Source organism: Manis javanica, chromosome 3, assembly GCF_040802235.1.
Source record: "Manis javanica isolate MJ-LG chromosome 3, MJ_LKY, whole genome shotgun sequence".
Classification (NCBI taxonomy): domain Eukaryota; kingdom Metazoa; phylum Chordata; class Mammalia; order Pholidota; family Manidae; genus Manis; species Manis javanica.
This window is the reverse complement of record NC_133158.1, coordinates 48,788,752-48,860,840: the sequence shown is the minus strand read 5'-3', so window position 1 is coordinate 48,860,840 and position 72,089 is coordinate 48,788,752. Positions and strand designations below refer to the sequence as shown.

Sequence of the window (72,089 nt, the reverse complement as noted above, 5' to 3'; positions counted from 1 at the left end):
TCCTGGTGGGGGGTGAAGTCAGCTTCATTGAGAATGCAGGACTACAGTAAATCTCCACAAATGATTTATTTGTCATTGACAGAAGCCATTATCAAAAAACTGAAGAGCTTGAAATTTTGGTCTCACTTATTTTTTAGGGTTTTTTTTATGGTTCTTTGTAAGATTAGGAAGAGAATTAAAAAGATCTGCTGATCATTAGTCACTTCATAATTGCCTACATTTTTCTAGCCTTCTCTATAATGCATTTTTTTAATAAAATTGATTTATATAACATACTTTTTGAGCTTGATGTTTTTACTTCTACTGGAAATACATTTTCATACAATTTCATAACTTTTTATAACATCTTTTTTATGGATGCATAATAGTCCCTCATAAGAATGTAAGTTACCAAATTTAGTGAACCCATTTTGCTGGCTATTTAGGCTAATTTTATTGTGTCTCTATTAGAAAATGCTTCAGAGAATGGATGCACCTAATCTTCCATTATTTCTTTGGATGCATTCATATTGCAAAATGTTAGGACTTTTTGCCTTGTCAAAGTGCACCAGCACATGGATAAATGATTAGTTATGAAGTGAAAAAACTCTCTATAGATTAAATAAAGCAAATAGCATATTTTTTTTTTTTGCAATGTAGACTTTGTTACTTAAAGAATGTACTCTTTCTTGCATGCTACAAGAACTTATACTGACCAACCTCCCTCCCACCAAACAGAGAAACCTCCCAGAGGAGCCCCACCCTTCCATGGAGTCTCTTTACATCTCACATTAACTCTGCTGCCCTGGGTATACCAGAAGTCCCACAGGGCATGCCTGTACTAGTCCCTGAAGGGACCATGTAAAACACTGTCCTGGTGTGTTTGAGTCAGTTCAGTGAACTACTCTCAGCACCTCCTCTTGTAGTCTTCTCTCCCCTAAGATGTCCCAGTTTTCATGTTGTTAGCACACATCCAGGTTCAATGTCTCCCCAAACCCATGAACTGATCACTGTGTTTCCAAATGGACCCCCCAAGGAGGCTGCCTCTCCCTTTCTCTCTGAGTTCCATGCCTGGCCACCCTGCTCAGACAAATAACTCTTGAAAGCTTGCCTCAAGAGGAGTCAAATCTGACCCAATCTTCCAGGACACCATATCCCAGTCTATTTGCTTTGAACATAATTTGTAAAAACACAACTGCCAGCATATACATGCTTTATTATTATTCAGTATCCATTTTATTTCTAGATACTCATCAAATTCCATTCACATCCATATTAACAATAATATAACTAGACAGCTATGATTTTCCCACTGATCATAAAGAAAGTCACTCAGGGCAATCATATATGATGTGATTAAATTGTTTTGCTGTCATTGTGTTGTGAACCACAGTAAAATACATTTAGCTGCCTTTTAAAATCCCCCTGGGTATTACTAGTGATTGTGGCAGCGGAGTCAAAATAATTTTTGGTTTTAAATCCTATTGGGTATAACTGTTAGCATGATAGTCTATTTTGACATTTGCAGTCAAAACCTCTGATAAGCTATGATTTTTCAGTATGCGTATTGGTTTTCCTGTTGTATGAGTCACATAGAAGGGGAAATACTTCAGTGAGCTTGTTTTGCTGACTTCAGAACTGGCAGACACCTTCACTGGTGTTTGTACTTAGGTCTCTGTAGTCGATAGTGGGCACCCACAGCATGCCCTTAGTCTCTTACCCAGAGAAATCACAAGCACCACAAATGGAGGGAAGCAGCCAGTGCTTGGGAATTGAGGCAGGGATATTATTGTTTATTGATTGCTGTATAGTGATTGTGTTCTCCTTCATGCCATCTTCCCTGGAAGGGAGAGGGGTCAACATTTAAGAAAAGCCCATCATAGTATACAGTACTTTTTAAACCCGTAAAAATTGTATTTGTAAGTAAAGGGAATTAAAGTAATAGGAATTCTGCTTATCTATTGTAAGGCTGGAGATACCGGAGGGAGAAAGGCGAGGACAATGCAGGCAGAGCAGAGGCAGCACCAAGTAGCTCTGTGCCATATGGGCAGACAGAGGAAAGATAACAAGAGAGTGGAAAAGAACAAGGCGTCTAGGTCCAAGGGCGTAATTTTCTCAATGAGCTCACATCCAAGGCCTAGAGTCCCGGGCACAGATTCTGAGTCTAAAGGCTGGGACTCGTGGTGTGGGAGACATGAGAGAGAACACATGACTTCTGAGAGCGATGTCTAGGCACATCCTCCTGGCTGCTGAGCCAGGAGGCTGAGGAGAGCAGATTTGTTCAGATGTCACCAAATATCAAGCAAAGGGCCTTTCCACACCATGGACCAAAAGGACCAGGTAGGGATCAGGCCTGGAAACAAATTAGAAGGGGCTGTCTGTAGGAAGGTGAGAGGTACAATGGGGTCTTAAGTGCTTTGACTCTGTGATGAGACGAGATTCTCCATGACTCTCTCAGTGGGGTCTGTTTGCTCCTCTGAGGCTTGCCAGCTAAAGGAAGCAATTGTGTGCCCTGAACTATATACAGTCCAGAGGATATTTTTTCAAAGTTTCTTTTAAAGTAACATTGCTGGAACAGGAAAAATAACAACACGAGAAGGTGTGAGGTAGAGGGTTCTGATCTTCAGAGACATCTCCTTCCTCATCTTGGGCAGAGGCAGCAGAGAATGAAATGGCTCTCCAGGCAGCACTGGCGTGGTGACCTCATAACCCACCTCTCCTGGGACTGTGGGGATATGGACAAGTGTGGGAGAAAAAGCCTCCATGAATGGGCATCTGGCAAATGACAGATGCTCTGGGGGAATTGAAAGCCTTGGTGTTTCTCTAGAACCTTCCTTGTGCCCCTGAGTCTCTAATCTAGTGTCCAGTATCAGGATACGGCAGGATACGGCACAAAGGAATGGGGAGCAGCATTTGGTCAGCGTGGAAGATGACATCAATCTGCTGGGCTGCCGGAAAGGCATGTCACCCAGGGGACACTGAGAGGAGGAAGGGGGAGGGCTGGGAAGCAGTGTGTGTAGCCTCATCACACTCTTTATTAATTCTACGTTTGCTTTTAGAGAGACAGTAAAAATACAGCCAAGGGCTTAAAGAAAAACGCCTCTCTTACCTACTCTAAGAGTTGCTCATTTCTCAGAGTTGGGGAGAATGCAGGCTAGGCACCCTCTCTACCATTAGTTGGCTAAGGAACTTAGTGTGACCAAAGGAAAGCACAATCTTCTCTGCTTTGAGTTGCAGACCTTTAGGTATGCATGGCGGGCAGGCACTCGATGAGTCCTTGTCCCAAGTTGCTACAAGTATCAGACCCTTTCTCTATGCTAAAACTGGAAGAAGACCATTTTTGAATTTGTTCCATAATGGTCATTCCTTACAGCTTTGCATCTTCTCCTTCTACGGATGCTAATGTCCAAAATGCTACTTTCTTCTAGAGCGATAAGATACTAACCAGTTGAAAAGAGGAAAGAAAATACATATGCAGGTCTGGGGCTGGAAGCTCCGGCTCTCCTCTGAGGCAGGGACCGCGATGGCGCGGCAGCTCCGTTCGGGTTGAGCGCCTCCTGTCAGGACGTGAAGGCTGCGATGCCCCTCGGGGGCAGCGAGCACTGCTGGGCACTCAGCAGCCATCTCCTCCTCCCACGTGGGCTCATTTACTGAGAGCATCTCGAAGAATCAGTCATGGGGAAAGGGGAAATGCCGAGTGACAACCCCAACACGCAGCAAGTTCTCTGCTGCCCTGCACTTGACAACTTCACAAACAAAGAACAAAAACCTTTTTTTTTCTGTGGGGACAAAGTAAGGGTAACTCCACTGAGAGGGGGCCTGCAGGCCTGGCAGCCCCCGCCCCCGCCTGGATTGTTTTGATTGCAATGCAAGGCTCTCTTGTAGGTGCGGGTGGTTTAGGTTAGATGGGTCTCCAGTGGTCCAGTGCTCCCAGCAAAGGCCAGACCACAACAATCAGCCGGCTAGTTATTTACCATAACCGTATACAAAACCACAAGCATCAGAGTTCCCTCAAATACATCCGAGACACCGTATATCTCTTTATTAAAGCCTGTCAAGGTTTCTTATTTCACAGCTTGCCTTTGAATCCCAGCGAAACCGTGCTGTTGAGTGAAGAACCGCACCAGCCAGGCTCACACACAAAGCTCCAGATAACCCAGAAACCAACCTCAGAGGCAGGAGAGAAAGCATTTGCTCTCCCAGCCGTCTCCTTTCACTTTCACTTCCAATTGATTTGTAACTATGCTGGAGGATTCGAGCTTATAGTGATAGATGGCTGTAAAAGATTTCAATCATTCATAAATAAAGTATTTGTGGTGTGTGATTTCTCCGGCCTCCTTTGCTTTAATGAACACGGCATACACCATGGTATCCCATTACTATTCATCCCAGGTTTCAAGTTAGGCCAGGTGAGAACTTAGAAGCTCCATGTCATCCTTTCTATGCATTTTGATTAAAGTTATACTTTGTTGCCGTTCCTATTTGTTTGCTTATTTTTATTTTGCCTCATTCCCAAACATTGTGTTTATTCAAAGCAATTATATAGTCTATCACATGGATGTCATTTTGAGTTCTCATGTCCACTGGCTAAGAAAACAATCCAATACATAGAATTTCAAGCTTTCAAAGAGGTTTTTGCTATAAAAAAACTCAGATGGAGAATTTAGCAATGATAACCAAGGCAGTGTGAGAGTGATTGTATGATTAACAGTCTAGCTTCCTTCTCTAACTCCTCAACTTGAAATCTGATGTGGGCTGACCAACTTGTCCAGGTTTGCCCAGGACTTTAGCACTGGACGTCTCATGTCCTAGGATAGTCTCAGTGCTGGGCGGGCCAGCATGGCTAGTCTACCCTGCTCCGCCACATTCAGCCCTCAGCTTAAGCACATGCTTTTAAGACATAAAAAGACAACCAACCATGAACCTGCGTGTGCATTAGGCAGAGTAGCTCCCCGCTGGTGGGAAACCAGACAGCCTGTACCAAGGGCAAACTGTTCCTATCGGACTTCTACCTGTCACCACTGTCTCTGGGTTTTGAGTGTTTGGAAGTGGTCTCTGTAGCGGCTCCTGAAGCTGTGGGAATCCCCTGGCCATGGCTGCCATCTCTGGGATATCTTCCTCTCCTCGAGGGCTCTCAGGTTGGCTCAAGAAGAGGCCCTCCCTGTCAAGGCCCAGCAAAGTGAAAGCAGCTAGGGGCCCTGCACAAAGGTACAGACTGTCCAGAGATGAGGACGCCATCCCCCCCTGTCTGTTCGGTCCCATCCCCACCTGTCCTGCTCTGGCTGAGGGGGGGATGGTTGGAGAAGAGAAGACTCCCTAGCCTGTGGGCCTGGGACAGTTATGGGACCCTCCCTCTGCCGCTCCTCTCCCCAGGGTTCAGTTTCAGTGTGGCATCAGGCCCTGAATTCCCCTTTGAGAAACAGGACGGGGAAACTGTAAAACCTAGATCGTACAGATCAAGCACAACCTCCTGGACAGCACAACCTTCAAACACCCTTTGACCTCCCAGGTCATGATTCCTTTATCCCCTGCATAAGGAAAACAGAAAGTATATACTATGAAGACTTCCTTTCATGTTTTTGACATCTTTCAGACAAAGGCAGAAAAACTAAAGGAAAGACATGAGAGAAGAGAAGAAAGAGAGAAGGCTTATCTACATTTTTTTTAAAAGACTTCCTGTGATTAGAAAACCCTTTCTCCCTATTTCTAACTATATCTTGAAAATACAATGTATTAACTGTCCTTACTTGCAAAAGTGTTCGAGTAAGTCAGTGATGAAGAACTCCTGAGATGCAGCCTCGATTTCATCTGGCATCTTTACGTGACACCTTGACATCTGCCAAGAAGAAATGAATTTCATTTTTCCTCCCTTAATACAGGAGATCAGATCAGAATAAGGAGCAGTCATTGAGGTGTTTGTAAGTATTTCAAAACTAGTTCTCAGCGGGGGGAGTTGCGGGTGGGGAGCCTGACTTGAGGGTTTATGGATTGCATTGTCTGTACCTTTACACCTTAAATAATAAATTCTAGAGCATGTCAACTAAGTCAAAATGTGAAGAAGAACCCATCTTTAATAACTTATCTGAATTCTGTTCCAGTGAAGAATCCCTATGAGCTCTCATGGTCAGCCTGCCTCTGTATCAGCCCAAGCTGCCGCCACCTTTAGCCCAGCCCCTCACTAAGCCCCCTGGTACCCCTCATCATCTACTTTGGCCTCCTTCCAATTACTTCTCAAAGTAGACAGCATGATCTTTGTTTATACACATCTCTTCACAACAACCCTTCTTAAGACACTGGTTTTCATTGTCAGCCCCAAATCCTTAGGTGCCCACCTGGACAGCCTGGCCCCACCGCAACTCTCCACCCTCATCTTGCACAGATCTAGCTCTTTCCCTTTCTCTGTTTGGAACTCTCTCCACCTGTGCTACCCTACTGTCAACAACGTCCCCAACAACCTCCCCTTTGAAGCCGTCCCTTCTCTTAAAGTCAGTTTAATTATCATTGCCTTTGGAGCATCTTTCCCGGCCTCCTGACTTAGTCCACGTCTCCCACTACATCAGGCAAACCCCCCCTGGCATCTCTTGTCACTGTTCTAATTCTACATCTACTTGTCTTCTGTCCTTTGATTCTCATCTGTCTCCCTTGCCAGATTTCACGAGGGGAGGTTCCCATCTGGTTTTGCTCACAGTACTTGCCTATATGAAGTCCTCCGTAAGTATCTCTTTGTTTGATAAACAAATGTCTGAATGATTGTTTTCTAGTAATTTCTTTTTCATTATTTGTATTTTGTAGCCTATCAAGGACAAGTGCCTTGCATTTATCAGAATTTTATAAATATGTGACACTCACTTTTAAAAACTGACTATCAGCTTAGTGAAAATACAGAGGACACACAAGTCACATTTTCAGGTTAAAAAAAAGTCGGGAGGGACAGGAGGTAGAAGGGATTATAAAAGTTCACAACAGACCAGAATGACAAAATAAATGCAAGGACTTACAGTGGAATTCAAGTAGCCAGTTCCACAGCATGCCCTGGAGGTGAATAAGCATGGTCCCTGAATTAAAAGGGCTCACAGAAAATATGGTGAAGATATAAAATGTGAGCATGACCTTACCACAATACTCCACATGCTCACATGAGGTATGAAATTATAGTCTCTAAATTGGTACACTTCCCCAAGGAGAAGACTTAATTACTGTGGAGCTAACAGACTTGAGCAAATAATGAATTTAGCTTCATTCTTGCTGCTGAACAAAGATGTTTTTAATTGCTGTGAGTTTTTCAGGAACCTTTAAATGTGGTTTGGTGAAACACCTTCTCCTACCAGAACATTGTCTGGGTTTTTTCTCAGTATATTATGACTTCACCAAGAAGAGTGCCATATTCACACAATTAAAACATCTATCAAACCCCTTTCGGAGCACACTTTTCCTCTAGAAGTCTCCGGGTTCTTCACCTGCCCTAACTGGGGCCTGGGCCATCCTCCTACTGACAGTCACCAAGATGCCTTTGAATCATGTCTGGTGGACTTCTCCAAAATTGATGCCAGCTACCAATTTATACACATCCCAGTCCACACACCTCTAAACCACCATTAATTGTACCATACTGTCATCCTGACTGATGAAAAGACAAACAAAGAAAGGACAACTTTTCAAAGAGATTATGGACACAATTTCTAATATATGCAGTGATATAATGCCTGCCTGAAATTCCACCTTGCTTTTATACATGGGGTTAATTAATGTAGTCTCTGCTTGACGGGAGGGGACAGATAGTTCCAAAGCTGTGCTATGAATTATACTAGAAGGTCAATAGAACTTAAATTTGGGCACCCCATTCTCCGCCCCCCAACACATACAGAATCAAATCTACTTTATAGAAGGACTTGCGTATTTAGTCCTGGCCAGGCTCCAAAGAGGGAGAATCTTTTTTGTGCTGTTCTTCCTCTGGTTTAGGTATTCCTCATTGGCTTAGGAATGGCTAATAGCCTCTCCTCCATGTCCCATGATTTGGATAAAATAGGCAAGCCCAACCTTGAAAAAAAAAAATTGATATCAGAAATAGGATCAGATGAGGAAATTCTGTGGTCAGTTTATTTAGACATTAAAACAATACTGCAATTTTTAATACATGTTCTGCCCAGTAAAGTTGAGGGGATTTGTTTTAGTGTCAGAAGATTGGCAAAAGAAAGTTACGTTTTACAAATGTTTTAGGAGTACGAGATAGCCTCTTAGAATTCTCTGAAAACACTAGAAAGTAAGGAAAACCTTGGAGTTCTTATTGCCTAAAAATATATCTATGCAGTGCCTTCATTATTCAGAATTGTGTCTATTCTATTAAATTCCATCCAATTAGATTTTCTTCCTGACAGAATTTGTTTCCATCTAACAAATTTGTTAAATTCTGTCAACACTTACAAGACAAAACTTGCAAAATCTTGCCGAGTACTCCCACTACACCTCGTCAGTCCTCATGAAGAAAAGGGAACATCAACAAAAAGGCAAAGCCAAAAATCCTCTTCATAAGAAAAAGAAGTAAATGTTTGAAAAGTCAGAAAGATTAATATTTTCTCTCCTTTTGTGGATCGGCTCATACCCTTGGGGCCTCATTTTCAAACTGGTTAAAGATGAAAGGATGAAAGGGTCCACAAATGTGCAGTATAATTAGCCTGGATGTATGGCAGTGAGTCATTAACGGTCAATAATTATGTCGGGTGGAGCGTCCCCTGTTAGATATCAAAGCTGGAAGGCTGCATCCATGGCCTAGTGTGCAGCCCTAATATTTATGGGCACAGTGGGTAGCATAGAGAACAAAAAGACCTTGGCTGGTTTTCTGAGCTTGTTTTTTGTGAAGGGATTTCTTCTGACTGACACATGAAGAGTATTGGGAGCCATTGCTAGAACTTTCTTCTAGTGAGTCCTAGATTTGAACTTTGACCTGAAGACTGAAATTTCAACTTTGACCCAGTGGATTGCTTCTTTGTCTCCTCCACAGATCTCATGAGGCTCTGATTCTCCACTCCCATGATGTTCATAGCTGTGCATCACCTGACCTCTGTCAGGTGCACCCCCTCTTGGATGCCCATCTGGACCCTGATTTCTATATTCAAAAGGGAGGCAAAACTGGTTCCTGGGGGAGGGAGCAAGCAGATATTCCTCTTTCTATGTCTGAAGCATGGATATGCACACAGTGCATAAACTCATATACAGTGTATCTGTGGTATTAGCATTTGAGGGAGGGGAGGGGTGCTATGGTCTGAATGCTTGCGTCCCCCTAAAATTCATATGTTGAAATCCTAACCCCCAAAGGAAATGCTATTAGGAGGTGAGGCTTCTGGGAGGAACTTAGATCGTAAGGGTGCAGCCCTCATGATGGTATTAATGGCTTTGTCCAAGGGATTCAGAGAGCTCCCTGCCCCTTCTACCACAAGAGGACATAATGAGAGGACAGCCGTGTAAGAGCCAGGGATCACCCATGCCTGCTCACCCCCTGACCTTGGACCTCCAGCCCGCAGAACTGTGAGCAGTGAATGTCTGCTGTTTATAAGCCACCCAGTCTGTAGTATTTTGTTAGAGCAGCCAAAACAGACCAAGATAAGGAGCAAGATTAGTTCAATAAAAATGTTTAAAATGGTTCCCTAGAGGCACAATAAAAAAACAAAATTGAGAAACACTGGCCTGGACTAAAAGCTTGTTGAGAAAGAGAAGCTTGCCTTCTCTTTCATATTGAAGAAAAATGATATAAAATGATAAGATTTCATTAAATAAAACTTTGAAAAGAAAAGGAAGGGGACAGTCCACATCCCACCACTCTAGAAAGGCTTTCCTTCCTGGTAATCTGTGTGCTTTTTTTACATGGTTATGATCACCAAATATACAGTCTGCATGTATTCAGCATTGTGATTTACTCTACCTTTATTTTGTGAGCATGTTCATGTCCTAACATTGCTTTCATAATTCCTGTTTAAGAATCCTCTGTCTGGTCAAAGAATAATTCCCAGTTTCCTTCTGCATCTACCTGAGGTTAAGAAAATTCAAAAACAGCACACAAGGCCTCTGAAGATGGCATCACTCTCAAATCCATGTGTTTGCAGACCCTTCAGAGGGTAAACAGGCAGTAGATATAGAAAGCTATGCCTTTCTTGGACAGCCTCTGGCGGCTGACCATCCGCAGGCCCCTGGGGAGGGTGGGTACAGGAGAGCAGAGCCAGGCCTCAGCCGGGACTCTCCTGTTGGTACAGTGACATAGGAGTCCCCTCCTGCTTGGCTTGCATGAGGCCTTCACTCCTGATTCCGTACATGAGGGGTCAGCTCTCATATTACACTGGACAATTTATAAATCCTCTAACCCTTCACTTTTGGATTTCTTGTTTTGCTTATTTGGTTTTTGCCCAGCATACCACCCTGACAACCTCTGTGTCTGATCCACATGAACCTTGCCCCATGTTACTGAACATATTATACTTGGTTATAACTATGTGATGATTGCTCCGTGTTTGACTAAGACAGCTCAGAATTTTTAAAAACACCAGAGCCCCACAAACCAAAGACACCAATTTAGGACATAAATAGTACAAGCCATGAAGTACAGCCTAAACCCATTCATTCCCACTTCAAGAAGGGGAACTGGGTATCATTTAACCATCCTCCATTTTTTTATTATTCAATGTTTTCATCTTATCCAATTTTATACTAATGGTTAGTAGCATTTCAATAAACACAAGGAGACATGTAAAGTCTTGCTATTCCCTTTTATGACATTCCTCGGGGTCCTGCGACTTGAAGTGACTATTTATATGGCTCCTCTTAGGTTTCGCTGAATTCCTGGATGATATGTTCGTCTCGGCATCCTTCAGAGTTCCTCATACATCTCTGTGCCACAGTCAGTGACCAAAATGCAGAGCTTCCAAAGGGCCGGAGTGTTCGTGGGTGTTGAAGGGAGACTTGGCTGTTGACCTTCAGCATTTTTGTTTGTGTTTGATACTGTGATATACAGTCACTACTAGGACACAGGGAGTGTTGTTTCAGGCGGTTCCTCCCTCTGCTCCCTGCCTGGGACAGGCAAGAAGATGTTGGTTTCAGTCTGAGGGACTAGCAGAGGTTCTAAGATTAGGGGATTGCTTCTGGTTTGCACCGCTTTCCAAAGACCCAGACCATTCTGGGTTTATCCTTACAGTGTCACTTAGTATCATTTTTTCAAATGCTTGTAATCTAACGTATTAAGTGTTAAAGTTTGAAATGTTAGAAAATTAAAAACTCTTCAAAGACTTTATCATAACATTATATGTAGTCCTGTTTTCATGAGGTCAACAGGATTTAGAAGGAAATTGCAAAATACATGTGACAGAAAAAGTGCAAAAATGATACAGTTGTAAAACAGAATAGAAAATTTTAGCAGGAAGGGATCTCAGGGTCAAGTGGTTCCGTCTCTATCTGTGTAGGTGAGCAACAGAGGTGAGATGACTTGTGAGGTCCCATACCGGTCAAGGTGCATCTCAGAATTGGTCAGAACTTCGGGAACAGCATGTCTTCTCATACCCACACCCTTACTGAGGGGATCATGACTCTTGAGTCCCATCTGAATGACGGTTTTCCTGTCCATTTCTTTCCATCTGTGGTACACATGCCCATCAGTGCCTTCCTCCATCCCAAACCGCTCTTCTCTCCAGAATGTTCAAGCAGGACCCCATCCCTTGCTCTGATGATCTCATTCTTGCTATGTGGTGTTTCCAGCCCTACATTTATTCTTTTTTTTTTTTTTTTTTACTGAGGATCTGACTTTTTTTTTTTTTGAGAGGGCATCTCTCATATTTATTGATCAAATGGTTGTTAACAACAATAAAATTCTGTATAGGGGACTCAATGCTCAATGCACAATCATTAATCCACCCCCAGCCTAATTCTCGTCAGTCTCCAATCTTCTGAAGCATAACGAACAAGTTCTTACATGGAGAACAAATTCTTACATAGTGAATAAGTTACATGGTGAACAGTACCAGGAGATTCATCACAGAAACTTTCGGTTTTGATCACGCATTATGAACTATGAACCATCAGGTCAAGTAGGAATATTCGTTTGATTTTTATACTTGATTTATATATGGATCCCACATTTCTCCCTTTATTATTATTATTATTTTTATTTTTAATAAAATGCTGAGGTGGTAGGTAGATGCAAGATAAAGGTAGAAAACATAGTTTAGTGTTGTAAGAGAGCAAATGTAGATGGTCAGGTGTGTGCCTGTAGAGTATGTGTTAATCCAAGCTAGGCAAGGGCAACGAAACATCCACGGATGCAGAAGATTTCTCTCAAAACAGGGAGGGTGAGGTTCTAAGCCTCACCTCTGTTGATCCCCAATTTCTTACCTGATGGCCCCCCTGCAACTGTGCCTGTCTTAGGTTGTTCCTCCCTTGAGGAATCTTACCCGTCTCTGGCTAACCAGTCCTCTTCTGGGGCCATACAGGGAGATGTAAAGTTGGTAAGTGAGAGAGAAGCCATATTGTTTGAAAAGGTTAGCTTTTTACTTCTTTGCAGATTTATGCCCTGTGGCTTCTATGCCCAGCATTTGTCTTGAGGTATCTTTACCACTTGGAGGAATAATGATACTCCGTGAATTCGATATGAGGCACGAATTCTATTTAAGGGTTGTCATTAGGAAGGAAGAAGAAAAGCTATAGAGGTAGCAGATGGAAGAAAACATGGGAAGATTGATTATTTCTTTGACATATCTTCTTGTAGAGTAACTTAAGCATGTATAGGTTTTAAACTACTAATTAAATTGCACACACACATTAACATAATAGGAATACAGCTACATAACAAAAGCAGACCTACAATTACCAGCTATATCCAGTGAAACCAAGAAAACCAGTTAGGTACCCTAGGTATTTGTGAAAATTTGTCTGTGATATGATGGATATTGTCTAACTGAATTTGAATAGTTTGAGAAAAATCAGACAAATTAAAACAACACATTCCTGGAAACTGTTCACATCCCATGTGTTCTTTTAACAGTAGATAGTCTATAGTCGCACGATTTTGGAGCGCTGCAACTTGCACTTCTCCTAATTCTTGGTTGAGTTCTGACAGTATAGATCCAGTCAAATGTGTTGTTTTACTGTATGCACAGGCCAGCTTAGATAGCTCCTTCTTCATTCCCATGGCAAGTCCAGGAACCGGTGGGGTGACTGCCGCCTACATCTATTCTTTACAGGACATTTTTCTAATTCTCTTCTTGGTGTCATTCATTTCAGCAAAGGTCTCCTTTTCCCATATTCACCCTCCTTTGCCTCTCTCTCCTCTTCTTGAGTTACTTCCACCCAAATATCCCACATTTTTCACATGGGAAAGTCAGAGTGGTACAGTGGTTATCGATAAGAGCCCTGATTCCAGCATTTAATAGCAGCATGACTGTGAGCCTCTCTGTGCCTCACTGTCTTCATCTGTAAAATAGGCTTAAGAATGGCACTCTTCTCATTGGTTTGTCATGAGGAATAAATGGCAGAATCCACATGCAAGCACAACGTGGCTCCCAGCAAGCAGAAATCACTAAGGCAGTAAGAGCCTGCATTCCTGCTCTTCCTTTTTTCCCATTTCCAGACTCCAGAACATTACATTACCCATTTATACTGGCCCCTTACTAGAAAAACCTTTTCCTGAATCTTTCCTTACCATTAAAATGTGCCTGACCTGTACTCCATTTTGGGGAACCTGCAGTACAGTTATCTTGCTAGAAAGAGAACATTTTGCCCTAAAGTGCCACTAGATATCAGATGAGTTCACTGCTAGAATCTCTGCTATAGCTACAGCTGAAATAAGTGAACCACGCGGGGAGAGAAACGTGGGACAAGGGAGGTACTTTCAAATACCTCAAAAGTCATGCATCTTTGCAAGTAAAAGGTCCTCCACTTGTGACTCAGTTTCTATGAGTATCTGTGCTGGGAAGTTAGTGTGTTTGCCTTGCCTCTCTGAAATGTTGTTAAGTTTAGGGCAGATATAGTGGTTAAACCAAATGTTGTCACCTCCTTGCAGATGATGCAATAAAGCACCACCATCACCACCACCACCACCACTACCACCATCACTGCCATCAAAATCACCACTTTCACCACCACCATCACACCACCACCACCACCCTACCACGATCACCATCATCACCACCAACACCAACACCAACACCATCAACATCCATCAACACCATCAACACCACCACTGCCACCACAGCCATCACCATCACCACTACCACCACCACCATCACACCATCACCATTACCACCACCACCACCACCACCATCACCACCACCATCACACCATCACCATTACCACCACCATCACAATCACCACCTTCACCACCACCATCATCACACCACCACCACCACTGTCACTACCATGATCACCATCATCATCACCACCAACACCAACACCAACATCACCACCACCACCATCACCATCACTACCACCACCACCATTGCCACCACCGTCACTACCACTGCCACCATCACCATCACCATCACCACCACCACCACCACCACCACAACAACAACAACCACCACCATCATCATCATTATCAACTCAGTATCTTTGGGCTGCTAAAACAAAAACACTACACCCTGTGTGGAGAAAGTGAAGGTTCCTGTGGCCAGGATGCTCACCTGGTCCTGGTCGGCTTGCTCACTACACCCATGTGGGCCATACGTTGTTACTGACTCTATATAAAGAGTTCCACCCAGTGCTCTGGGCTGCATGGAGAACAGAGACTAGAGTGGTGGCAGCACAGAGGACGGAGACTGAGACGGCTGCGGGGGCAGTGGGGCCCAGAGGCAGAGACCGGCTTGCCGCATGCAGACTCACTGAGTGGATGGGATTCTAGTGACTGACCTGCCACCATGGGAATAAAGTTGGGGATAAATCCTTTCACCCCAAGAACATTCTACTGTCAATTTTTTGGTCCCATTGAATCCATAGTGAACTTGCCCAGGGCTAAAATCCGTTGCCAAGACACCCTGGATGACTTAAACAACAAACGTTTATTTCTCACAATTCTGGGAACTGAGAAGCCCAAGATCAAGGTGCTGGCAGATTCGGAGCCTGGCAAGGGCCCTCTCCCTGGTTCACAGCCGGCCACATCCTCACATCCTCACTGTGTCCTCTCACAGTGGAGGGCTGACGGGGCTCTCTGGGGTCTCTTTTATAAGGATCTCAATGCTCTACCCTCATGGCCTGATCACCTCCCAGAATGCCCCACCTCCAAATACCACCACACTGGGGAGGGGGTTTTAATATATGAATTTGGCGGGATGTAAATATTCGATCTATGGCATTCAACAATAGCAGGTGCCTGCATTTATCAAAAACTGGATGATTCCCATGGACACTTTGCAGAAACACTCTGAAACCCTAAGTCCCAAGAATGCACAGATTGGCAAGTCAGTCTTGCTCACCTCTAGTTTATGACGCCATGAAGTAGGAAATTCCATAAATCACATAATGACAAGGAAGAATTCTGGGCATTTCTTGTAGAGACATTCACATTGTTCAGTGTTCCATCTGGGCATTCATTCTGTGGGAGTATGTTCACACCTGCCAACTGCCATCCCCAGTCCTCTCTATAGAAGCTTTAGTCTCCCAGCTGTGGGTGTTTCATCCATGTATGTTATCCACCTGTCCAGAGGCATGATTACCATGCTGACTTGTGCCCAGGGTCAGTTAGATCATCCCAGTGAATTCTGAAATAACAGGTTGGCTGTGTTTATACCCCTAGAAGGAGCTGATTTCATGCATAGCTTGCAGGACCTGAGGTCTAACCCAGAGACATCATATATTATAATGGCGCCATTTTTTTACATTCCAGTTTTACACTTCTTCAGAGGGAAAAGAAAATAATGAGCTAATTAAACAAAACTGTTATCCCAGAGATTTCACCAACCCTCCCTAAGGTCTACCTTGCCCAGGAGATGCAATAATGTCTGCCAAGAACTTAGTCTAGTGAGTGGCACATGGTCAGGGCCCAGGGAATGTCTGAGATTAGCATTGCTTCTCTTATTCCTCTTGCCACAAAGAGAATTCCTCTTAGCACGTGATAGCATGTCCCAACGCAAACACTCACGTGCATGAATGAAATCAGATCTCTGCTAGGCCCATTTAAATAATCACTCACTTAAATTGGTTTATGGTTTTTAATCTTAAAAGAAAAAGAGAAAATTAGATTTAAAGTTTGTCTGACACTAAATCAAAGAGGTGCCACCCCTAAGAAATGGCCCTGCCCTGGGATCACCCTGGCAGAAAGAGCCTCACAGTGATGCAGAGCAGCTCCGGCAGCCCCGAGCTCCACGTGCCCTCCAGAACCCCTTCAGTATCAGCTGCAGGAGGGGAAATGCAAGCAGGGGGCCCCTGTGGGGCTCAGACACAGGCCCCAAAGCAGTGCCACTCAGGAGCATTAACTCATCTAAACCATCACCACCATCCTTCCAGCCCCCACTCCCCCATGATTATATGAAATTATCATCCCCATTAAATCCCAGTCACCGCCATTAAATATCATTAGGGCTAAATTCGTTCTCTGATCGCATCCTGAAGGAGTGGATTTCCTGAATCAGCACCTCCCCATTAGGAAAGGAGTCCTATATCATGAAACCTAAAGAATATTCCCTCAATAGTCACTTAATTACCACATCTGCAAAGTTTCCACTAGGCTGAGCACAAATTGTGTGAAAAGCAATGGGACGTATTCAGTAAACAGGCAGATGAGGTGGGGGCTCATTCAGTTACGGGTGTAGGGAATGAACTCAACAAACATCCTGAGCTCCAAAGAGCTGTTCTCATTGTTTTAAATCCTCTTTGCAGAATCTGCTCAGGTATGCAGATAACATTTAGTCCTGAGGCATCCTTTATATGGCAATTTCTGAATCAGTGTAAACTATAACCTCAGCTCCTAGATTGCTTATCAGTATCCACGCTCAACACATATCTATATTGCTTTCTCGAGGCAGGGTACTCTTTGGGCACCTGTTCCTAATTTCTACACAGAGACGTAGTTCTCTTATGCTTCTATGCATTTTGTATAGTACTAAACACAGTGTCTTGAGTATAGCAAGACTGAATACTTTTTAGGAATGATTAACTTAAAAAGTTGAATTGGAGATTTTAAACCTGCAGATTTATGAAATGTAAAAGCTAAGTCCCTTTTTGCAGTGGCATTTTATCAAGTTGATCCTTGAAATGCTGAAAAGTAAAATAAACACTTTGGCAAACCCACAGAAGTCTTTCATGAAACTGCTTATGATAATATAGACTTGCATTTACATGAGCCCAATAATATCTCTGTAAACAGAATTCCTAGTAAAAGCCTACAATTAGTTTATAACTCCTGCATATCCGCGTATCCCACAGGCAAATCAAATTCAAGTTTCTATGCCAGGTCCTATTATTTTTCCTTTCAAAACTTGTGCTCCCTCTTCATTCCAGTTTCTGCTGATTGCGTCACCACTTACATAGAGTCTCAAAGCCAAAACCTTAATTCCTACCACTTCCCCACGTCCCTGCTTGTCATTCCTCCTACCTCCCCATGCCTTCCATGCCATCTCTTCCCATCAGGTACCTACTGGCCAAAAGCTGCTTTCATTACCACCTCAAAAATTTCCTCCAAGTCCGAGCCCCTTTTCCATCCCCATCGCCACTGTCTCAATTTGGAATAAAATCACGTTTCACAGAAATGACTCCTAACAGCCCTGCTTTCCTCCACCTTTCCCTTAACAAAACCATCCTTTCCACTACAGCTAGCATAATCTCCCTCAATTAAAAACAAAGTTAAAACAGCCTCATTGCATTCATCTCCTGAGGGTTTTTTTAAATCCAGTGACTGCAAATAAAAATCCACACTCCTTCATTTGTCATCAAAGCTCTTTCCACCCCACCCAGACAGCTCTGGGGTGTGTCTCATCCTGCCCAATGGCACGGCCGAGCCTTCTGCCCACAAGACACCCTGATCCTGTTTAGGAGGGATCTGTCCCTCCACCACCTGGGAGTAAACAGATGCTGTTCTCACATCTTTTAAAGTTTTATCCAAAAGCTTTTTCAGAGATCTGTCTTTAACATGGCATGCCATTTCCTTTATTTATGCCTATTTTTAGCAGGACTTTGTTGCCTTGTGTAGTTTTTTTCCTGACGGCTCATTCTCAAGCCGTTGGAGAACTCCCGGACCCGGCCTTCAGTGGCAGACAGGGTGTGTGTGTTACTCTTGGCCCGGCTCCCTGCTTGCTTGCCCACTTGTGCACTGGACAAATTCCCTTCTTGGATGTGTAGCAAGAGCTCAGGATTGGTGTCCTCAGCTCCAAGCCAAGCCCCTGACTCTCAGGTGTTCTTATCTTCTCTGTTTAAATCAAATATATTGCTGTGTGATTTACCCATCATTACATGTTTTAAGCGTGAGGTCTGATGAGTTTTGATGGTTGTATACCCTCCCGAAATCCACACCCTTAAAATAAACACATTTCCACTTCCCTTGCATCTCTTCCCGTTCAATTCTTCCCACCCCAGGCACCCATGCATCCACTTCCTATCAGAGTTCTGCCTTTTCTAGAACATCCTGTGAATAGAGTCACACAGAATACAGTCTTTCCTACCTGACTTCCTTCACTCAGTGTAATGTTTTTGAAATACATCCATGTCATTGTGGAGCCTGGCAGTTCACTTGTTTTGTTACACAGTAGTATTTCAGAGGATGGATATACCACATTGTTTATCCATTCATCTGTTGATTAGACAGTGGGATGTTTCTGGTTTGAAGGGACTAAGAAATAATGTATTTTCTAAAAAGAGAAAAATGCAGCGTGGGTTCATATGGTATTTTGAAATCAAATGAAAAAGTACAGAATTTTTACTTGTTCTTGAGATTTTATTTTGTATCTCGATCCTGAAAAATCTGTGTTCCTAAATGTCATTACCGGTGTTATTTCCTTACCCTAAAATATATCTATATGTATATATGTATAGCTGTATAATTATTTTAGAATAATAATGCTGATATTATTACCAAAAATGAAATTGCACAATAGTTAAAAAATTTTTTAATGATCACTCCTTAGGGTATATTCCACATGAAATGTGTGTAAAGTTAAATGTCTATGCTGTCATATGGAATAATTTTTTCCTATGTGATTTTTTTTATCCTCTTAACATAGAGTTAAAATTATTTGTTTTATTGTGCCTCTGAATGCTTAAAATTTTGTTTTATTTTTACTGTGTAATATTTAGTTGATAAACACTCCCTTGGTTCCCGAGTCAGATTTACATAACAACTCAGAAGAGTCTAGTGCCCATTTGTGTCCTGACTTTTTTTCCCCTATCATTCTTTTGGTTCTTTTAAAAATATGTGTGTGTGAACCTTTATCAGTATTTTTCCTTCTTCTAAATATCCTAACCATGCTCTTCTTCATCTTACCACTCTATCCAGAAGCAGTGTATCTTCTTTCTTCTGACAGCTGCTTCACTGTATGGATGTACTACAACTTATTTAACCAGTCAACCCACTGCTGGACATCTCAGTTGTTTCCAGACTTTTGGGCATTACAAACCATGCTTCAGTAAAGAATCTAATGCAAATATCATTTCATTTCTTGCCATTATCTTTTGGGATTGTCTTCCTGATACGGCATCTCTGACTCAAAGTGTAAATTCACAAGACTTTTTTCAAGATACTGCTGAATTTCCCTCTCTGAGCCTCATGTTGTGCTGTGTTCCCGGCAGCTGTGTACGGTGGCACCTGCCCCACTGCCTCGCCATCAGAGTATGTTGCCAAACTTTTTTTTAAAATTCTTTTGAGAGGGCATCTCTCATATTTATTGATCAAATGGTTGTTAACAACAATAAAATTCTGTATAGGCAACTCAATGCACAATCATTAATCAACCCCAAGCCTAATTCTCAACAGTCTCCAATCTTCTGACGCATAATGAACAAGTTCTTACATGGTGAACAAGTTCTTACATGGTGAACAGTGCAAGGGCAGTCATCACAGAAACTTTCGGTTTTGATCACGCATCATGAACTATAAATAATCAAGTCAGATATGATTATTCGTTTGATTTTTATACTTGCTTTATATGTGAATCCTGCATTTCTCCCTTATTATTATTATTATTATTATTATTATTATTATTATTATTTAAATAAAATGCTGAAGTGGTAGGTAGATGCAAGATAAAGGTAGAAAACATAACTTAGTGCTGTAAGAGGGCAAATGTAGATGATCAGGTGTGTGCCTATAGACTAAGTATTAATCCAAACTAGACAAGGGCAACGAAACATCCACGGATGCAGAAGATTTCTCTCAAAACAGGGGTGGGGGTGGGGGTGAGGTTCTAAACCTCACCTCTTTTGATCCCCAATTTCTCACCTGATGGCCCCCCTGCGACTGTGCCTGTCTTAGGTTGTTCCTCCCTTGAGGAATCTTACCCGTCTCTGGCTAACCAGTCATCTTCTGGGGCCATACAGGGAAATGTAAAGTTGGTAAGTGAGAGAGAAGCCATATTGTTTGAAAAGGTTAGCTTTTTACTTCTTTGCAGATTTATGCCCTCTGTGGCTTCTATGCCCAGCATTTGTCTTGAGGTATCTTTACCACTTGGAGGAATAATGATACTCCGTGAATTCGATATGAGGCACGAATTCTATTTAAGGGTTGTCATTAGGAAGGAAGAAGAAAAGCTATAGAGGTAGCAGATGGAAGAAAACATGGGAAGATTGATTATTTCTTTGACATATCTTCTTGTAGAGTAACTTAAGCATGTATAGGTTTTAAACTACTAACTAAATTGCACACACACATTAACATAATAGGAATACAGCTACATAACAAAAGCAGACCTACAATTACCAGCTATATCCAGTGAAACCAAGAAAACCAGTTAGGTACCCTAGGTATTTGTGAAAATTTGTCTGTGATATGATGGATATTGTCTAACTGAATTTGAATAGTTTGAGAAAAATCAGACAAATTAAAACAACACATTCCTGGGAACTGTTCACATCCCATATGTTCTTTTAACAGTAGATAGCCTATAGTTGCACAATTTTGGAGCGGTGCAACTTGCACTTCTCCTAATTCTTGGTTGAGTTCTGACAGTATAGATCCAGTCAAATTTGTTGTTTTACTGTATGCACAGGCCAGCTTAGATATCTCCTATGTTGCCAAACTTTTTGATGTTTACCCACCCATTTTGAATTCAAATGAAAAAGTACAGAAATGCAGATTTAAATTTGCATGTCAGCCAGTTGACCTTTTCATTTGGAACCAAAGCATGTTCTTCGCTTGACATCTCCAGCCACATGTGCAGATGATTTTCTCATGACCTAGAAACTCTAGGCCTCTTGGATGGCAGTGACTTCCGTTCTCCTCCAGAACCGTCTGCTTCCTTGGTCAGGGCTGCCCCGTGGGTGGAATTTCACCACATGATTTAAGTGAGCTGCCCCATGGGTGGAATTTCACCACATGATTTAAGTGAGCTCTCCCTTCCACAGCAGAACTGGCTTGCCTCAAAACCAGTTCACTTGGAGTGACAACATCCTAAGATGGGAACAATTGGAAAGGCAACAGATACAGCTCTTTGCAACTTTCAGTAATTACAGACGTTCTCACTTTCACACTGTATCACTGTATCTTTGATTTTCCCCTCCCTTGCTCAGAAGATGCCACTATAATGGACTCAACTATTATGGAAACAAGCTGTCAAAATAGAACAGATCAGAGCGTGATGAAGATTGGCACCCAGGAGACAAAAACTGCTCCGACTCTGGATAAATGAGTGACAGAGGGCTACATACCGTGACCCATGGGATAAGGCATAAACAGTTATAAGGAGAAAGTAAATAACCTTAAATGCATTCATTAGAAAACAAGGAAAACAAATGAATTCAGCTTTAACTCAAGAAACCAGCAAACTAAAGGTAACTAATAAAAGGGAAATGTTTTTTGCTTTTTTCAAATCTGATTAAGAAGAAACAATATTCATAAGAGATGTCACTACAGGTATGAAGATTTTACAAGTAAAGACACATCATGTACAGTTTGATGGTAGTAAGTCTGAAGAGCTATGGATGGTTTATGAAGAAGACAAAAATGACCAGAATTGACCTTGGAGTAGAAAACCTGTACACGCCATACACTTTAGATGAAAAGGTAATCAAATATTTATCACTTCAGAAAGGCACTAAGCACTGATGAGTGAGTTAAATAAAACCTTCATGGAACAGATAAAATAAAATAAAAAAAGAACAGATTATCATATTCAACAGTCCCAACACCCAGGCTTAGGCCCTGGGTTAGTAAACTGAAGGATGTAAGCTGGGGCCCATTGTTTATGTCAGCGATGCTCCAAGGACATCTCCAGTCACATTCTTCATTCAGCCATAGACTCAGATTCACAAGGGGAAAGGAGATACCAATAAGCCATGGTAAAATTTAGCTATAGTTTAAGATCATGGTCACAGAACGAGAGAGTCTTGGTGAGAGAGAATTTTGCCAAAGCACTGCCTTGAAATAAAAGTCAGCCTCTCCTGATTTGTCCTGTCATCCCTTTCTGGGAAAGTCTGTCCACATGGCATGGATGCATCCTCAGGAGGAGGACTGAGTCCTGGAAATTCAAGGAGCTCTCCAGGCACTGACAGGAATTGACCAGGCCAGTCAGACCTCCAAGGACGTACCCACAATCCCTCCAACAGGCCAGCGCTTTTGTTCACTGCTCTGTCCTCTCCAGAGGTTTAAGCTCTGGAGCCAAAACCCTTACCCTTTCCACAAACAGGCTTTGTAATATTTTAGTGTAATTGCACCAAGCATGTTGGGAAACAGAACAGCAGCCCACACCCAGTGGTCTGCTTAAAATGTCAACAAGAAAGGCAAAAACTCACTCTCAGGGTGGCAGATAGCCATCCCAGTTCCCAGAGGCCAGGCTCAGACAGCTTCTAAGAACTGAGCAGAGACACCTGTAGAGTGCAGCAGGGTTATTACAGACTGTTCAACCGATATGGGCAAGCTCATGCAGGAGCTTGGAGGTCTGACCTCATGTGTGCTTTGGGTGAGAGGACAAAAAGGCAGAGGAGGTAAACAGGGTCCACATTTAGACCCAGATTACCATGCAGTGAAGTGCAGTCATAAAAACTCAGAATCAGACGGCGGGTTGGCAGCAAATGACTTTTTCCCATTATGTAGCTTGTGGGCAGAGGCAGTTCTCCAAATACTTTGTGGCAGTGCCACTGAGCAAAGAATGGTTTGCACCTCAATGACACATTCTCCACCCTCCTTCCATGGAGAAATACTCCACTGAGATGATTTTGGGGAAGATGAGCTGAGGCCTTTTTTTGAGAATTGTTCAGCATGATAAGTTAAACTGAAACGTGCCCACAGACGTGGTAATACTGAGCAGCAATGTTCTCATTTATTTGAGGTTTGGCACAAGCCAGCAGGACATTTATGACCCAAGCAGCCATCACCAAACCCCAAAGGCTGTTATCGATATCAACTATTTGCCTTAAGTAGGACATTCCGATAGCGGCTTCTCATAGTGGTAAAGTGGTAAACCCTGTGGTCAGCTCTATTTGGTGCTACAAGTTTACAAGATAAATACCAGAGGGGCTGGTGAAAAATCCAGCTACCTTGGCCAATGATAAGTGTGTCCCAAAACCACATTGTCATTAGTATATATGGTTAAGAATTACATCATATTGTAAACAGTGTAATGACCTCAAACCTTTACAGGTAAGAATAGAGGCTTAATATGGTGTGACATTAATGTAGAGAGACTGCGAAACAGTGCCTTTCAAACCTTAATATGCAGGCAAATCACCCAGGGATATTGTTAGAAAACAAATTCTATTATGCGGCAGTTCTGAACTGGAACCTGAGATTCTGCATTCCTAGCAAGCTCCCAGAACATGCCCATAGGTTAGGATATAGCTGATGTGTTGGGACACTGTTTGAGCAGCAAGCCTGTAAAAAATTTCAAATGTAGAGCTCAAGGATGATAATAAATAACCTCCCTTCAAACTGGTCATAGGAACATGTATTCCAAAATGGTAGCCATTGTTCAAAGTAGTCTCTAAAATTTCTCTTTAAGAGTTGCTTTAGAGACCATTTTGTAGTATATTTGAAAGTCCGTACTAGTATTTTAATGTAAACCCTTGCTGTCAACTCAGGATAATAATGCCCTATCAGCTCATTCAACTTCATCAGTCTTGGTGCCAAAAGATCCATGAAGTCAAAAAACAGGCCCCTGAGTTCTCAGGCAGGCGAAAAGAGGTCACAGTTGTGTGGAGCAACATGAGCTGTTCTGAGGAGGTCCTCCAATTATTTGAAAGGTAAAGTCAGATTTCTTGGTTAAAAATTAGCCTAGGTCATTAACTCTTCTATGCAAAGCAATAACAACAATAGTAATGATACAGTTAGTGCTTAGATGTGTTAAAATTCACTTAACCACTGGCTGTAATCATACTTGAACTATGCAATCCCACAGCAAGAGTCCCATCATCTCTGGGCAGCACCTGGGAGCTTTAGGGTACAAGGTCAATGTAAGCCCAATGAAATTAGAATGATGATTGTATTTCATATCGAGTGATATTATATGCATGTTTACATGTTATAAATATATGAAATATATCCATGTGGAGTTGACTATGTGTCTGGCACAGTTCTAAGGGAGCTCTTTTACATGTATGAACTCATGTGATCATCACAAGGACTCTATGAGAAAGTTATCCCCTTGGTGCATTTGAGGGAACCAAAGAATAAAGTGATGGTGTTAAGACAGATGGATGATTCGACACAGCTGGTGAGAAATCAAAGCCTACATTCTCGATCACCCACCCCCTGCAGCCTGATGCTCTTGTCTCTACAAACTGGTTTGCATGATGCAAAGCTAGAAGCCGATGCCCACCATGACTTCTGCAAAACCTGGCATCTCCAACATCCACTTCCTGCCTTTGCAGCTGTCTGAGCACTGTGATCACACCACAGCAGTGTGCAGGCCTAGCCTTGGCATGCTGGCATCCAAAAGGGAGCACTGTGGTTGTAGGACATTCGGGGCAACATCACTGAAAAGCCCTTGTTCTAGGTACCACTTCATGTAACGTTTATATTTGTGCATCAAGAAAGAATTGCTTCATACAGTAGTTAAAAAATACATAAAACTGATGCACTGGAAATGGCTAAAAAAATATAGGACCAGTTGCTGAGAGAGTTTTACCGGGTTCCCTTTTTAAGTGACAAGATCCCTTCCAGAACTACTAAGATAAGCCAGGAGCTCTGGCAGTGAGTTAAGAAAGATTTCAGGTTGTCTTCTCAAAATTGGGGCTCAGGTGAGCCCCCAGGTATGGCTGCCAGCAGTTACTAGGGTTTGTGAGACCTATACTTAGTTTTGTGAAAGGAACAGGTGGGTTTAGTATTGTCAGAGATTTATTTTGAAAGCAAAGAAGATGTCTAATATGTGGATCAACGTATACTGAATGTACCGCTGATGTGCAAGGGGAACACTTCATGTGAGTTGCCTATGTTAATCAAAAAATTATAATAATAGAAAATACATGGTATGCTTTGTTTAGGTGTATTAACTACGTTAATCCTCCTACTGACCCTGTGACAGAGGCACTCTTATAACTCTCATTTTTCAAATGTGTGAACTGTGGCAAAGCGCTTCGGAACTGTGATTTGACCCAGGAGTCACACGGCAAGTAAGCAGTTGGGATAGGATTTAGGTCCCTGCAGTGTATTTCCAGTTCCCCTGCTCCTGACCAGTAGCCACACTGCCTCTCAACAAAAGAAGTTTCTCTCCTCATCTCACCCCACTGGGCCATTGTACCAGCTTTTTTCCTTTATCAGCAGGATAAAGGTTATTCCTCTTCACCGTCAAGGAGTGACTCCTCTGGGATCCTTCAGAGTTAGAGTGGCCAGGTAAAAGGTGGATAAAATATCACATATACTAAAATATCATTCACTGTTTATCTGAAATTCAAACTTACTGGGAGTCTTTTGTTTATATTTGCTACCTCTAGCCATTCTACTCAGAGTTTGGCTTAAATGTCATCTCAAAGGTCTTTTCTAAACACACAGATTTAAGAGAGCCCCCCACCACCATTCAGCCCATCCCCAAAGATCTCTGTGTAGTCCTCATCTAACAATGTCATTCTTCTTTGCTTGTCTCCTTGACCACATCTGTGTCCTGCTACAAAAATGCCACTCAAAAAGGCAAGGGCATTCGGGTTTACCCTCTCTCCGCAAAGCCTAGAACAGCGCCTGATGAATATTAGGCATATGATAACAATGTGCTGAAATAATGAAAGAATGTGTTACCTGCTGCAAACGCCTCTATCTATATAGATGAAGAATGCTTCATTTCCTTCAGTGAACACGGAAAAGTTGATCAGAAGATACACAGTGTAAGTCATTGCCTTTTCCACGCTTTGTAGGAATAACTTGGAACTAAGCACACCATCCTAATTTTCTACTTCAAGGGTGATGACTTTCCTACTGCCTGATGATTATTCATGTTTCAACAAAACTTGAAAGACATCAACCAGTTTCCTTGCACCCAAAATGGTAATAGACACTGTGCCCCCAGAATTCATAGCAGATGCCCTCAAACATTTAAGCAAGTCAACACAGCTCTGCAAAGTTGTACAATGAACATCACATGATGGCAGTTGGGGGAAAATTGCCCATTTTTATATAGTAAGCCCCCAGTTTGGGCAAAGCAGATGATAAACAACTATTTCACTGATTCTTTTTTTAAAGCTATTTTTAGAACAGTTTTAGGTTTATAACAATTGAAAGGAAAATACAGAGATTTCCCATATACTCCCTGGCCCCCACATGCACAGTCTCCCCCATTATTAACATCACTAACTAAAATGGTACTTTTTTTTTTTTTTTTTTTTTTACCAAGGATGAACCCACTTGGTAGGTCACATAATCATACGAAGTCCATAGTATACCGTGGGGTTCACCCATGGATGTGTACATTCTACAGGTTTGGACAAATGTATAGTGACATGTGTCCACCATTGTAATATCACGTAGAGTAATTTCACTGCCCTAAAAGTCCTCTGTGCTTTGCCTCTTCACCTCCACACACACTATTTCCCACACCTTGCAACCACAGATGTTTTCATGGTCTACATACTTTCATCTTTTCTGGAACATCATATAATCAGAATCATACCACTGCCTCTTTTGTAACTTGACGCTTTGGTTAAATGAAGTAACAATGCATTACGTGAGTGACTTTATGGACATACTCTGTCCCATTGAAGATCTCGATGTGGCACGGGAAAAGGCCCAGATTTCTAACCTGGTTAATACCAACAATGAGGATTTGATGAAAGATGAACCTGAATGAAGTCTGAACAGAAAGCCTGAGACCCTCTGAGCTACTCAACACCATTCCCAGAATGGGTTAGGCAATGCTGAATTTCCTCCATGGCTGCTTATCCCTAGGAGTCTGTGGAAGGGAGAGTTTTCAATACTCTTATTGATGAAAATAAATTAAGAAATTGCTTAAGTGCAAGTTACAGATGTTTGGCCATTTTTAAAATCCCAATTTCTCAAATATCATTGGATAAAAAAAGCTATGGCAGAAGAATCACTAGTTTCTAATTTTTTTAAATAAGTAATTTAGTCTTACTAGTTAAAATTAGAATAAACTAATTATTGACTATTTCATGGTTTTGACATCTTAAGATAGAAAGACTCATCTACTTTAGCAGTTTTGCAGAAGAGATGTAAGGGAATTTTTTAGACTAGTAGGGGTGCAAGCCACAGTGTGGGGTCTACACACTCTACCCACACCCCTCAAAGATCTTATTTCCTTGCCTCAATTTTATAATCCAGCCTTAAAGTGAAAACAAACCCTGTACTTATCACCTTTTTTGGGGAGGATGGGGTTTCAAGAATTTTCTCAAAGTGAAGAAATCCCAATAACATACACCCAATTAATTTTCCCAAAAACATCTCTTCTCTCTTAATATTCTTAACAACTTACTACAACTTGATCAACACTTTCCACTGACAAACTTTCAAAGTAAGAAAAATTGATGATGACTACTTAAAAATGACAATCCTAGTGGGGGAACCATTGATTGTTTATCAAAAATCCCTAAAATGTCATGAAATGCAAAATGAACTGATTCCAATCTTTTATATTAAGTAACAGTACACTTTTCATAGGATGCTATTTTTAAAAATAGGGATGAATGAAAAGCTATTTACTATGAGGTACATTAAGTCACTTCTTACTTTGTGTTGGGAGGAATTGTTAGAATGATTTAGGGGTAGAGAACCCCTCTCTGAAGGATTATTTGAACTGATGTCCACAGAAATCACTGCCTTTTTTTACACATTATTTTGAGATTGATCATGTCCTGATCTACATGCAAACTTACTCTTTCTCCTGAATTGCCGTTTTTCTGAAACTGTAGATTCAGAGTGAACCCCTGTCTGGAAATGTAACTCTCTTGTATATAAATCCACCATGGGGAAAATGACATTCAATAACTACAATGTTTGGGCTTTCATTTAAGTCAGCTTTGCCATGTAATAGTCCTGCCATGTACTGGCTTTGCCATGTAATAGCTGTGTCACCAATGGCACATTCCTTAAACTCTCTGAACTCAGTTTCCTCATCTTTGAAATGTCTATAACAATAACTATCTCAATGAGTTGTCCTGGTGATTGAGATAATGTAAATAAAGAATCTGTTAAATAGTAGCTGCTTGATGAATGTTAGCTTCCCTCGTGTGTTTGTTTGTATATCAGCAAGGTTATGTAATAGCAAATGTGCAAATAAGAATAGATTTTCCATGGGATGAATTTCCATTTGTTAGTGTCCCCTTTAATTTCTCTTAAGAGTGTCTTGTAGTTTTTAGGGTATAGGTCTTTCACTTCTTTGGTTAGGTTTATTCCTAGGTATTTTATTCTTTCTGATGCAATTGCAAATGGAATTGTTTTCCTGATTTCTCTTCCTGTTGGCTCATTGTTGGTGTATAGGAAAGCCACAGATTTCTGTGTGTTAATTTTGTATCCTGCAACTTTTCTGTGTTCCGATATCAGTTCTAGTAGTTTTGGAGTGGAGTCTTTAAGGTTTTTTATGTACAATATCATGTCATCTGCAAATAGTGACAGTTTAACTTCTTCTTTACCAATCTGGATTCCCTGTATTTCTTTGTTTTGTCTAATTGCTGTGGCTAGGACCTCCAGTACTATGTTGAATAACAGTGAGGAGAGTGGGCATCCCTGTCTTGTTCTCAATTTCAGGAAAAGCTTTCAGCTTCTCGCTGTTCAGTATGATGTTAGCTGTGGGTTTATCATATATGGCCTTTATTATGTTGAGGTACTTGCCCTGTATAATGATTTCACTCATACGTGGAGTATAAGAACAAAGAAATGCTGAAGGAACAAAACAGCAGCAGAATCACAGAACCCAAGAATGGACTAACAGTTACCAAAGGGAAAGGGACTGGGGAGAATGGGAGGGAAGGGAGGGATAAGGGCAGGGAAAAAGAAAGAGGGCATTACCATTAGCATGTATAGTGTGGAGGGGGGAGCACGGGGAGGGCTGTGCAACACAGAGAAGACAAGTAGTGATTTTACAGCATCTTACTATGCTGATGACAGTGACTGTAATGGGGTTTGTGGGGGGGACTTGGTGAAGGAGGGACCCTAGTAAACATAATGTTCTTCATGTAATTGTAGATTAATGATGACAAAAAAAGAATAGATCTTCCAGTTCTTATTCATAGATCTTAATTAATTTTCAATAATTAATACTAATACACACAAATGCATATGGGATAACTTATGCACACAGTCAGATGTCTCATACACTAATGCTTAAATGTCTTTTAAAATGTCCTTAAACATTTTCAGTTTAGATTTTTATGTTCTTCAGTCTCCCTTTCCCCAAGAGCACCATTTGGGAGGCCTCACCATGCCCTCCGGTTGGCTCCACAGGCCATGTGACTATGGCTGGCAAAGCCCGAGGGACTGTTGGATGAATTTCACTCTATCAGAGCATCTCAATAAACACACCACTAGAGAGCTCTTGGTACAAGTCCAAGTGGATAAACGTCTGTTTATAATGGTTATCCATTCTCTATTAAATGTATAGGATGCAGCCCTTGAGCATTTCATTACATCAAGACTATAACATGATGTGCTATAGGTAAGAAAGATACTCAGCACTTGGCAGTTGCACCACACTTGTTATTCAGGTTCTCAAAGCCTTGAAAGACAGTAAATGTCTGTAATTCCCCAGTGAGGGATGATGAGGGATACAAACTATGTGGCAGAGATCAAAATCACTTCTTTGGCATCCCATGACACTTGGAGCATCTTAGAGAAAAAGGCACCAGATTTGGACTCTAAAGACTTGGAGGTGCATGTTAGCTCAGACACTGGTATATTTCAGAACTTCGTATGTATGACCTACAAGAGGGGATTATTGTTCCTTAATCAATAACCCAGTGTTACCATTCAAGAATCAAATAGGGCAAACAGGTTGTTGACTATAAAGTGCCACACATAGGAGTTTTCAGGTTATCTTTGTTTAACTTGAAAACTATGCACTTAAAATCATTTCCAGGAATTCTCAATTTTTACACTTTCCATGTCATGACTATTCTTGCCTTTTATCTGCAATCTTTCCCTGGCTGGTGCAAACTATAAAAAATCATCGATAGCACAACACTATTAGGGAGGTGATTTTTTTGGGATCAGAACACCGAGGCCCATATAAATGCTGTATTAATTAAAGTCAGCACTTACAAAATTCAAGTAAGCATTCTGTTATACTATACTATATATACTTTGTACAGGGATTCAATAGTGTTATTGTTTTCAGCTCTATAAAGAGATTCTAGACTTTGTGACTAAGCAAATTTGTTATCAGTAATGTAACTGAAAGCTTAGCTGTCAAATCCTTCATGTTCTTTTCCTTTAAAACAGAAGCAACATTCAAGCCTACTTATTGGCATCCATACCTGACATATTAAAGAACCATTAGTAGTCTGAAGGACAGAAGCATCTAGCTGGTGCTAAAGCGTGACATGCAGGACATATCTGACATTCAAGTGGCCTGCACCACTGCCTCGTGATTACTTCCACTGAAATCTCTGTCTTGTACACATGCGCTCTCAGGCATAGGGCAATATTTTCAGGAAAGGGGATATTGTAAAGATGGCACTGAAACATGGAAGCAGAACTTCAATCAACTGATCATTAGAAAGTAAAGAGTGATGTGTTTATTGACTAGAATTATCTCAACTTTGGAAATTGTGTTAAAATTAGATGCCATTCTCATGAAAAATTAAATATCATACCCAAGCCAGTCCCAACACTTTGAGATATCCAAATTAGTCAAAACTCCATAAAAGATCTGACACACAGAGAGAATAATATCATGTGTGCATCTATGTGGCTTGTTAGAAATGAAAAATTTGTATATTTGTACATTGCATACCCACATATACACATTTATAAATATCCTATTTACAGTCAAGCCAAACATTTTTACTAACTCCAAACCCAGTTAGCAGTCAGTAAGAAAGAACAAAATGTAACCAGATCCTCCTTAATTAATCTTAATAAAGTCAAGACACATATAGGGGTATTTTTTAAATCGAAATTTTGCTTTGAAATACAGAATGCAATGATTTTGCAACATATTTATTTGTGCTAAAATTTTCCGTTCAGGGCAGATGGAGAGCAGCTAGCTCTGGAGTCATGAGAAGTGACCTCTGAGCGAGTCAGACAACGGAATTCACCAGGTCAACGGAATTTTAAGAGCTTGGACATCCTAACATCCCAATTTTCCAAATGAGAAAACTGAGACTCAAAGCACACTGGTCAAAGCTAGAATCCTAATCTGGTCTACCCCAAGGCTTAATGCCTGTTTATTTTGTTTCTTTTTATTTAAATAACACGTAAGTTAGTTTTACTGTACACCCAGCAGTGTTGTAAATGGCTTCGTGCATTATAACTCATTTACTTTTATCCCTCCAAAAACCTGTGAAGTAGATACTATTATTTGCCTCATTATATTGATGAAGAAACATGGGCCAGATAGCTTAAAAGTTTGCCAATGGGTGCATAGCTGGTAGGTTGTGGAGGAGGGTAGAGTGACTCCAGGCTTTGTGGGACCTGAATCTCTTATATAATTTGGGGAACTCTCTTTACAAAAAGACCCTATAAAATCATAAAAACAAAACTAGATGTGAATGGAAAGTAAAAAACATAACAAATTATTAGATTGGAGATTCAGAGCCTTTCTGATGAGATACCAAAAGTCAATTTACTAGAAAAGTTTTCTGATCACACCCTGGCTTCCCCGACACTCTGCACACACACACTAGAACATTCTGTAGCTCTCCGTGCTCTAGCCCACACGGCCCATGTGACAGGGAGGCTTGAGCAATGAGCTTCTGTCTTCACACTGACTCCAGATTCACCAAGAGTCCAGTTCCCAGTGGGGGAGCTGTCAGCCACTCCGTATGTTGCCCCCAGAATGTTCCATCTACATTTTAACTCAGCCACTTTGCATATTATGTTCTTGGACTTGATTTGGCCTTTCCTTGCACTTCAACTTCTCCTAATCTTACTCTCCTTCCTGGTCATGATCAAGTCCTGTGTTGTCCTTGAGGCCAGCAAAGGCCAAGGTCATTTCTCTCCTTCTGGTCTCCAGGTCACTGTATTCCAAACTGCAGACTGACTTGCCCCAAAAGCTAACAGAGCTACAGTCAAGTAGACATGAACCCGCAGTCCTGAGTGGAGATTCAATATCTCTCTCTCAATAAATGATAGAACTAGACAAAAAAAATTTTTTTTAATCAGAATCAGGAAGTTTTAAACAACAACATCAAACAATTCAATGTATATGACCGTGGTAATAATGACAAAACAGACATTCTTTTAGTGGCACATGAAATACTCACCAAGAGAGATAAGTAAGCTTCTGAGAATATGCTCTCTGATGGCCATGGAATTAAATTAGAAACCAACGCCAATACAATATCCAGAAAATCTCCAAGTATTTGGAAATTTAGCACATTGCTAAGTAACCTATGGACCAGAAAGGAAGTCAAATATTACAAAATATTTGGAGGACCTATTGCCCTTTGTTACCACAAAATGAATGTGTTTCCCATCATTTGTATAGATGTAGAGAGAGAAAAAATTTTTAAGCTTTTCCCTATTTATACCATAATTCTGTGAAGAATTAACCCTCAAGTTATTGAGTTAGTAACTTCTGGCTAATGTGTATCTCCTGTGATTTTAAAGGACTAAGTAGAAAGAATAAAACCTTATAGTTAAAAGAGCATACAACTTGCAAAACATAAAAACGGTAAGGGGAATGAGCCATTCTCAAGAAACAACTTCTAAACTGGTTTCTCTTCAACTATTTCTTACTATAGGGTCTAAGATAAGTTCTGTGTGACTCCAGCTGCATTCAGAGTTAGAAATTTAAAATCTGCAGGTGCAACGTGCCATTGTTGCATTCTCCTTTGCAGAAGTAGGGATCTCATTCACATAGTTGATAAATAGTCGTCACGCATTTGGGGTTTGGGAAATAGGCAGGAGGGTTTACCAGATGACTGTCCTGTCTCTCTGGGTTGTCTGGTAATGTCAGTTGGATTTGTGGCTCTTGTGGCCCAGTGGAAAAGACGAGCCACCACCTTAGCCTCTCACATGCCTCCAGTGCTAATAGCACTGCAGTGATGTCCCCAGCACAGGTTTGCAGCACCCCCACTCCCTCCGCCACCCACCCCGTGCACCTGGCACTTAAGCTTAGTGGGCTTTCCTTCCTGTGCTTGTGAGGGGGCAGAGTATACTCACAAGTCACAGAAATAAAATATAGCAGAGAAAGAAGGAAAAAAAAGAAGAATGGAAAGAAGAGAAGGACAAAAGGAACTAAGTAAGAGGTGTGTGTTTACACAATTGGACCTCTAATCTCACTATAAAGAATATGCTCAGTGTTCATTGCAGAGACCTCCACAAGCCCCATATGTGGCCAGATTAATTTTTCAAGTCAATAAGTCTAACACTGTGCCTTTTTTAAAATGTCACATTGTCCCTGTTAAGACCAGTTATTACTGATGTGCATACTGTGGACATCACTGGACCCCTGGGTACATTTATGAAACATGCAGTTAGCTGATTTTCATGATAGGAGCTGAGATCCAATTTTCCCTAATTCCACGGTGAATCCCAGTGGTCTAGACAAACATATCAAATACCTATCTTTGGAGCAGACAGATTTTTCACAAAGACTGGGTTTTGGAACAAACCAGCCCTCCAGCATGCTGGCTCTATTACTCATGTTAGTGCAAGAATATATGTGGTAGGAGTGGATTCAGAGACTTTAAAAAGCATAGTCCCAAAACAATGAGTCATAGTATCTGTTTTTATTTAGAATTCTGCTCTAAATGATGGCAATCACCATCTCCCGCATTAGTTCCACACACCAGCTAGTTTTCTATATCACACTGCAAATCTTTACAAGAACCCTGCTGGGTCACTAACTGAGGCAGAGAGAATTAAATGACTTAAGGAGGACACTTATCTAGAAAACCTAGATGGCTCCAAATCCTACAGTTTCCATGATGCTCCTAGGCCCAACATGCCTACATCTCTTTCACCAGTTGGTGTTTATAGGACTGGGAGTCCTTCCTCCACTCCCAGGCACTCCCGTTACCCTGCCTAAAGGACTGAGCCTTCTCATCCTTGATACCCTACTGCTAAGGCACAGGGGCAGCCTTAGCTACCAAGTTGTTAATGGAAAAACAAGAGTGACCTTAGATTTCTGAGCCTTTCACTTCTTAGAAATCTAAGAGTGACTTTAGATTTCTGAACATAGATTTCTGTGCCTCACTCACCACCAAGAAAAGAAAGAAAACCCTAAAGACATGAATGCATCCTGAAACATATATTATAAAGTCAGTGGTTAACATCACTAATCATCATAGAAATGCAAATTAAAACCACAATGAGATATCACCTCACACCAGTAAGGATCGCCATCATCGAAAAGACAAACAACAGTAAATGTTGGTGAGGTTGTGGAGAAAGGGGAACCCTCCTACACTGCTGGTGGGAATGTAAATTAGTTCAACCATTGTGGAAAGCAGTATGGAGGTTTCTCAAAAAGCTCAAAATAGAAATACCATTTGACCCAGGAATTCCACCTCTAGGAATTTACCCTAAGAATGCAGCACTCCAGTTTGAAAAAGACAGATGCACCCCTATGTTTATCGCTGCACTATTTACAATAGCCAAGATATGGAAGCAACCTAAATGTCCATCAGTAGATGAATGGCTAAAGAAGATGTGGTACATATACACAATGGAATATTACTCAGCCATAAGAAAAAAACAGATCCTACCATTCGCAACAACATGGATGGAGCTGGAGGGTATTATGCTCAGTGAAATAAGCCAGGCAGAGAAAGACAAGTACCAAATGATTTCCCTCATTTGTGGAGTATAAGAACAAAGCAAAACTGAAGGAACAAAACAGCAGCAGAATCACAGAACCCAAGAATGGACTAATAGTTACCAAAGGGAAAGGGACTGGGGAGGATGGGTGGGAATGGAGGGATAAGGGTGGGAAAAAGAAAGAGGGCATTACGATTAGCATGTATAGTGCAGTGGGGGGCACGGGGAGGGCTATGCAACACAGAGAAGACAAGTAGTGATTTTACAGCATCTTACTATGCAGATGGACAGTGACTGTGAAGGGGTATGTGGGGGGGGACTTGGTGAAGGGGGAGCCTAGTAAACATAATGTTCTTCATGTAATTGTAGATTAATGATACCAAAAATATATATATATATATATATAAAGTCAGTGGTTATAAGAAGTACTAGTAGTACTAGCTTAAAAGTGAGTATATTCATTTACTATTATATCACATCATATATATCACATGTTATCACATTAGTATTAGTTCTACCAAACAATTGGCTTGTACATTTCCTTTTCAGGTGCTAGGATCAGGTCTCTCTACCTCTGAGATAGAAATGGAAGTGCCCACAAAACAACCTAGCCAGAGTCTTTGTGATTTATGCCAAGGCAGATTATTCACGACACTTGGTCTTAACATATTTTCCTTGGGAGCAGAGTTTGGGCCATACACACATCTATCTCCTGGACCTCTTCATTGTAGTTATGTAATCCTGAAGAAATTAGCAACATGTACCATTTTCTCCCAACATGGGAGAAATCCACCCTGTGGGGATGAAGCAACGAGATAAAGGAGCATCAGAGAAAGTCTGATTATATCCAAGGCAAAAAATAACATCCTTAAACAGTGATTCTGACATTCTTGAAAGCCAGTGGCAGGCCATCTTTAATTTTTTTTTTTTAAGTTAAAGGTGGTCTACAATATTCTTAACAATGACTTTTATCACAAATATCTTAAGGGTCTTCTGTGTCTGATTCCTTCAGCCTGACCCTCACTGGATGCAAGCCTCACAAGGGCAAGAGCTTATCTGCTCTGTCCCTGGCTGGACCCTCAGCCCCCAGACCAGTGTGACATGACATGGGCCACTCAGGAAGGATCTGCTGGTTGGATGTGTCCACTGTTGTAGGGGCTTACAAGCGGACCCATTCCCTAATCTGTCTTCATAAAGGGAGGGAAAGAGAGGGCATGGTTGAGGTGGTGGAAAAGGAGGAGGAATGTGTATGGGGGGGACAACACTGTCCAGGCACTGAGGGTCCAGCTAAGGATGTAAAGGGGGGCACTGAGCTGTGCGCTATGCTTCTATTACACCAGGATACTTGACTCAAAAGTTCAAGTCATGTACTCAGACAATAGACTAAACTTAACCATTTTCTACCTGATATTTTCATGCCACATAGTTAACATGTAGGAAAGCTGAAATATTTAACCAGACAACTCCTGCCTACAGAGCTTATAAATTTTTAATCAATATTCATAGAAATTCCATCACCAAGGTACACCTTTTACCAGCATAAAAGAGCAAAATCCCACTATTTCCTACTTTATGCTCATTACAAAGCTCTAGCTGTGGAAGCAAAAATCCAGCTTCTTTCAGTATGTCTGTCTCCTGCCTGCCTTGCAGGAATCACTTTCTATGGTTCCACGGAACACCACACACAAGGCCATCACCACCGTAAAAGCAGCCAGCCCACTCAACCCACCTACCTAATAGCTCTGCTGAGGTCTGGACAGTGGATTCACCGGAATTCCAACGAAGGTCCTCATTGAGGCCACCATCTTAGCATGGGGCCCTGGTCCCTAGAATTGGATTTCATTCAAATAGGGGGATTCACCTGCCTTCCCTTCCCTGATGCAAATCTTCTCATAGGTCTGCATGCCTCTAGGGGCTTCAGTACCATGTGCAGAAAGCACTCATTCCAAGGAGCCATGACCTTGACCTCCTAGGGGAGAGGCATTGAGAGTTATCCTAAGGATAAAAGGTCCATCCCCTTAAAACTGAAAGAGTCCAAAGACTAAGGTGTGAAAACAAAAACCAGCTCAAAGAATAGCACAGAAACACTTCTATTGCCAAGGGCAACTGGTTGCACCTAAAACAGTTCTGTTTCTAAGGAGAAATATTTCAAATTACTTAAAAAAAAATTAAGGCCACATTATGAATCCTCACAAATTCCTACTTCCTAGGAAGACATTTCTAGACTTAAAAAATAAATAAATAAAAGGTTCTGACTCCTTAGTCTATGCCCAGGACACGTTCCTTGACACACACATTCGTAAACTTACTGAGAACTTCGCAACTGTGGTCAGTTGCATCGTCCCTTGGTTAAGTAACTGTGGTTTTGTTCTAATCCTTTAAAAAAACACATTTTTAGCATAGCTTCCATTTTTAAAATATATTTGCTCATTCTTGCCATTCAAATCATTTGAAATGCTTCCTTGAAGATCTACATCAATAGGGTTGAAATAAATGAATGATTGGGAACAGGAATGAACCTAAATGGAATAGAGTTCCACCTCTAAAGATTCTATAAATCGGTGCTTCATTTAAAAAATTCAACCCCTACTCTTCCAGACCTGCCACTGGACCCCTGCTAGGCTTCACATGACCCCAGAACCTGAAAGCCTTATTAGAATTTAGGTAACTGGTCTTCTTATCATCACCCACAGCTACAAGCGCTCAAAGATTTACGATCCTTACTTACTCTTGTAAGGATTACCTTTTTCCATAACATACAGATCCAAAATACTTTAGGTAAACTATTCTTTGCACTGTATGTTCTGCGTGAAGAAACTATCAGTTTATTTATATTCTGGTTTTCAGAAATTTAAATTGGTAAATAAATGTGTTCATTGCCTTTAGAATAGTGTAAATATTTGCCTCCAAAGCTCGGCATAATATTTCATCTCTCCTTTCGAGACCTCTGTTCACTTCTCTCTCTCAGGATGCAAGGATGGGGTGTTAATCAGCTCTACACATTTCAGTACTGTTTCAGGGCCACGTCTCACCTTCTACTCCTCTCAATGCTGGAACCAGCATCTTTACAAACATGCACAAATAACAGATTAGTAGCAGCAAAAGATTTTCTAGCAGCATCAATAAAACCTCGGCAGCAGGCATGGGGGAGCCAATGGTCAGAGTCCCAGGAGGTCCTCCACACAGGATGCGCATCTTGTTACAGAATTCCTCAATGTCTTATTGCCTTCTCCCTCATGACCAGTTAAATGGGCTCCCTCGAGGTTGCTTGAGTCAGCGCCAGCTTGAAAACTGCTGAGGAAACATCCTCTTTTACTGGAAATGATTTCCATCAAATTGCCTTGTGCCATTTTTAGACTCACGGCTTAGTAACACTGAGCAGAAGGGGCTAAGTTCACAGGGCAGGAGGCCCTGCACTGTGAGAAAAGAACTTGCTTTGGTCTGGCCCAAGTGACCACAGGGCAGCGAGCTGATGAGTCTGCAGTGAGCTGTAACCCCGGGGACCGGATCGCTTCATTCTGTCTGGAGAGACCGGCTCCCTTCCGCAGAGGCAGCTGCTTCTTTCCATCCTGCTTGTCCGGGCATCAGAGACGTGAATGACAAGGTGGTGATTCAAGTTGGCACACATCTGCCTGGCATACGACGTCACAACCTAGTGATTCTCAGCACTATTTACAATAGCCAAGACATGGCAGCAACCTAAGCGTCCACCAATAGATGAGGATGAAGAAGATGTGGGAACATGTATGCACAACAGAATATCGCTCAGCCACAAAAAAGAATGAAATCTTGCCATTTCCAACAACATGGATGGGCCTAGAGGGTATTATGCTGACTGAAGTAAGTCAGACAGAGAAAGACAAATACCATATGATTCCATTTATATGTGGAATCTCAAACAAACAGAACAAAAATAGACTCATAGACATAGGACAGACGGTAGTTGCCATGGCAGGAGTGGGGGAGGGGGCTAAGTGAAATCCCTGAAGGGGGAACAATTAGTGAAGATGTTTGATATCTTGACCTGGGCAATGGTTACATGAATATATATATACATGTTAAAACTCATCAAATCAAAACAAAAAACTAAAAAATCAAAACAAAATAAAAGAAAAAACCAAAACCTAATGATTCTGCTCACTTAAGCTCGACAGGAGAATGGTAAATGTCTTTTCAGTCCCACTTAAATTTAAATGACAGAAAAATGATATTAAGAAATCTTGAGTCACAGAATGTAATTCTACTAAAAAGTTTGTGAAATGATCAAACTTTAAAAATGTATTTATATGTACATGCCCACACATATGTAATTGAATATAAATATATAAGTGTAATTATGTAGACGTAGGGTTTTAAGTGCAGTCTTTTCCCCCCAGTTTTCCCTTGGCTTCTCTCTCCCCCTCTTCTCCTGGGTTCACCCACATCAGCCCATGTCAACTCATGTTCATAGCATGGCTGCGTCCTTCCATGCAGTTCCTCGTGCTCGTATAATTGTACACTGACACACAGACATATATGCATAGACATCATTTCTGTCATTGTTTTATTTCTACAAAAATAGAATCCTATTACAAACATTTCTCTACATTGTGCTCTTCTTTCTCAATAAGAACTTAGGAAAATCCCCCCAGGTCAACCCCTATAGCTCTGACTCAGTCTCTAACAGTGTACAGTATTCCGGGACACAGAAGATACACCATTCCTTCAGCTGTTCCCCTCTGGATGGGCAAAACTTCCTGAAACTCTGTCCTACTCATTTTCTATAACTTTCCACTGGAAATCAGAACAAAGAATGCTTGGCCATATCTGAAATATATTTTCTTTAACGGAGAACAAGAAAAGTTCTCCCTTAAGCCCTAGCACACACCTATTTTCTACTCAGGACAGAGGGCAATGACGTTTCAAAGTGTGAGTTTTGTTATTACAGCTAGTTTGCATGTGAAAGGTGCCCTGTCTGTGAGTTGATGGCCATCTTCAGGATTAGCCCTGGGAAGGGCCGTCCCTTCTCAGCCAGTGAGGCCCCAGATGCCAAAACATCAGGATATAGAAAATAGAAAATTCAGTAAATGCAAATGCCTAGCACACCCAAGCAATGTTTGGGAAACAACAGGCACATTAATGAAGGAGATACAGCACATTTTGCTCCCTGCCCAGGGGCACAGCTCCAAAGACTCAGCCAGGTTGTTGCACAGGACCTTAGGCTCTAAATAGTGCATGAGAGTTCATTCCAGGGGTGAGGGGGAGCTTCTGGGCTGAGAGGCTGGCAGCTAAAATGACAACATCCAAGCCAGGCAGCTAAATCTGGGGCAAAAAGGATGTCCACAGCCACTGTTTGGTCTACACAGATTGTGGCCCTGTCTGGGGACATCCAGCTGGCCTCAATTCCCTTACCACTTTGGGCATTTGCTGCAGATCCTGGGTAGCATCCAGGCTGACAGAGCCCCTTCCTCAGGGTGCAGGGGGCTGCCACCACATAGCCCTTCGACCGACTTTCCTCCTTCACCGAAGAAGCTCTCCTGCAATCTGCCTCTCTCATGCCCACTGCCCTGCTCCTGGGAGGAAGATAGAGTTCTTTCTGCCATTTATGGGGAAGGATCTCCTTAGAATTTCACTGGAACTTTTCTGCTAGATATCCCCTACCCCCACACACAACGGAAAACAATTACCCTGTGTCATGTGCAGTGATTTCTGGTCATTTTTCCATGCATTTCCGAAGATAATGGTTAGTAGGGTTTCTTTTTCATATAAAAAGAAACAGTTATAGAGGAAGACATAGGTGAAACACGGCAAAAGAATTAAGGTGTTTGGGCTTTTTCTTTTCCTCCCCATCAACCTACTTCCTATTTCCTCCCTTTCTACTGGCTCTGACCCTCAGGTGTTGCTGAGTTTGAGTCGTTGAGGAAGTAAAAACTGAACTGAAGACTAACTGGTCCAATTCAGTTCAGTTAAACAAAGAACGTCCTGTGAGTCTATCCATACTAGAATTAAACAACATGGTGTCAGCCTCCCAAAAGTTTGCCATATAGTGAGGGAAACAAAATAAAATGAAACAAATGTGGTTATATATTGAGCATTGTTTATAACTGTGAAAGATCTGAGATTTGATCCTACTTGCAAACTAATTAGTGGGCATAACACAATTTCTTGGATGCTTGCAGAAGGTATGAGACTCCTGGGTCAGAGGCAAAGGTCTTTATGATCCCAGCACAGCAAGCAGCATGCATGCCTATATCTCTGCAGCTCTCTGTATTCCTCAAGCCCCACAAAGGTGAAGAAGAGGGGCCCAGGTGGATGCCAAAAAGAGGGAGTTTGTGGCACAGCTGAGGAAGTTCAAGCTTAGGAAACCCAGATTTTTATAGAGCACCAAAAGCAAACCTGCCCGACCTTTTGCCCCATTGGGAGACACTATTTCTATCATCCAAGGTGGGAGATGGACAAACATAATCTAGAAAAAAGATGATTAGTATTCTTCTCATACAACAAGTAGAGACATAAGAGACCTGTGTCCCCAGGAATATTTATGACTTGCCAGGGATATTTATATTACAAGTATTTATGGCTTGTCCTAAATGCATGATCTCATTAAGCATCAAACCACTCCCTGCATCACCCTTCCCGCCCTGCAGATCAGGAAATGAATGTATGCCTCAACTTCAGGCTCAACAACCAAACTAAAAAGTGACAAAAGAAATGGGACCCAGATTGGATTTCAATTTGATGACACCACAGGGTCTAGATGCAACACAGGTGGATAAAGACCATCTCATTCCTGGCACATGACTGAGAATGGTCAATGAGCAGATCCAGGGTGGGGATCCCACAGATCTGGAAGACAGGCATGACATGGAAAGATGGTGACTGCAAGACACCCTGCCTCTCTGCCACCCCCCCAGCATACCAGCACACTTGTGAAGATGCTACTCTTGCACAGCATAAATAATTATGTTGCTTTCTTAAGATATTCCATGCTGGCATGACAATGCAGCAACTAGATAGCTTGGACTATTGTTCTTTTTGAGTTCTTACCCCTGGAAGGACAGTGTTCTCAGTGCTGGTGATAAGTGACCACAATGAGAAAAAAATCCATTCTCAAGGAACTTGCCCATCTTCTTGTGGGAGGAGACAGGTATACAGGTGAGAGCTTTACCAAAGAAAGGGTAATATCACTCATGTCCCCAATACCACCCACCAAAATAATAGCTCAGGATGGTCCTGAGCAGGTTGTCAGTGGTTATACCCATCCACAGGTAGTGATGGAAGCCACAAAACAAATCTCAGCTGACCTAATGAACTAAACCTCATGGGCAACGATTTTCCTCCATGAAGGTCTCAGTCCCCATCAAGGCAGCAAAATGACTACCATATAACTGTGATATTTACCTGACTGTAGAAAAATACCTTGAAATTTACAGATTGAAGAATTGCAAACATAAGTAATTACAATGTTTAGCTGGTTCTCCATTCCAGAAATAATTTATTTCCAGCCCACCAGAGGCCAGCTTGGCATTGCCTTCCTTTGTATATTGAACATTTTCCATTCACAGTCCAATCTTCAAAAAGCCAAGTAATAATGTTTTAACTTTGGGTTTCCTTTTTAAAAATTTTTTTGTGGTTTCGATGTTTAACAAAGAATAATGGCATTGGCTATGATACCTTCCTAAATCTGGACAGGTTTATCTCATCTATCTAATCTGGGAAACAAGAGCTCATTTAATGAAGGTACTATTTTTATGTTTTGTATTAATGTGACCTAAGCTACATGCAATTAAGTTGTAAATTAACTAAACTTATAAAAATCACTTAAATCTTCTTCTCTTCTGACTCTTCCTCTAAAAAGAAAATTATGATTCTACCCAAGGGCAGTGAGGAGAGCATATACCTGATGCCCGACATCACAGGATAGTGCTGCCATTGGATGCCAGGGATATTTAGGTGCATGGACATACTGACAGGACCCTCCACCCCCTCATCACTCCTCTGTATCAAAAAGTAAAAATAAAATAAAAACTCCAGTGCTTCTCAATTATCAGGTGTGTGTGAACTGACATGCCTCATCCCATACCTGTGTCCTCGCCTCCATTCCACACCCAACCTCCACCCCAAGAACCCCACTAATAGTCCTGCTTCCACCGGAGGCTGAATTGTGTCCCCACCAAGATTCATGTGTTGAAGTCCTAAGCCCCAGGACCTCAGAATGTGCCTTGATTTGTAAATACAATCATTGCAGATGCTGTTGGTTGAGATAGGGTCATTTGCGGGGGTCCTTCATCCAATAGGACTGGGGAAATTTGGAGGCAGACCCTCACTCTGGGAAAGGCCACATGAAGATGGAGGCGGAGATCAGGGTGGTGTGGACAAGCCAAGAGCGCCAACAACTGCCAGCAATCCCCCCAGAAGCTGGGAAGGAGGCCTGGGGCAGCTTCTCCGTCACGGCCTCAAGAGGAACCAAGCCTGTAGACACCTCGGTCTCAGACTTGGCCTCCCAGACTGTGAGACAACACATTTCTTTGGTTTAAGCCACCTAGTTGGTAGTATTTGGCAGCCTAGAAAATACAGGTGCCATCTTTCCTCACTAAGGTCAATTGACAGGAAAATAAGTAATGTGTATTTCCATGGGCTCCTGCTGAGTCAGCTCAGCATTTACCTGATGCTGATAGAAAAACAGAATATTGCTGGCCTCTCCCTGCAAATAGTCCCCCAAGATTGTGGGCCCCAAGGCAAATGGAACTCCCTTGCCTATGTCTAAATATCGACCTATTATAAATCAAATTAACAAACTGTTAAATAAGACATAGTTTATCCTTTCTATCTTGATAATTATACTCTTATGATAACAAAATTAGAAAATACGTGAAGCTATGGTTTTTATATGGCCAAATGCCAGCAAAATGTAGCAGTGTTATTAGGCATAAATGTCAGCAGAATATAATAATTAATATTATTAGACAATACTTAATTTTATTAGTGTTCTGCTGTTGGGCCAGCATTTTAGGAGAGTAATAAAATTTAAATGTACATAATTGATTAAATGTTATATATTTAGTCCATGAAATTTCTTTTTTACTCTCAAATGTCATTATATTTTAAATTGTCAGATATTTTGCATTGTATTGATTGTAAGTCGAGGCAAAATAATTTTTGTAATAATTTCAATTTCAAAGAAAACCTTTGTTCTGCTCAGACTGCAGTGACTGAAATTATCAATAGCAGTTTTAAAACAATATTAAAATTTAAAGACAATGCATAGTTTTACATATTGTGTTCAAATAGAAAATATTACAAAATATTTCAATTTCATCCTATTGATTGCTATAACTTACATTGCTATCTTCACCATTTCTTAAAGCAATATGTAAGAATATATGAAAATAAGAATATATGAAAAAATCAATATCATGCTTCATATGTGTTACATCAAACCAAGATATAAACAAATCAGGCATAATAGCAAATGTTTACTGTTGCACACTATTTCTCAATGAAACTGTTGAAAACACCATGTTAATTTACTGATTCATGAGTACCACCAAAAACTACAAATTGGAGCACAAAGAGAAGCAGGAATATGGATGTTTGGAATGACTGGAATGTAATAATACACTATGCAAGAATACATTGTCACCATGATATCAAAGAGAAGGATGGACAAGTTCATTAATTTATTCCCTCTAAATGGGTCCAAGGTGTGTCCATCTCCAACAATAACAGCAGCAAGACCCACATAGGGTTGAGAGATAAATGACAGTGTGGTTGGGAGATACTTATATTTAAAAAAAGCACTTGTTGTTTATCTGAGATTCAAATTTAACTGGGTGTCCTGTATTTTTATTTGCCAGTAGGAGACCGACACCTCTTAGCATTCGGACTCAGGCCTTTTGTTCTGAGCACGCAAGAAAACGAGAGGGTGAGGAACTGTTGCCTGGGTACCTGAATGCTGTTAGTCGAACCACAGATGTTCTAATGCCATGGGGAGCCCTCGCTTGTGCCAACGGCTGGCTCCCTGGGACAGAGGTGTCCATCTATTCCTTAATGGGGACTCTCTGCCACCGCAAGGAACAATTGCTACACACACACTTCTTGCCAGCTCTCAGGAAGCTAACTCCATTCTTCTTTCATTTATTCCATTCATAAATATCAGTTGTGTACACACCAGGAGCTAAGCACTCCTCCAGGCGTGAAAGAGGTGAGGAGGTGGGAGAGAAGATGCTAGAAAATCAGTAAGAGGGGAGTCTACTGCCCAGCTGCAAAAAGCACATCCCTAACAGCAAGGTCATGAGTCACAAGAGGTGCCTGTGGAGGTCAGGGCCTTTCATTCGCCTCAGATGCAGATGGCTTTAATAATCAGAGAGAGGAAAACAGAGGAGGGTGAATGTCACATGTGAAGACAAATTAGGAAACAGTGTCAAGAGGTGAAACTCACATGTTCCAGAAGAAAAATTTCAAAAATCCTGTTTGAAGTTCTTACCCTTTTTTTCTGTCTTTAGTAATAGAAAATTGGTCTTTTTTTCCTTTGGAGAAATTGACCAAAATTATCCCATAAAGAAACTCACACTAGTCGAGGAGCCCTTTTAGTCCCTTGCAAGGAGTGGAAGCTCAAGCAGCCACATTTTTCTAGCATCAGATAATGCGCAAGACATACCCCTCCACATTTCCAGTTAGGGGTGCCCTGCAGAGCTCTTTCCTCAACCACACTGCAGATGGCACACTGGGCCGCTGGCTTTTAAGCTGGAAATGCAAACCACTTTGGGTGGTTCAAATAATCTCCAGGAGATAGTTTCCTGGAAGTTTTAAGTCCTGCTTCTCATATCACCTCCATCTAAATTGATGATATCTATGACTTTTTTGTCTAATTACACTAGTATTTTGTACCTATTTTTATTAAATGGTTCCATTACGCAACCCATTATGTGCTAGCTGCCTCATGTTCTTACCTAATGAGCCCGCTCTGCTGTTTCTCTTCTCTTTCACGGCTAGGACAGCATTCTTCAAGACTGGATTTGCCATGTTATCGAAGATTTTCACAGAAACCTTTATTTGACAAATGATTTCACTTAACACTTGGAGAGAAGAGATAATCAACCCAAATTCTACCCGAATTGTGTGTATCTCTGCTTAGAGAAGTACCCAGCCTGGGTCACAGGACAAGGAAAAACTGGAAGAAATTGAAAAGCAGGAAGTTAAGAGACAGCACTCCAGAGGAGAAAGTAGGGGGTAAAAAAAAATGTGTGAAGGGGAAAAGGACGGGAAGAGGCTGAAGAATTCTCCTTCGTGTCGCCAGTCATTAGAGATGCCACCATGGGCAGCCCCAGTGAAACCTCTACCCCACTACTGAATGGGAAAGTTCACAATGTAAAACAATATTCTCCAAATGTGTTAGGAAAATTCCCGTGGGTCCTAGTTAAAGGTAGAAATGAAATAAATGGACAGATACTTAGGAGAGCCCCCTTAGAAGACCTGCACTTCCTAACTATGGAGCCATGTAAATGAACTGTCTATTATGATGACGAGCATATTAACATTGCGTGGACCTTCTCCTAGTTCCCTCCCACCCCACAGTATTTGCTATATTTGAGTTTTAAACCACCATTTTTATTTTATTTCCTCCTGTCTGAAATTTGGTATTCATCTGGTCTATGGGGAACATATTCTGATATATTTGTGATATTATTCAGAAATTATAAAACGGAATTATATAGCAGCATGCAGCAGTTACTGTGCAATCAGAGATTACTAAACGCAAGGCAGAGAATGCAACTAGAAATGTTAACTCGCTGTACCTAGTATTGCAAAGAGAGGCTGAGTTTAGTGGAGCTTTTCTCACTGAAGGTGGTAGGCCAGTAATGATATGCCAAAATCACATTAATAGCAATTGCATTGCTAATTTCATTAGCATTTGCATTATCATTATGTATTAATTACTACAGTTAGGCCACCAAAGACTAATATCTAAATCTGACAGCACCAATTCCCCAGAGGCATTTTTGTGGTTGCTGAATGATTATTGTTCAACAGTTTGCTGCTTTTGACAAATACAAAGCAACATGGGCTTCCCAGTCTTGACAGGACCAGCTGCACAGATGTATTCAAACTAAACCAAGAATGCCTCCGAACACCTTAGAAGACTGAATGAAAGAATGAAGGAATGGATGATAGTGTCCCAAGCACAGACTGGTGCAGAGTTCCCTCTTGGCTCCAAGGAAAGGTTTTAATTCAAATGCAAAACAGCCTTCAAGGGAAGGGACATTTCCCAAGGCATTCTCTGATGACGTGTGTTACTTGAGAAAAAGTCAATGGCCAATTAAGTGTGGGAAACACTGGAATAAACAGAAACACGGATCCTACTACAGACCTTTTCAGAGCCTTCACTTTGTTACTGCATATTGTGATTCTGAGAGGGGGATCGAATTTGCTGCGTTTCCTGAAATCTACTTGATAAGCTTTTTTCTCACTGTATATCTCTCAGAATTATTAATCCTGAGAACCCACTTTTGAAAAAGCTGAATTAGCAGAATATAATTGTAGCCAAAATAGTGACCATTTCATAGAGGTAAACACCAAAGCATATAATACAAAATTTCTATTGTATTTAAGAGAAACTCATGGTCACTAGAGGCTCCATGTTTCCAGATAAACCTCCAGTCTACATTGTGAGAAGAATCTAGTTTCATTCCCAAGATCTCTGCACCTTATTCAGGTTTTATATTCTCCTGGATCCTTCTGGCCTTGAACCCCAGGTTCCACTGAACTAGGAGTGTAGGGATCATCTCCTCTCTAGTGCACATTATCTCCTTCCACCCCAGAATAACCCACCTATGGAATGCCATTCCTTTGCTAGATTTCCACAGAAACCAACCAGATAAATGAACGCTCACACACGGTCCCCTTGTGTTCAGTAGACTTGGCTAAATTCTGGGGAGGTGTTTGGAAATTACACTTCAGCAGTGTAATTACAAGCAACTTGAAACTGAGTACAGACACACCTATGCTTCCTTTTCTTAAAGCTCTGACATAAATTTACATACCATAAAATACACCTGTTTGAAGTACAACTGAATTGCTCTTAACAGATTTATAATGTTGAGACACACCTCTTTCTAACTCCTTTGATTAGTTCTGAGAGCTTGGGTTGCAGTCGGCCGCCAGGCTGCTGGCCTTCCCTCCCCTCCCTCCTCTCTATCTCTCTAACCTTCACATTCTTTTGCAACTCTTTGATGTTCTTGCTTGCAGCCAATCCCTTTTAATCCCACCTCGCAACTCCAGCTAGCATTCTAGGGTAACTTCCTAAATAAAAACAGATCTCTTCCAGAGAGACTCTCAGATGTCAGGGTTTAAAATTAAAAATAGATAAATAAAGTCTAAGGCACACTGCACCAATATGCACAGCCCTTATGCCATGCATTCTATTGGATCGCTTCCAGAAAGGCTGTGGGTCTTCCTTTAATATAGTGTCATCCTACCTGAAAACAGCAATAACTGTTTCTCTCTGCCTGCTATGCCTCAATGCATCCTTTTCACAGACTCATTTCCCTCAGATAAACTTTTCGTAAGACCCAGAAGGGAGCTTGGTTCAAACTCCCTCAAACATCACCTTAACCTCTACCCTAACAAGCCAGAAACAATGCGATCCCGTTATTCAGTCACAGGCAAATGATTCAATAGAGTAAATGAGTACAATGTTTCTGGTTGAAGGCTTCGCCTCCCAGCAACCATAGCCCAGGCTTTCTTAAACAAAGGAGAGAGGGAAAGGAAGAAACTAGAGGAGAAATGGTCATGGATTTCAGAGTGCAGCACCGTGCAGTTTGGACAGGCCGTGCCAGATATGGGCTGGGAACTCAAATCCCTAAAATACCCATGGAGGCTGTAGAAAGAATGGGGAGGACTTGCTCCTCATCCTTAGGGTGTTTCCAGGGGCAAAGGGTAAACAACTCAATTGCAAGATGTAACTTTGAGTTTGTTGTTCATGGCACACCTAGAATTCTTTCCAGAAAGGTAGCTCTACTCATTTTTAACCATTGGGTAATCATTGCAATAAAACCTCGCTGTACATATTTGCATTTGACCCATATGTTCCGTGTTTTCTATTTGTTCAATGCCTGTGTGTTCTTTGCTCTACCTTGAAGCTTTTGCTTAAGGAACTTCAGCTTTCTGTGTGTGTTTCATCACAAATCCTCATCCTTTAGATCTTGAGTAAACCTTCCTTCAACACTCAGATCAAATAGCTGGATGCTATCCACATGCTGTAATTTGACACTGAGAGGAAGCAAAGGATGGTGGGAAGGACTCCTGGTAAATCCGTATTGTACATTGCTGCCTCACATCTCAGCAAATGACATTAAGGTGAATAACTAAAACGTTTTTGGGAACCAAAGTCAACCAAGATAGGGTCTTGGAAAGATACCTGTGCATGCCCTGTTAGTGGCCCCTGTCTCCATCTCCTATCCCCACAGCGATCTGTAGTTAGATGGACAGGCAGGTGGTGGTTCAGAGTCTATGGATCTCACCACTGGACCACATTTCCTTCTTTGCAGCTACATGGCTAATTTGCAAATGGCCCTTTATATCTGCAAATTGGTTACTGGATCAATTGCTATCTGGGATGAAAGGCCTTTTCTTAAAAAAAAAAAAAAGTAATGCAAATCTATTGAGAACTGATGCTTTTGTAAAATACAATAAAAATTAAAGATAAGAGAATGGATAATATATCTGGATCTCAGGGCAATGTCATATTGCTATAAAACCTCCTAAGCACTTGGCATTTGATTTCTGTATTTATCTTAGTGCAGCCTGTCCAATGGAATGTGAGAGGAAGGAATGTACATAACTTGCAGGGCATGCCCTGAGAGGGAAAGGGCATGCTCCTCCTTGCTCCCCCATGCTCCCCTTCTGGTTGGCTAGAATGCAACTGGACTGTGAATTACATGGACCACGACTGACATGCTGGGAGGACAGAGAACCAAGACAGGAGAGTCCAGGCTCCAGGGGCTTCATGGCGCAAATTGCCAAACCAGCCCGACTTCTGCATTTCTGTCTGGTTCAGCAGACACTGGTCACAAGTGGCAAACCAGCATCTTCTATCAATATACCCACGCAGAGCCAAACTGCTCATTGGAGCATCTCCACACATGGGGATGTCTGAGCGCACAAAGAAGTATTACAAATACATCAAAGTCCACTTTGGCTCTGTGCCAACCATTTGGGTAATACACTTTTGAATTTCTGATTGGTTTGGTCCCTTAGTGAAACCAAGGCTAGAAATTGACTGCCTTTCTCTCCAGGGGGTGACAGGCCCATGTGTCCCCAGAACTCTGCCACCCATTGCACAAAGATACACCTTGGTCAAAAAACAGTATGTGACTATGGGATTATGATGGATTATTTCAGAGCCTTTCTCTGAAATGTAGAATGTTCAGTAATAAAATAACATAAAGGAACATATGTTTTTTTCAGGGGTTTGGAAGGAATTTGATAATTTATTTTTTGTATTGAATGTTAAGCAAGTTGACAGGAAACCAGTCCATTTGCAAATGTTCGGGCTCCCATCTGCACATCAAGCAATGACAGGATTAAAAAATATGTTGGGTTAGGGATAAACAATAAAACAAATTTAAAAGTATTTTATCTGTATTCTAGAATAGCAAGCTACTAAAAGAAACTGTCTTTTGAAAGAATTTTATTAAGTTGATAATAATATATTAATTCATCACTGATTGCTTTTTACCCCAATCTCTGTGTGTGTATTTATATGATATCTCATTTGTTTTAAGCCTAAAGTAGAGCTTTCTATGCATCTGAGCAGTCCAGGACAGAGCTACTGAAAGTGGGGTCTGCAACCAAGGTGGCCCAGGAATTGTTTGTAATCAGTCTGTGCTAAGGTAAGCACCAAGACTGGGAATCAAGTACTTACAGACATTTATAGCAATATTACTTTGCTGTAAGATACAAATGCATGATTTGCCTTCCAATAATTAAATGTTATCGTAAATTACAAAAAACATCAGTTCTAAACAGATGTGAAATTTTCAAAAAAAATGGCCCTTTACCCCAGATAGCACTTGATCTTGTAACCAATCTATGAACATAAAGGCCCACTTGCAAATTAGCCCTCAGCTTCATATATGCCTTAAATCACATACAAACGACACAAAAGCTTCTTAAGGACAGAGGCACATTGCATAAGTTAGTATCTGTAATGAAAACAAAACAAAATCTTATTCACAAACTCTTACCACTTGGCAATAGAGCAAGACTGCTATTAGTGTGCACATTTGCAAAGCATAGTTTTATAATGACATAAGAACTATGAAGTAATTTATTTTATAACATAAAACAGTTTGCATTTATGTGTGTGCATACCTCCATCATAGAAACAATAATAGTGCTCATGTCTTCTCTATGTTTTTTGTCAATCCTAAAACCAGTTCTTAGAATTTGCTCCAGGTGTTGGTAGCTACACCTCTGGAAAGAGCCTTTGTTACTACCTAAAGCATTTTGACCTATTTCTTCAGAAAAAACTGAAGTGAAAGCATACACTTCTTTCAAGTAGAAAGCTTTATTTTGCCCCTGGAGAAATGCAGCCTGGTTAAATGTCTGAACGAATTGTTATTATTATTTTATTGAGCAATAAACTAAAGTGTGATTGAGTCGCCAGTAACTCAGAGATATCGTTAAGCCTGGAATCACATGGTTGAATGACTGGCTGGCCCGAACCTGGGCGATTCCAATGATCCAGAAGGCAAATGAGCCCAGAGCGAGGAAGTCTCACACCAATGCAAACCCAATTAACATCAACAAATGCTGTTAAATTTATCGGTTGCCTGGCCTCTGAAAATGGTGGAACCAACCCTTTTCCTGTGCCTGCGGGGCAAATTCATTAGATGGAAAACAGCATCTTGTTAACCATGGCGTTGAATTCAGTAACGCACACAAGGGGGTCAGTGTCCTGGTCCTTGAGACACCTACAGATCACCCGCCTAGATGGAGGGACGGTGCTGACCTGCCTTTACAACACCAAGTTGCTGTCACACCAGAGGTGCTTCCTAAATAGTGACTTCTTTGAACTACCATACAGGACGGAAACTATAGATCCAATTGTCATTTCTTTGGTAAAATAATTTTGATAGATATGTAGAGAGCGAGAAGGAGAGGGAGAGATTGAGATTTTGCCTACAAGTTCTGTGAGACTCCCACTTTCTTGTTTTGATTTTTTAGATAAGAGGATAAGAGTGATTCATTTGTGCTGATTCGACTTCAGCCATATTCACAGCAAATATTATTATGCTCACAATCAGCAAATCTGTGGAACAAAGCAGAAGTCACTGGCCCCAAAACTCATCAAACTTACAAGTCTGACTTCTGTTCTATGTGCTCACACCAACTGGATGAACACTGCTAACCCTCCCCCCAACCCCCGAGGCTCTGGAATGATCCATCACTGTGCTGTTTGGTGATGGGGCGGAGCCACTTCTGAGATAATTCATGGCAAAGCTCAACAACACTCCCCTTGTGCAAAGTAGAGAGATGGACATTATAGGGGCCATGTCACAGAGGGCTTTTGTGTGAACAGACTACCCCCTGGGGTTAGAGAAGTATAGCCTGGAGAGTGATTTGGCTGGATAAGACCCAAAGAAAAAGTACGGAACAACCAAAAAACATGGATTATCAGAGACTGTTTTCGCACCCATATCTGATTCTGCATTTAAACCCTTCATGACCCATATAAGGATTCATGGTATTCTATTGAAAAAGTGTGCTGAAATCAATATGAAACACAGCAAAATGTTATCAGTGTCAGAAAAAGTGTCTCAAATACTTTTTCTCTTTCAAAGAAAATGTTATTTGTCAGTTAAGCTACTAATGCTAGATGTAATACACTATGGCAGTGGGAAATTTAAGAAATTGTGACTCATTCTTTGAGTCAGTGCTTATAATGTGTCTTGCATTGCTCAAAGCTCATGAGATAGAATTTCTTTGTGCTTTTGCTTATTTTTCATTTTTACTAGTGAATGGTACATGAAGAATATCTGGGAGGGTGATGAATTAGAGAAGGGAATGCTCCTAGAACAGCCCATTTGAGAGAAGGAAGTCACGAGAAATCTCTCCAAAAATGGTGTCTGAACTACCATAACTCCAAATGTCTTTTAATTTCTGTGTTTTTTACTTAGCCCACAGGAAAGATGGAAATTTACAGACGACTGCTGACCATGGATCTTTAGGTATAACAAAGATTGGTGTGTGATTAATATTCTGAAGAAAACTAGATTCTGGCCACCCTTAACATGCCAGGACAAGGGGCTTCTGGGATGCAAAGCAGGAACCATTAAGGAGCAGGGAAAAGGCAGGAATAGGGCTGAAAACATCATTCGAACCCAGAAGCAGTGAGGGGAGGGCAAGGGAGGAAGGGGGGACCGAAACTGTGGGATCCTGGAGGAAGTTCGGGTGTGGAATGAAGGACGTGGTGGGAGTATCTGTATATTACATTGCCCAGAGTTTATTGTATTCTCCACATACTCTCCTAGACTGCTGAACCTCTGTTCTACAGCATTTATTCTTTGTCAATGTAGATGTTACCCCCCAAGCCCACCCTCCCAAAAATGTGGAGTTTTACTGCTGAATTTTTCCACTTGCTCATTCCTGCTCTGGGCACCCTGATCCATAATTATTGTCAGCTGAGACAAAACAAGCTGTTCCACTACTTACTGATTTATGCAGTCTGCACAGCATCGATCCTAGAAGAATGGAGATTGGCTTTTCCAGGGAGAGCCTGGAGAAATGACTCTATGCTGGTGACCACTCCCCAGAGGAATCCCGAAGGGCTCTCAGCTGGGCAGGCAGGATCTGTGAGGGGCCAGAGGTCTCTGAATGCATTTGATAAGGTAGTGTCAAGATAAAGATGTCTTGATTCCTCCCCTCTTCTCTTCCTCTGGCCCACTAGAATTCACTTGGATGCTAGAAAATGGAGAAGAAAGACCAGGATCAGTTTCCCTTATTACCTGCCACCATCCCACCATCCGCTGCCATTTGGACACCGGAAGGCAAGGTGCAGTTCAGTCTTGAATATCTCATTCAGGATCACCAGCAGCCAGGGTCACAGGACAGGGTCAAAGGACAGGGTCACAGGACAAGCAGGGGGAGAAGGAACAAGGAGGGAGGGGTGCAGGGCTAAATCAAAAGGCTGCAGACACTCAAGGTTCAGAGCTCAACTCAATAAAGTGAACCTTCTCTTTCCAACTTGTTTCTCCTTGATCTGCCTTTGCGATTGTCCCCCAGACAAGAGGGAGCCTAGCTGGGGCCACTCTGCAAATTCATAAGGCAGGGGAGACACACAGCTGGGCATATGCATGATTATTACAGGAAGAGGCAAACATTAGAACTATTTAGCATCTCACAGTTCGAAGGGGCTATTGCCGAGACAATGGTGAGGAAGAGACAAATAGGGTGGGGAAAATTTTCTAATCTTAATAAAATCCGTTCTTTTCCAGTAAGTAAAGGATGGAGTGATTGTAGGCCTGACCCTTTAATATCATTAAACTGAAATGAGAGAGATCTGAATGAAATACTTGGAGAAAGAGTCTCTATAATGCTTCGCCAGTGTTATGCCATAATATATTCTGTTCGCAATATGCTGCTTCTGTACAAACAATGTTTTCTCAGCAGGCTGAGGCAAGTTCATAAGGTGCTCTTAACACTTATTCAAGTTCCCAGGCTTTCAGAACATGCTTAGAGGGATACGGTGGCTTTCCTGGTGCACAGCATACAGTGCAATGGGGAGGAAATGGGTAAATGAAAACAGTAAAGAACAATTTCCCTCAACCAGTTTCATTTTTCTTTCCACTGTCTAGGAACAGAGGAAGAAGTGAGCAAAGCAATGATTTACCTCCACCTAAAAAGGGAAAAGATTGTACATCTTCAGAATATACACCACTAAGGATAGTTTATTGTTTCCTTCTAAATGATTTTTTTTTTTAATTCTGGATGATGCTCTAAGTTTTTATTGTAAACAGATGGAACTTTTGAGGTGGGCAGATAAGCCATCTGAGTTTAAAAAGCGTAAGTCATTATTAACTGACTTTAGTTATCGAAGTCAGTTCCTTCAAATATCTGCAGGCCTATGAAACCCCAGAAAGGACACCGCTGTTTTCCTTTGCCCTTCCACCTCTCAGTCAGCTACAGTAACTGGTGTTTGAGAGTGACTTCATTTGCCGTTGCCCAAAGCTTACTACAACCAAATGGGGAATGGTTTCTCTTTCCTTATTCTGTTTAGTTTCGGTACTTCCGTGGAGAAGGTGGCCAGGAGGTGCAAAACAGCACAAGGAGATCCCAGCCGTCCCCCTGACTTTACTAACTTAATGTTTTTTACCAGCAGCTCTGTACTTCCACACATGATAAAACGTATCACTTACTTCTTTCACAAAGCTCAGTTGACATTATCATAGTAAAATATAATGGCTTAAGGTCAGTATTTTCGAATTATAAAAATGATTATTTTGGAAATTCTTTGTGGTATTATGTATAGTTCAAAAGCCAGGATCTAAAAATCTGGACTCCTTTGAGAAATGTAATAATCTAGCTTCAATTGTAAGTTTAAGCATTTAAAATTCCTTCAATCATTGTTTTAACTGACACACTGTCAGTCAGTTACTCACCTGGATCTTTCAAGAATATTTTAAAAACCACATACTACCGGAACACTTGCTATTGATCAAAACTAGATCTAGACAGAAGTTCCATAATAGGTGTGTACCTACATCTTAACTTACCTTCTTTTTTTTACTCTAAGAAACAAAAATGTTTTGCAAAACAGGACTGCTATTCCCATGCCCCCTCCCAGATAATCCATTAAAATAAAAATGATAATTTTATTAGCCTTGACTTTAACTGATTTTATGTAATCAGTGTTTTAAGTTGGTATGCAAATTCACTTCTCAATATATTTGAAGGATTAAAAGATCACTTTGATGTCTAATAAAAATAAAGTAGTTGTATTAGATTTAATAAACTTACTTTTCCTCCCTTTTTAAGTATTACTTTCCCTGTCTTCCATGTTATATTACATGCACTGCCTATATTCCCAACATTTTTAGAGTTTCAATGGCCTACTGTTAACATACGTATTTTTTTATCTGAAGAGAATTGAAACACATTTTAAGAGCTGAGAGTTCACATCATTCCTTCAGAAAACTCAGCCTACTTCAGTCACAATATCAGGTTGGATCACTGATTTAGGGGCCAAATTATTTGTAATCTTCTTTAGGATTTTTCATCTTTTTTCAGAAAACATTCTGCATCCTGAAGATTTTAACAGGAAAAGGGTATTGTATGATTATACTTCTAATAATTAAATAATTTTAAATCCAGAGAGATACTTTAGCTCAAACATATTATTTTGAGGACAAGCAAATTGAGCCCCAGCATGTATAATTCATTACGTGGCAAACAAAGCATGACGTTAAATGAAATGGTAATGAATTCACTGACATTATTCCTTCAGTAACATCAACAACAAAACTATATTTAAATAGGTTCAATGTTGGTCATATTGTTATTTGTAAATCCAGGAAAGCAAGTACAGCTAAGTAGAATTCTGAAAGCTAAACACACTACATTTTAGATTCTAAGACACAGATGCTCTAACTCTTCCAAAACCTGTTCTAATTGATGCCTACAGCAAGGGTGCTTAACATCTTTTTTTGTTCATTACAAATACATTTCATTGACATGGAAGTTATCATCAACCAGCTGGAGAGACCAAGAGTAGATACTTCTTTGCCATTCAAAAGAGAACATTCACAGTGACAGTGTGCCCATCAACTGTCCTTGAGTGATTTTGATTTTTATTCACTTTTTGTCTTTACAACTTCCACTTTGCCTTGTTTTAACTGGACACAGAGCTGGGTTAGCAGTGTGATTTTTTTCATCCATTCATTTGGTCATTCTAAACCTTTCACTGAGCATGTAATATACGGGAGGCATCATAAAGTGGCATAGATCTAGTTTTGATTAATAGCAAGTGTTCCGGTAGTATGTGGTTTTTAAAATATTCTTGAAAGATCCAGGTGAGTGACTGACAGTGTGTCAGTTAAAACAATGATTGAATAAAGTCAACATTATCATTGGTTGCATTAGCAGAAATAGTGGATCTAGAATGAGGTCATTGCTGGCTTGGATAGGCCAGGGTATCATTTTCAGCCAGACTCAAGTAGGCATGCACCTGAGGTGCAGTAGGAGGCAAGGAACAGAACTCACGGGCCTGTCGCATCAGAATGGGCTGGGGATGTGGAGCCCAGGGAGGAGACGGGGCCAGCTTTATCTTGGGGTTCCTGGATTGGATCAGTTAATGCCTCCCTTATTGTTCTGTAGTGTTTTGTTTCTCTGAGTTATTTGTGCTTTCTTACTTTGTAAGTATATGTAACTTTTCAAGTATATATAACTATGTTTATTTTACTCCTTCCCATGGATACACCATACTACGGTATCTACTAACAAGTTCTGTATGTTGAACACTTTTGGTATCATTTATCAATGGGAAGAAGTACTTTCTGCTTCTTTGCCTTTTAGCATTTGTGTTTCCTTCTTAAATACATATCAGATAAAAACATTTGAGATATCTCAAGCCCTGGACACAAAATATTTGCTTAATTTTTCTTCATTTGTTCAAATACCCAATAAATCATTGGTAATTTCTTTACTGCTCATTATGTGTTTAAACCAAAGAGAAAAGAAGAGTGTGGCCATATTGTGAAGTTTATATGGTGAAGAGGAAACTGGACTTTCAAAGTTTTGCTGAGAAAGGATCTGACCATCTATCACCATGAGAAATTTCCTTAACTTTCATAAAATTTGCCAAGCTTTCTTCACATCACTAGGATACAGTTCAAATTCTAACCAAGAAATCATTTGTTTTTGCCGCAGTGATTTTATCTTGACTTTTATTAAAAGCATGCAAATGTCTTCTAGTCCCTAAATTTCTTCCAGGCCAAACCAAAAAAGGGAGACATAGAGAAAGAAAAAAGCCCTTTCTTTGCCTCCTCTGGACAAAGAGTAACTTAAGAAATTCATCATCTACAAAGGACAGAAAAGGCAAATCGACAGAGGATACTGGGAGAGGGATAGGAGGCATCTTTACATTCAAAGAAGAGCATTTTGACATATTTCATCTAGTGGTGCCCAGGCCCAGGTGGAAAGTCTCCAGCATTCTCTTAATAAAATTTAACTTTGACAAAGTTTAATGTAACGAGTCATGTTTATTATCTCAGTAGAATTTTTTTAAGGCTAAACTAAATTAATAGCATCATGCATGATTTACAATAAAACCTTAATGAAACACTCAGAACTGTTTAAAAAGCTGCAGCAGGTTTTTAAGGAAATTGGTCGTCTGTATTTACTCTTTGAATTAAGTGTTAAAGGAAAACAGAATAATAATATATAAAACCTGGGTTTCCTGTAACAACAATAATTATGATAACTAACATCTGTATACGGCTTTACAGTTTGCAGTGTGCTTTCTCATACATTACCTCATTTAGAAGAGTGGAAGTGTTTAATGATCCCAGTCTTAAGCTGCATTTCATTAATAGTGTATGTGTATATACATATATATATACATGTATTAATAAGCACATTTAGAAGAGACTATCTTCATAAGCATTCTGCCCCAAGCCTGAACAAAAGGCTGATAGTGAGATGTTGAAATCCAATATCAACCCCGTAAATCAAATAAACATCAAATAAAATCTGTCAAACACTTCATAATGTTATGTGCGTGTCATCAAGCTCAAGGAGAATCCTGCTGTGTCACCCTAGAATGATAAAGAGCTCTAAGGTGTGAAAGCATGCTGTTAGAAGTTTCATTAAAGCCTTATTTACTAGTTCAGAATGAATTTACATTGATCTTTTAAACTATTGCTAACCACAAATGCATTAAACCTAAACAGTCTTCGTTTACTGAGAAATAAATGTGTCAGCAGAACCATGACTTTTGTCCAATGTTGTTCCGGCATTTAATTCACAAAGGCTCAGTGTTAAGCTTTTTATTGCTTGTTGTACTAAAGCATGTTCATTTAATTGCAAATATATTTCCTTCCTGCATCATTATCAAAATTGTTATCTTAAGGAAATATTGTTTTTAAATAATCTGCTGGAAAACCAGAGCCGTACCTGGGCTTATTTAGAATAATTGTTTCCTGCTAAAGATGAGTTAGCAATTATGAGGTAATATGGCTTAAACAATTTTAAAAGGAGGTGAGGATAAAAGGAATTCAACTGTGCTGACTCAAGTTATAAGAAGCTTCGGGAATTTTTGTGGAGTGGACATGCAGTCGCAGCAGATTTAATCAATACCTCACTGTTTACATTAAAAAAAAACTTTGTTAATGGTTCCAGCACCTAATCTAATAAATAAATAGATAAATAAATAAATAAATAATTGCAATGTATTTTGTAATTTTGTGAGATATAAATTATGTCAAAAATGACCTTAATTTTCCATCTTTGGAATGGAGACAAATGTCCCAAGCTTGACCTTGACCTTGACCTTTCCTTATATTAATTTGGGAGAAAGGACGTTCATTCTGGTTTTAAATTAAAACAAGACACATCAAGACATTTGATTAAAATAAGAAAAGAAAGGTCAATATGTGATCCAGATATTCCAGGATTCACATGCATTGTTTTTTATTCTCTGCAGTAGCTAAATGCAAGAGGCAAGGTGTTTCCATTTCAGTGGGTGAAAAATTGACAGCATTCCCAATTCTTCATTATATAAACCCACACTAAAGAGGTTGCGCCATATTATCCATTAATTGGAGTTTATAGAAAATTATGTTCACTAGGAGACTAATCCTTCATTTCAACAGTATTTTAATTCAAGAAAAGTGATTGTTTACTGAGGAGATGATTATGAGGATTATGAGAAATACTTTGAGGAGTGTTTATTATGTCTGGGATTAGTTACAATCCTAAAAATGAAGGAAGACATGTTTCTAGAAACTAAATCATTATAAGCCAAGCTTCCAATGAGAAGTGACCAAGAAAATTCAAGTTCACAGCTAAAAATTAATGTAATTGATAGGTTCTCTATTTCAAAAGAAGTGGGAAACCCTCCATGTACCTGTTTTGACATGGAATTATGTCCCAGTTTATTTCAGAGAGAAACAGTAAGAAGTGGCAAGGTGGGACCAGAAATGGGCAGTTCCCTGCAGCAGGCCAATGAGCAATTAGCTGGGACCTGCACATCAAGACTGGGGAGTGACACCGACAACATTCAGTGGTAAGAGCCTAAGGTAAGTAAACACTCATGGCCTACCTTGCTTCAGTCTGTCCCTTGCCCACCGTGGGGTACCAGGGGTGTTGTCGAGGCACGGATGGTACCCACCCCAAACGTCAATAATCCATCCACAACCCAGACTGCCGAGCAGCCTGGAGGGCAACAGACTTGTCGCGGTTATTTTCTGCGTCTCTCCAGCGGAACTATCAGAGCCCAGGGCTCCAGCGATGTGATGGAAATGGGCAGCTATTAAGTAGCTGGGGAATGGGTAATACGGGAAAGAGGCTTCCGTTTTCGGAAGTTTGCTGAGCGTCTGAAACCTGGTTTCCAGAGAATGAAGGTGTTACCTTGGCATGTAAGACATCCTTCCAGGTCTGCCCGCACGAATCTCTCATTATGTTCTCCTCTTGCAGCAATTTCTCTTTGTTGTCACCCTCCTCTCACAGCGTTATAAATATTGCAATTCTTGAGCACTTGTGTGCCCTTCCACCAGCTTCAGAATGCCTCTTTCTCTGCTTGCTCACCTCCACACACCTCCCACCACTTTCTTTTTGACCAGACACTACCTGTGGTTTTCTCGTAGTTTCCACCATCCATTTAGGTACTCCAAAGGGTTGGATGATTGTCTTAAATGCCTTCTTGAAATCAAGACCAAATTCCTTTCTGAGGTCAAAGCTCAGCTTTCTTCTTACCCACGGTGACCCGCTCTTGAGCAATCTTCTGTCCTCCATAAAAGCATACCGCATGCGCTAAAGTGGACCCCACAGTAATAACCCTTGCTGCTCCTCAGCTGCAGAAATGCATAGCTAGGATTTACCTTCTCTTTTAGTCTTACCTTAGCCTCCACACAACGCTAAGTGAATGCACTTGTCAAGATTTCATTCTCTGAAAATCCAGACAAACAATATCAGTAGCACCGGTACCTAACTCTCTTTTAAAAAAATGTATGTTCAACAAAAATTTAGGGCGGTCTGGAGATGGAAAACATCTGAGGACTTCCAAAGGACTAATTAGAGGACCTGAAACACAGCATACATTCTTTTTATGAATGACAACACAGAGGTTTATATTCAAGTTCCTGCCTTGATATCCACACAGATGTCTCAGCCTGGTACGCGGCAGAGCAAATCAGGCTGACAAACGTGTTTTATTTAGCTCACTCCAGTTTGTTGGTTTTTTAGGTTGATTTGGTTGCCAAGACATAAAAATCCGATGACTTGTCAACAGGAACCACATTCCCATGTAACCACTGGGCAGTCATTATACTCTTCAGAGACAACATGTGTTTGCCAGGGTTTCTGGAGCCAGGTCACTTCTTTCGAATACATAAGCTGTGCAACCCAGATGAATAAACTTTTTAAAAATCAAGACAATTTTGATGAATAAAAAAAAATCAAGTAAATTTGTACTCATGTTTTAGTGTTTTAATGTTTTAATATTTCAACGTGCTTTCGTGCATACCCTCTTTGTATCCTCATTCCAACCACAACCCAGTCCAATGACTATGCCTGTTTGCTTTTGCTAATGATGAAGCAGGTTGGGGCTTTTGCATACCTGGCATCTGAGAGAAACCATGAGCATCCATCAAGGGCATTAAGTGTTAAACGCACTCTCACATTATGAGTCAAGGCCCATAGGCTTGTGGACCAACCTCACTGCTGACCCCAAAACAGTGTCCTCATCCTGAAGATTTTGAAGTGAGGTTAAGCAGAAGTAATCACCAGTTGCATTACCTTCAAATATTTACAAGTCTCTAATTTATGTATATGTTTTACGTGTTGCTCAATTCATCTAATTGATATGAGTCTCATTTTTATGAGTTCAGGATATTTGAACTCACGGGCTTTTTATTCATATAGGTATACACATTCACATCTATGTCTACATACATATATGTACATATGCATGTGTATATATTTTTCCAGATATAACCTTATCCAGCCTTTTCAGATATCAGTACTAACAGTTTCAAGAATACTTGAGCAATAGGATGGAACAGATTCCTCCAGAATAAGCCAAAAAAGAAAATGAGTAATAATAAGACCAAGATGGTACATCTGATAGTCTCATTTCTGGAGCTTCTATAAAGAATAAACCATTCATTAATGAGTATAAACCAGATTGTCACTTTCAGTCATTCCCATCTTCAACTCGTTGTTTTACTTTTGCTCTCAGTATGTCTTATTTCCACGTGATGTCCTCTTACCCCACAGCAGCAGTCACTGGGAAGGCATGTTCTTTGGTAAAACAAGGTCAGTAATATTGCCATGTTCAACTGCACTATCATTTTCACAGGTCCATGTTGAAATGAAATCAATTATGAGAACAAATAACCCTGTTTTATCACTAATGAATGGATTTAGCATTGTTTTTCATATTCCCACCACTTAAAATGGAAGAAACAGAGCAAATGTGGTACAGAGAAAGCTCAAATCATCCATGCTAATGGTGGAAATACTTAAGTATCATCTGTATGCAGCTAATATAAACCAAAGTGGTTTATTACCACTGTTTTGTGATTTATGACTCACATTATGACTTTATTTTGAAATGGTTGCATGAAATATTAATGTGTGGTTAAAGAACACACAAAAGAAGCAGGGATCATGTTTTATCAGATGTAAGGCCACTCAGTGATTTACCCCTCATGATACACTGAACTCAAGTCTTAGACTCCTATTTGCTCTTGTATTATAATCAGCCCCTCATATTCAAACTTCCCAAGGTGAGGCAGCCCTACTTTTGTGCCTAGATTACAGGTTGTGTGCTGTTAATTTTTAAAGGGATGGAGTAGTTTATAACAAATGTGAATAATTTATAGCAAATCTTCTCAGCATTGATTAGTGTTCTTTGGAAATAGAATGTCTTCTTGATATGCATCATTCCTTTAATGCCTTATGAAAAGTCAGAAGACCTGTTACTGTACTGCTTAATGGACAGATCAACTTTAATTTTCACTCATATATAATATGAAAGATAAGTACCTATGTTTTTCCCTGTTTGGAATTTGTCAGGCATTAACACTAAACATTAGCTCAAAGTAATCTAAAGAGAAGTTAACAGTGGGATGGAATTACTTTCCTTTGGAGTTTATACATTTGATCAGGTTTCTCTAGACATTGGAGTGGATGGTTTCTTTAGGGCTTCACTGGCCTGTATTTTAGGCCATTCCACACCCCGCTCTGCAAGGCTCCTCCCTGGGAATGTAAGTCAGAGCAACAACTTTACTGCTCAGGAAATTCCTTTAGGCAGGGTTCCTTATGTCATTTTAATTTGTTCAACTGTACCTGATTCATCAAAAAATGAGTAACTTTTTGAATCCTCATAAAAGTTGATAGGTATTATTTCTATTGTACTGCAGTCACCAATGATGATTTTATCCTGCTTTATATCATACATTTCTAAGTGTCAAACTGATGTTAATAAAAAAATAATACTAATAAAAATAATAATAATAACTGACACTGTACTATGTGTGTGATGTATGCTTTCCAAGAGCTTTACATATATTAACTCATTTTATTCTCTCAATAACCTGTAAAATAAATACTGTTCTAGTGCCTATATTATACAAAGAGGAAAACTGAGGCAGAATCAGTAAGTAACTTGCCCTAGTGATGTCACCAATATTGGAGTTGAAATTAGGAACTTAGAGGGTTTGACTTCGGGATCTGTGTTCTTACCAATGAACCTTAGTTCATTACACTAAGTTCTATTGTCCTTTGCTCAAAAACACTTGGCTTCAAAGCCTTTTGTAAAAAAAACAAAAAAACAGAAAAATTAAAAGCTTGAATGATTTCGGCTTTAAGAATAAAAACCTAACTTTATGAAGGACCAATGTTAAGAGTAATGCTCAAATGATGGGAAGTAAAAACATAAAGGACTGAATTTGCTCTTGAGATTCCTCAACATGCCCTTGAATATCTATAGTCATCCAAAAGGTAACATGCTCCCTCTCAAGTCCTCCAGGGGTAGTAAAATATACAGCAAAGAGCACTTGGTCAGTGAATCCAAGCTGAACCACTTCACACCTGGGCAATGCTGGGAGTATTAATGAACCTCTCTGAGCCAAGATTTCCATTTCCAAACTGAGATAACAATACCCACAGCTGTAATGATTAGAGATAATGTAAAGTGTCTGGCATACAGTAGGCACTCCATATGATTTATCACATCTGTGTTCATTGTTTTTGTTCTACTAATGGTTGTCCTTTTAGCAAGCATAGCCTCAGAACGAGTCAACACAGGAATGCAGAAAAATCAGTCCTTTAATAATGTTAACCTGTAGGATCTTTAATTACCCTTCCCCTTGCTTATGCTATTCAAACTTATATTGGAATCACTGAGTTAAACTCACACGCATGCTTGACTTCCACCAGCCATTGAGAAAACCAGGCAAGACACACTGCAAACACAGAGGGGAGTGTATGATCTTCTACATGAACACACCTCTGCTCGGGGATGGTCATTTGGGAAGACTCCTCACTCTCATCCCTGTGGTTCAAATGGTAAATACACTTCCCCTGGTATTCCATGTCTGTTAATGACCAATCCTTTCCCAGCAAGGTAAGGGCTTGAGAGATAAACAGAACAAAAAGCAAAGAGGAAAGAACATCAGAATCCTTATGCTTTGGGGGGAAAAAGACAGATGGAAATGGAGAGGGAGAAGAAGAAAGGAGAGAGAGGCAGAAAAAGTTTCTTCCTGAGAGAAAGCAAATCAACAGTAGGCATTTCTGCAGAAGTAATTGTGGTGGAAATAGAATGGAAACCAAGCTGAGGCCATTTAGTATTTTGTGCAACCAGTGATAGAATGTGGCATGAATAATGGAAAGGTCTGCCACAAACACTGAATTTCCCCAAAAATGATAAAGGGCAATTCCGAGGACACAAACCATTTCTCTCTCTCCCTCCTTTTTTTTTTTTTGTAGTGAAATAGCATATTCCATTTTAAGGGCTGTTCAGGTTTGTAACTTGGTTGCCATAACACAAGAGCCTGAGGTCTAAAGTTCCTCCCTACTTCACCAAAAGTAGGTGAAAATATAGCCTTTTATCCATCTTCAGGCACCATTCTCCAAGGAAAAAATTTTAAAGTTGCCTCCATATCTTAAGATGTATGCATGAGATGAGAAATGGCCTGCTTAGAGCAATTATCAAAATCCTGCTTAATTTTTTTTTTTTTAGCACCCATTTCTTTTGACCCTCCTGTGTTACAGGACTGTGAAAACTTTTTTAAACTTCTGTTGCCTTCTTTGTCTCACCTTTCTTTCCCAGTTTTAATTCTCCCATAAGAGCAGCTCAGAACCCCTGGTCTACGCAGTATAGACTCCCTGCAGCTCCCGGCTCAGAGACCCAATTGCCAGACCCAACTGTCAATAAGTGCCATTAAAGTAGGTCTACATAAATAAATATTCACGTATGCTCTATAATGGAAATTTCTAAAGCCAAGAAAACTACTTCATATGGACTGCCACACCAATTAGGGAAAAGCTCCTTTTAAACCTAATCACTAATATATCATCTCAAATATTATCCCCCAGAGACATTTCACAGTTTCTGGTTCTAATGCTATTGACCAGTTGGCCAGTAGACCATTAAGTATTAAATCCACACATTAACAGGCAGAAGTTGGCAAAGGTATACAATATACCTGGGCTTACCACGGGAAGGTTTAGACTATCACTTTTTCACTATTAAAAACAAACAAACAAACAAAAAGATTTTGTAGAAAGGAAAAGTTCCCAGGGTACCTGGAACATCATGCATTTCTGACTCAGCAAGGAGTTAGCAGTTCCAGATTCAACAAAAATTTTCTCACCTGCATAGGAAGCTGGAAAGGAGAAAAGGAATTTACATTATAACGCAGGTCATTCTACTCCCCTGATAAGAAAACAAGACCTAGAACAAAAACAGTTTCTAAGCCTTATTTGACGATAAAGAAATGTCATCCTCACAAGTTTCCTTTTTAGAGGTAACTGGGTCCTGTCTTCCCACCAAAATTTCCTCTAAAAGAAAATTACCAAAGACTCTTCATTCTGTAAATAAAAAGTAAGTCCCATTCAACAAATATTTTTGGAAGGCCTACCACGTACTAAGCACCATGTCAAACCTCAGGGATCCAGCCACGAACGTCAGATGGTCCTTGATCTCATGGAGTTTACAAACTAGTAGGGGAGGGAGAATCATTTTAAAAATCATTTGCCATACATTTAAGTTTTATGCACTCTTATACATACATGGGATACATTTCATATTTTTTAAATGAAGAAGATAATGAAGCCTCAAATAAATAGATTTTACAGCAAGAATTGCAAAAATGAGAACTTACGAGAGCAGGAGTTCTGGAGCCTGTAGGAGGACGTGATCATTCGGCCACACAAATATGCTGAGGGAGCTGGAATGCACCTGCTTCTCCCAGCTGAGCCATGGGCATTTGATAAGCAGTCTTTGCTAAACAACAGCTGTCATATTTGTCCAACCTAAGGAGTGATTTTCATGGTGGAAATCTTAGTTCCGAAAGAGGAATAGCAGCAAACTCATGGGTGAAATGGTTTTGAAGAGGCAGAGTTTTCAGAGATGATGCTCTCTCATAACTAATCAGATGCTTTCCCCAAAATATAACTCAGTGCCTCAATCTACCTCCTGCTGAACGACCATCCCCACCATCAATGCTTGAGTATATGAAAATATGTGGAGCTCACTTTCAAAAATTATGCCAGTATTGAGGTAATAAAAAAAGAACACGTAAAACACCAGAAAAGCAGAAGAAACCTAAATGAACAAAGTGCCTAGCACTGAAGTTCTCAAAAGCATGGGAATCTGATCAAAAAAACCAATCACTCAAACCAGCATGAGCAGGCAGCTCATTAGGATTCCAAGAAGACAGAAAGACAAAATCACGATCCCTGGCCTCTGACAATGCTACTAGAGGGACAAAAGGTAAGCAGCTCTGTTTGTGGTTTTAAAAATGCCATTTCTTGGGCAAGAGTCATCACAGAAAGGCACTGCTTATGTCAGTAAATTGTAAATTTCAGGCCCAGAGCCCAAGATCTGCTTAGAACTCAGAAAACTTTCACCATTGACTAGTGCTAAGTTGAGGGGCTGCCATGGAAGACCCTCTGTGATATGTGCTGTTTCTTGCTTCTTCTGCCCCTAGCTATTCCATGTCTACGTAAATTCTTTGTAACTTTGTAACTCCTTTGTCACTACTATTCAATTCACTTTCAAATGAGTGAAGTGTACCTAGGCACCAAGATTGCCACTTTACCAAGTATCATGGAAAGGGTTCACAACCAGCCACTTTAAAGTAATTGGCGTCATAATGTGCAGAAAAATTACTTTTCTAATGGTTGCCTGGAAGATTTATATCCCTAAAATGTAATTAAAAAGTAGATTTAGAAATATGCTCAGCAACCAAAAAGATTAAATATTAATGTGGAGTGTAATTAATAAATTATACATTTCTTGATTACTAATGGCTTATTGACTGTAAAAGCCTAACATTATGGAATATTAGGGCAAACAAAGGCTTTTGGGGAATATTGTTCAGCTTCAAGAATGGAGCTGCTGCTCTTGAATTTTCAGAAGAAAACCTGATTTCGCATATAAAATAAAAATTTACCTAATTGTTTCCATTATCATTTTTCATTCATCCTGTATGTTACAAAGTCTGCCATTCTTTATAAGATGGAATCTTTGAAGCTTCCTGAACCATTTTTCATTACATTAAGGCAATTTCTACTGCTTGTCCCATAGGGCTCCCCATTAAAGTGAAGCTTCAAATTTACAAGTATTTCTGACCTCTTTATGAAACTGCAATATGGAATGCCATTGCAAATGACAGCAGTGAAGATAAGCACCTGAAATGAGCTAGGTGTGTGATGGGCAATATTTGCAGGGCACCTCAAACTGCAGAGTAGTATAAAACCATGAACAGAAATAATGGGCTTTCCAGTGGCTTCAACAGGTACTTCTATTCCATAGTCCAATCATCCCATGCTACTTTAAAATTTTTCCAAGACATTCATCAGAATCTTAAAATGCAAGAGTTGCAGTGTCTTGGAGGTTATCTGGTCTACCAGCTTCATTTTTGCATTTCAATTTGGAATTCTTTTATCCTTGGCAGTAATATGACATATATATGATTTGAAGGTCGTCGATGGCAGAATAGCAAAAAAACTTTGATCACCCCACGATATCAGAATAAAGTTTTTTTCTCTTTGTTTCATGTAATAACTGAGGAACTAAAATGGCCAGGTTTGTTAAGTATCTTAACTTACAAATCTTTTCATGTTTAAGCACTTTTCTAAGAAATTTCATTGAAGTACACACAGAAGCAAGGTATGTCCAAACCACTAGAACCAAGCCTCAGACACCTCTTCAGGATTCCCACCCAACTCAACTCCCATGACTCCTTCATCTAAACAGTTAATTCCTTAAGACAAAAAAAATATCTTCCAATAGAGAAAACTTAGCAGAGAAAGATTTGACCAAGGGTGTAGATTTCAGTCTCATTTTATTCTTCTGAAATTAGACATCTTACTCCTCAGAAACAAGAACAACTCTCAAGGCAGCAATGAAAGAAGGACCTTGGTAGGAACAGTATCTGAGCAACCTTGCTTAATAAGTTTTGCTCAGGAAATTTCCCAGAGAGTATCTGGTGAGTGCTGAGGAAAAAGCTAATCTGATTCCTTAACTGGAGTGCTTCCTGGGTCAGAGTTCAGTGAGGAGGAGGCCTCCCCTCGCATGCTCCCAGATGTCCAGGAGCTCTCATCTCATGGTTAGTGTTTCTACTTCAGGTATGCCATCTCTAGCTACCCACGGCCTTCATAGCACACATCATAATTATATTTTTTGTCTATTTGTCTAATCATCTATTATACCTATTTATTTATGTTATATACATTTTTGCCTATCAATATATTTATTTTACCTATTTATCTGTTTCATGCTTTTTTAATGTAGATTCTAAGCTTTCTGAGGGCAAATACTTCCTTTACTCCTTTAACACCAGAGTCTAGCACTATACCATAAGACTGAATGTTCCATAAATATAAGCTGAAAAATAAGATTACCCATAAGGATAGAAAGTTCCAGAAAAACCTCCAAACTGGCTCTTACCCCTCTTGGCCTTGGCATTATAAGCACTGTTCTTCCATTTCAATGCTGGAGTCTCCTCCATTATCTCTACGCAGCCAAAACGTGAGGAAGAAGGAGGAGGTCCTCCATCATGAGAAGGGTGCCCACCACCCACGTGGAAAATTCTGTTAGGATGAGAATGGTGATAAAATGCTCCAGAACAGTACTTCATCTTTAAAGCCAAGAGGTTCAGTTGCAAAGCATCTCACGTGAGTCAAATCAAAGTGACTTCTAGAGAGCATGGTGTCTCTCCAGTGACAATGAGGAGAAGACAGTCAACTACAGCTCTGAACAAGAAGCAAAATCAAAGGGGAAAAATAAATAGGCAAGATTTTCCAAGTTCTCTTAGAAATTCAGACATTTAACAGACACATGATTCTGTTAACTTCACATGAATTTAGTTCATAAATTTTAGTTTATAGAATTCTTCTTGCCTGCTTATGAAAAATGTCCTCACAAATGTCACTGTAGGATTCTCTGGTGGAATTTTTTTAGATTCCAGCATAAGCCCAAAAATGTTGGCTGCATTTGTTGACCAAAAAAAAAACTAACATTTTGAGAACATGACATTACTTCCCTTGTTGAATGGAGTTACATCTGTACTCCATGCCCTCTAAACTCTCATTCTGTTCCATCTCTGCTCACTGTTAGTTCAATGGCTGATGATTACAGAAACACTCTCATGGACAAATTATATGGACAAATTAACATGGACTCAGAGACTCCAAAATACAACCTCACTAGCCTTGCTTCAATATAAATTAAATCACTGGAAGTTATTTTTTAAATTTTACAAATAATAATATCCTCAGCAAACCTTCATGATGCTCTATTTCTTCAAGCTAACAGTGTTGTCACTGACAACACTACCTATAAAACAAAAAATTTTCTTAATTGCTTAACAAATAATCAGTGGCTTAGAAATTTTGTGAAATTTCTAATTTTCTAGATGAGGAAATCAAGTCCTCATGGGGTTAAGTGACTTGCTATAAGAGTCACCTGTTAAAATGAATGCCTTACCTAAATGGTACTCCTGTTGAAGCCATGACTGTATTTTATAAAACTGTACTCATCATGGCAGAAGTGGACCTGATCAAGATATTGAAGATCATTTTTGCCTAATATTAACAGCTGTGTTTAATTCATGGGGCAAGATAACTCATTTCTTTTGTGTTCGGTGTATTTTTGCATCCTCCTTCCAAGATAGCAGTGAAATGCTGGGTTCAATCTTGCTTCAGAAAAAGTTCTTTAAAATGAGTTATAAAGAAAGGAAAATATATAGAAAAACATGTTATAATTTTAAATAAAAAAAGACAAAGACTTGTATTGACATTGAGTAAATTACACATACATCGAAGGTCTGAGGGAAAACATGAAGAGATTTACTCTGTCAGAGTGTAGATTTTTTGAATTTCTACCAGTATATTACTTATTAAAAAGAAAATTAAAATTTAAAATTTAATGTAATCAAGTACATACTCTAATTCAACAAATGGAGGTTGACTATTCTGGATAGAGATTCCAAATATTTCAGCAAGTGGTATCTGAAAATACAAAGTCTTTCCTAGGACAAAATTGTGTAGTCTTTTATAAAATATGCTGTGGTTATCTGATTTGACTTTCCTTTGAAGTTTCTGTTGGTAATATGAACATTTTGGATCTTCATTATGCACATCACTGATCCCTTATGACAATTTCAAGATCCAGAGATTTCTGGAAACTGAAGTTTTTGTGCTAACTCCTTAGGGGCATAACTTGTTCTTAGGTGACATGTGGCTATGCATACATGTCTTGCCAATAGGTTTTGGCTCTGGGCAAGTTCACTATGGATTCAAGGGGATCAAAAAATGACAATGGAATGTTTTTGGGTGAAAGGATTTATACCCAACTTTATTCCCACAGTGGCAGGTCAGGCACTAGAACCCCATCCACTCAGAGCAAGTCTGCATGCAGCAAGCCAGTCTCTGCCTCTGGGCCTCTCTGCCTCAACAGCCATCTCAGTCTCTGTCCTCGGCACTGCCACCACTCCAGTCTCTGCTCTTCTGCAGCCTTGCAGCCATGCAGCCACGCCACTGTGTCGCCCAGAGCACTGGGCGGAGCTCTTTATGTAGAGTCAACAGCCACGTATTGCCCACACCTGTGTAGTGACCTACCCAACCAGAGCCAGAGGAGAATCTTGGCCATAGGAACCTTCACTTTATCCACAGCATAGTTCTTCTGCCACCAATGGGAACACTGGTATGTTTG

At 40.5% G+C, this 72,089-nt stretch overlaps 1 long non-coding RNA gene across 1 annotated transcript; it reads right to left on the bottom strand.

Moving 5' to 3' along the window:
* Positions 1 to 32,896: 32,896 nt before the first annotated feature.
* On the bottom strand, positions 32,897 to 66,779 carry LOC118971760 (uncharacterized). The gene is made up of 3 exons (XR_005060410.2): positions 66,455 to 66,779; positions 54,143 to 54,391; positions 32,897 to 33,073 (listed from the first exon to the last, which is right to left on the bottom strand). It is a non-coding gene; the product is annotated as an uncharacterized lncRNA (long non-coding RNA).
* Between the last annotated feature and the right edge of the window lie 5,310 nt (positions 66,780 to 72,089).